Source organism: Henckelia pumila, unplaced genomic scaffold (genome assembly GCF_033568475.1).
Source record: "Henckelia pumila isolate YLH828 unplaced genomic scaffold, ASM3356847v2 CTG_391:::fragment_3, whole genome shotgun sequence".
Lineage (NCBI taxonomy): Eukaryota > Viridiplantae > Streptophyta > Magnoliopsida > Lamiales > Gesneriaceae > Henckelia > Henckelia pumila.
The window spans coordinates 181,823-253,911 of NW_027331820.1; the positions used below are offsets into that span (position 1 = coordinate 181,823).

Here is a 72,089-nt window from a genome sequence, read left to right on the forward strand (position 1 = left end):
CTACTCCTAATCAAGGAAGATTGTGTGCATAATTATAATTATTTAGTCAATGTATATCCCAGATTGTGTGGGATTTAGATTAGAGTAAATATTCTCTAGGATTTAATATTCATAATTTAGATCTTAACTATTGTGTATATAAATCATTGTAATCATCATTATTTAGATATAAGAGTTATATTTTTCTCTTTAATTCTTCTTACAATCTAAATCATGTTCATCTTCTTCCATTTACTCGTCACAATCCAAAGCTCAAATATAATTAATAAATTCATAGGTTTCTGTTTGCTGACTTCTTTGGTTTGTAGATTTACTTAGTAAATTAATATCAATTAAAATCAATTTGTATCAATCTATTTGATTTGATAGGAGGATTTAATTGATTGATAGGATATTTTAGTTGTGTATATTTGGTAGGATAATATTTTGTTCTTCTTTAACTTTAGGGTTTGATAGTCTCGTTGTATCTATAAAAGTGTATTCTCCTCATTAGTGAAATATACAAGAATTATCTTCTTCAATTTTCTACATGGTATCAAAGCAGGTTGATTTCTTCAATTTCTTCAGCCGACTTTATCTCCCTAACGTCTAGGGTTTGCATCGTGTCGTCGTCCTCTTCATCGGAGCGACAAATTTCTTGGGTTTTTTCCTTACCCATCCCACCTTTCTTATTTACCTTTCTAGTCGTCTCTTTGAAGCCCAACAAAAAGCCCAATTCCAATGTCGACATATTCCAACAGCAACTCTGTAGCAAAAAAATCATTGGCCGCAGTCTCTTCTCTCTCAGGCAATGATATTTCTTCTTTACAGATTACGACTCACAAGCTAAACGGCCGTAATTATCTACAGTGGGCTAAATCTGTAAAAATTGTGATCAGCGGCCGCGGCAAACTGGGCTACCTCACTGGTGATCCTCCTGCACCAAGCCAAAAAGATGCATCGTACAAAGTTTGGGTGGCTGAAAACTCAATAGTTCTTGCGTGGCTCATAAACTCCATGGAGCCCAATATCAGCAGGCGATATCTCTGGTTCCAAACAGCCAAAGAAGTGTGGGATGCCGCTTATCGGATGTGCTCAGATATTGGAAATGCCTCTCAAATCTTCGAACTCCGCTCCAAACTGAAGGATATAAAACAGGGAACCAATTCGGTTACTCAATACTTCTCGGAACTTCAGGATATTTGGCAAGAATTGGATCTGTTCCTCGAAAATTCTTCGGTGTGTGCTGAATGCAGTATAAAAAAAAAGACAAATCTTGACAAAGAAAGAGTCTTCGATTTCCTGGCAGGCCTCAATCTCAATCTTGATGATGTTCGTGGCCGAGTGGTTGCTCGTGACCCATTTCCTTCTACCGAAGATGCCTTTGCTGAAGTAAGACGTGAAGAAATGCGCAGAAAAGTCATGCTCTCTGATGATTCACCATCCCAACAATCTGCCGGTGATGTTTCTGGTTTGGTCATCAACAGGATGCTATCTCAAGTTCCACGCACTAGCAAAAGGCATTGATGTGAACATTGTAAGCGTCCAGGTCATACCAAAGAAAAATGTTGGGAAATCCATGGCAAACCAGCAAATTGGCAGCCCCGGAAGAAGACAGAAGCACATGGTTATCAGGTCACCACCACCCACGAACAGCCTGAAAATTCTGGCATTTCAGTTCCATTCACAAAGGAACAAATTGAGCAGATTGAACAATATTGTCGTCTCCTTCGGCAGACAGCTCTCAACCCCTCCACCATTTCTACTGTCGGGTTATGCTCCATGACTCAATCTGGTACATTCTATTCAGCCCTTAGCTCAACTTTTATAGGCTCTTGGATCATTGATTCCGGAGCCTCCGACTATATGACAGGGGATTCTAGTTTATTTTCTTCATATGCTTCCTGCCCTAGTCCCACATTTGTGAAAATTTCTAATGGGTCGATGAGTCCAGTTGTCGGTATTGGTAACATTCGTCTGTCTAAGGATATTATACTCAAATCTGTCTTTCATGTTCCTTCCCTTACATGCAACCTCATCTCTGTTAGCAAATTCACTCGTGACAATAATTGTGTTGCTAACTTTGTTCCTTTATCGTGTCAATTTCAGGACCTACTATCGGGGAAGATGATTGGCAGTGCTAGAATCACAATGGATTATATCATCTTGAGGTTGCCACGTCTGAAGGTCTTCCAACTCGAGTGTCTAATGTTGCTTCTATTTTTGTTTCAAGTACTAGGGAAATAATGTTGTGGCATCATAGGTTAGGTCATCCTAGTTTTTCATATTTGAAAAGATTGTTTCCTTCTCTATTTCGTAATAAAAATCTTGGTGTTATTGATTGTGATATGTGTCACTTGGCTAAGCAACCTCGTACTGTTTTCTCTCCAAAACCGTATACCCCCTCCACACCATTTTTGTAGTAGCCCGTGCCCTAATTGAGTAATTAAAGGATTAATGCTAATTAATTGAATTGGGTATTGGACGGATCGGAAGCTCCGAGGGCACGATCGGAAGCTCCGAACAGGATCGGAAGCTCCGATGAGCGATCGGAGGCACCGATGTTATTACGTCAGGCATGACGTGTGGTTGGATCGGAAGCTCCGATCAGGACCGGAGGCTCCGATCACCCCTATCCGGAGTCATCAAGTGATATTTTGACACGTGGCAGATTAGGATCTTCGGAAGCTCCGATGACAGGATCGGACGTTCCGATCGAGGTTCGGACGTTCCGATCAAGGATCGGAAGTTCCGATCGTTGTCTATAAATAGAAGGCCGAGACTTCACTTTCATTTGCCAATTCCGAGTTCTCCTTTCCTTTCTAGTCCTTTTGGAGCTGTTCTAGTCTTCTTAGGCTTGGTCCGGAGGTCGGAGAGGCGTTCGGTAGTCGTAGCGGAGTCGTGCCCAAGTTCTGGAGGCATCGACATCAAAGGGCTAACGACGGACGAAGTTATAGCTTTTGCTCCCTATAAATATTAGGAGTATGCAATAGCTTAGTTAAGGCTTTTAAAGCACTTTAATGATAGTAGTATCATTTGGCAGTGTAGAGCAGACTATAGGCGTGGACCTAGAGTTGGTAGAGCTTTCACTGTTTTGAGGTACGGAAGTACTGTTCGAGATATCCTGACTGAGTATGCATGTATTATGTGACTGCATGATTTATATGACATGATATTATGCTGCATTCATTTGCATCTTGCTGTATCTCTTTCGAGATGTCTGTTAGTAGGGTTGTACCCTATCCTGTTAGTGGATGGACTTCCATCGATTTGGGTCCGGCGTATCCACGGTTATCTCGGTATGGGAGCCACCTCCTGAAGCGACGGCACAGCGTGCTACATACCAGGGCCCGGTCTGTCTCTGTTATCTGATCCTTGACCTCGAGTCTATAGGGAGTTCACTTTGCATGCATGTATACTCATACTCTCGCACTGAGCGTTTTATGCTCACGTCTCGTACTCTGTATTTTCTGGACACCCTATTCCATGGGGCAGGTTTGCGATTGGACGAGGAGGGTGGATCCAGGAGGGGCTAGTCAGTGGCTGGCCAGCTGGAGCTTCGTCTAGGTTTTATTACTGTTGTTTGGGTTTATACAGCTATTCGATTTGGTTGTATATTATTGGATAATTTCAGATTCCTTTACTTGGGATTGTATAATGTTATTGGATTCCGCAGTTTTATTCTGATATCTGTTTAATTAAGTTAATTGCATGCATAAGTTCTGTTTAGTAGGTGATCCGGGTAAGGGTAACTACATTTATGGTATCAGAGCATGCAAAAGAATTCTTGGGATTTAGTCTCATCTTGAGGTATTTTTGTAGATGTCAAATCGTGACGACCAGAGTTCTCATGGCAGTGTTGGTGGGCATTGGGGTGATGCCGACCGAGAGCCTCGTCGAGAACGGCGTCATCGTCATCATGACGACGAGCGTTTCACTGTGCGTCGATTCTTAGCTATGGGTCCTAAGCCCTTAGTTGGAGGTGAGTCTTCGGAGGATGCGGAGAACTGGTTAGACCGCATGGAGAAGACTTTTCAGACTTTCCAATGCACCGATGAGCAGAAGGTGGAGACCCTTGGCTATCTTCTGGATGGGCGTGCGCGCAGGTGGTGGAGGTTTACTTCTGCACCTTTTGTTGCGGCGAGAGGAGTGGCCACCTGGGCCGAGTTTCGCACAGCTTTCCAAAAGCGGTATTTTCCTCCTGCACTCCGACAGTCGAAGGCAGGCGAGCTACTGAGTCTGCGACAGGGAACCATGTCTATCGATGAGTATCAGCAGAGGTTCTTTGATCTGCTATCCTATTGCCCCAAGATTGCTGATAGCTCAGAGATGAAGTATAATCTGTTCCTTCAGGGCCTTAACCCTGAGATCCATGACCGTGTGGCGGTTGGCGACGACATGTCCTACGAGGGTTTGGTGAGCCGTTGTCATCAGGCAGAGGACAGCATTCGGCGGAACAGGTCTTTCCCTCAGTCGAGGCCTGCTAGTTCTTTGGATCCCCGTGCCCAAACTTTCAAGAAGTCTGGATCTTCTTCTTCCTCTAGTTCTGGAGGTATTGTCCGTTATGGTAAGAAGGACAAGTGTGATCACTGTGGGAAGAACCATCCATCCGAAAAGTGCCGTAGAGCTTCTAGAGCTTGTTTCCGTTGTGGAGAGACTGGTCATATCCGGAGAGATTGTCCAATGTCTGGGGGAGGTGGTTCTGGTTCTGGTTCAGGATCGGGTTCTCAGGCCACCGTACAGCAGAGGTCACAAGGACAGTCTGCTGGGAGTTCTCATTTGAGGCCACGAGCTTCTGGCCAGGTGTTTGCCCTGAGACATGATCAGGCTGTGGAGGAGAATGAGAAAGTCATCGCAGGTACATTTATGCTTTATGGTATACCTGCTCTTGTACTTATTGACACTGGTGCATCTCATTCCTTCATTTCTGCATGTTTTGTTAAGAGGCATAAGTTACCATGCATTGCACTAGACGTAGTGATGTCTGTTTCTACTCCGACGGGCCAATCTGCTTTGGCTAAGCGTCTAGTGATGGGTTGCCCTTTAGAGTTCGAAGGGAACGTTCTGTTAGCGAATCTCATGGTCCTGGCGATGGACGACTTTGATTGCATTCTGGGAATAGATATGTTGACTACCTATCGAGCTTCAGTGGACTGCTATCAGAGATTAGTACGCTTTCATCCGGAAGGGAGTGAGAGTTGGTTTTTCTATGGTGAGGGAGCGCGACCCCCGATGCCTTTGGTATCATCTTTGAGAGCCTGTCGAGCTCTGGAGTCTGGCAGGAAAGGCTACCTTATCTATGCAGTTGATTTGTCCGCTGAGAGTATTGGGATAGAGAGAATTCCTGTTGTGGATGAATTTCCAGATGTGTTTCCTGATGAGATTCCGGGTTTTCCTCCTGCTAGGGAAGTCGAGTTTGGCATAGAGTTGATGCCGGGTACTTCGCCTATTTCTAGAGCATCGTATCGTCTGGCTTCGTCAGAGATGCGTGAGTTAAAGAATCAGCTACAGGATCTTTTGGACAAGGGGTACATTCGTCCTAGTGTATCTCCTTGGGGAGCTCCTGTTCTCTTCGTGAAGAAGAAGGATGGGTCGATGCGGCTGTGCATTGACTATCGGCAGCTGAATCGAGTGACTGTGAAGAACAAGTATCCGTTGCCTCGTGTTGATGACTTGTTTGACCAGCTGCAGGGCACGTCAGTTTACTCCAAGATTGACTTGAGATCTGGGTATCATCAGTTGAGAGTCCGTGATCAGGACGTAGTCAAGACTGCATTCCGTACTCGCTATGGGCATTACGAGTTCCTAGTGATGCCATTTGGTTTGACTAATACGCCGGCTATATTCATGGATCTGATGAACCGTGTCTTCAGGGAGTATTTGGACAAGTTTGTCGTGGTCTTCATTGACGACATCTTGGTGTATTCGCGTAACATGGAAGAGCATGTTTCTCACTTGCGGTTGGTACTGCAGACTCTTCGAGATGAGAAATTGTACGCCAAGCTGAGCAAGTGTGAGTTCTGGATGGATAGAGTGGTCTTTCTTGGCCATATCATATCCAGAGAGGGGATTTCTGTTGATCCAAGCAAGATTGAAGCGGTACTTAATTGGTCGCGTCCGACGACAGTTGCTGAGATCCATAGTTTCCTGGGTCTAGCAGGGTATTATCGTCGCTTCATTCTGAACTTCTCTCAGTTAGCTCGACCATTGACACAGCTTACCCGCAAGGGTGTGGATTTTGAGTGGTCCTCCGAGTGTGAGGAGAATTTTCGTGAGCTTCGACGGCGGTTGACTTCTGCGCCGGTGTTAGCATTACCGTCAGGATCTGGCGAGTATGTAGTTTACACGGATGCTTCTCTTCAGGGGTTAGGTTGTGTCCTGACTCAGAATGGGCATGTGATCGCATACGCTTCTAGACAGCTGAAGCTTCACGAGGATAACTACCCAGTCCATGATTTGGAATTGGCAGCCATTGTGTTCGCTTTGAAGATCTGGCGTCATTATCTTTATGGCGAGAAATTTGAGATCTTCACTGACCATAAGAGTCTCAAGTATTTGTTCACTCAGGCAGAATTGAACATGAGACAGAGACGTTGGATGGACTTGCTTAAGGACTATGATTGCGAGATTAAGTACCATCCGGGAGCTGCTAATCTCACCGCTGATGCTTTGAGTCGCAAGGTGCGACTATCCGCACTTCAGACTTGTTCGATGTCTAGTGCGATCAGTGACTGTTGTACTTCAGGTTTTACCTTCAAGCATAAGAAAGGTATGCAGAGTATCCAGATGTTTGCGATATTATCTGAGCCAGCCTTGTATTCGCGGATCCGAGATGCTCAGATGTCTGATTCAAAGACCCAGCGTTTAGCTCGTCTAGCTAACGAGGGTAGCTCGTCTGGATTTCATTATCAGTCAGATGGCTTTCTGTGTTTGTCTGGTAGGCTTGTGATTCCACAGGATGAAGAGTTGCGAGAGGAGATTTTATCTCAGGCACATCGCACTAAGTTGAGTATTCATCCTGGGAGCAACAAGATGTACAAGGATCTACGTACTCGTTTCTGGTGGAAGGGAATGAAACGCAGTGTTTATCAGTTTGTTTCGAGATGTTTGGTGTGTCAACAGGTCAAGGCAGAGCACCGAAGACCTGGAGGATTGCTTCACAGTCTGCCTATTCCTGAATGGAAGTGGGAGTTTATCACAATGGACTTTGTGACCCATTTGCCGGTATCCCCGAGGAACTGTGATGCTATCTGGGTTGTGGTGGACCGACTCACCAAGTCAGCGCATTTCATTGCCTATAGCCGAGAGTACTCTGTGGATCGCATGGCACGGATGTACATTCAGGAGATCGTCCGACTTCATGGAGTGCCTGTGAGCATTGTCAGTGATCGGGACCCCAGGTTTACTTCTAGATTCTGGGGGAGTGTTCAGCGTGCGATGGGTACTACTCTCAGTTTGAGTACAGCCTATCATCCGGAGACTGATGGTCAGTCAGAGCGCACTATCCGTACGTTAGAGGATATGCTTAGAGCGTGCGTCTTGGATTTTGGTTCAGCCTGGCAGGATCATTTGCCGTTGATCGAGTTCGCTTACAACAACAGCTATCACACTAGTATTGGGATGGCACCTTTTGAGGCGTTGTATGGGCGACGTTGTCGTACTCCACTCTTTTGGGAAGAAGTAGGGGAGAGACAGGCTGAGGGACCGGAGTTTATCCAGCAGGCGATAGACATTGTTGATCAGATCAAGAAACGGATTATGACTGCACAGGATCGTCAGACCAGCTATGCTAATATCAAGCGTAGGCCCTTGCAGTTCGAGGTCGGGGAGAAAGTGTTTCTGAGAGTGTCACCTTTCCGCAAGATTCTCAGATTTGGCCTTAAGGGCAAGTTGTCTCCCAGATTTATCGGTCCGTTTGAGATCTTGGAGAGTATTGGCGATTTGGCTTATCGACTAGCATTGCCACCGCATCTATCCAGCATTCACGACGTGTTTCACGTATCTCTGTTGCGATGGTATGTGGCGGATGAATCTCATATTCTGCAGCGATCTGAGGTTCAGGTAGACAAGGATTTGACTTATGTTGAGAAACCTATTCGTATACTGGATTATAAGGATAAGGTTTTACGGAACAAAGTCATTCCTTTGGTTTTAGTTCAGTGGCAGCGCCGAGGCACTGAGGAAGCTACTTGGGAGCTTGAGGACAGGATGCGTAAAGACCATCCTGAGTTGTTTTGATTTCATTCTTTAAGTTGTATTCAGTTTCAAACTCTGTAAACGTTTGATTTGAATAAAGAATGTTTCTGATTTCTGTATTTGCATTCGGTACTTAAGATCTGATTTTGGGGACGAAATATCTTAAGTGGGGGAGAATGTAGTAGCCCGTGCCCTAATTGAGTAATTAAAGGATTAATGCTAATTAATTGAATTGGGTATTGGACGGATCGGAAGCTCCAAGGGCACGATCGGAAGCTCCGAACAGGATCGGAAGCTCCGATGAGCGATCGGAGGCACCGATGTTATTACGTCAGGCATGACGTGTGGTTGGATCGGAAGCTCCGATCAGGACCGGAGGCTCCGATCACCCCTATCCGGAGTCATCAAGTGATATTTTGACACGTGGCAGATCAGGATCTTCGGAAGCTCCGATGACAGGATCGGACGTTCCGATCGAGGTTCGGACGTTCCGATCAAGGATCGGAAGTTCCGATCGTTGTCTATAAATAGAAGGCCGAGACTTCACTTTCATTTGCCAATTCCGAGTTCTCCTTTCCTTTCTAGTCCTTTTGGAGCTGTTCTAGTCTTCTTAGGCTTGGTCCGGAGGTCGGAGAGGCGTTCGGTAGTCGTAGCGGAGTCGTGCCCAAGTTCTGGAGGCATCGACATCAAAGGGCTAACGACGGACGAAGGTATAGCTTTTGCTCCCTATAAATATTAGGAGTATGCAATAGCTTAGTTAAGGCTTTTAGAGCACTTTAATGATAGTAGTATCATTTGGCAGTGTAGAGCAGACTATAGGCGTGGACCTAGAGTTGGTAGAGCTTTCACTGTTTTGAGGTACGGAAGTACTGTTCGAGATATCCTGACTGAGTATGCATGTATTATGTGACTGCATGATTTATATGACATGATATTATGCTGCATTCATTTGCATCTTGCTGTATCTCTTTCGAGATGTCTGTTAGTAGGGTTGTACCCTATCCTGTTAGTGGATGGACTTCCATCGATTTGGGTCCGGCGTATCCACGGTTATCTCGGTATGGGAGCCACCTCCTGAAGCGACGGCACAGCGTGCTACATACCAGGGCCCGGTCTGTCTCTGTTATCTGATCCTTGACCTCGAGTCTATAGGGAGTTCACTTTGCATGCATGTATACTCATACTCTCGCACTGAGCGTTTTATGCTCACGTCTCGTACTCTGTATTTTCTGGACACCCTATTCCATGGGGCAGGTTTGCGATTGGACGAGGAGGGTGGATCCAGGAGGGGCTAGTCAGTGGCTGGCCAGCTGGAGCTTCGTCTAGGTTTTATTACTGTTGTTTGGGTTTATACAGCTATTCAATTTGGTTGTATATTATTGGATAATTTCAGATTCCTTTACTTGGGATTGTATAATGTTATTGGATTCCGTAGTTTTATTCTGATATCTGTTTAATTAAGTTAATTGCATGCATAAGTTCTGTTTAGTAGGTGATCCGGGTAAGGGTCACTACAATTTTCACTAATCCATAGTGACATTTGGGGCCCCTCACCAATTGCCACATCCCAAGGGAAAAAATGGTTTCTAACCTTTATTGACGATCATACTCGGGTCACATGGGTCTATCTCATTCACAACAAATCTGACACAAGTCAAATATTCAAAAACTTCCACCAGATGATTCAAACCCAATTTCACACCAAAATTCAAACTCTTCGCACTGAAAATGGTAAAGAATACTTCAATACCATCTTAGGTGACTATCTTTCAGAAAATGGGATTCTCCACCAAAGCACTTGTGTCGATACCCCACAACAAAATGAGGTGTCAGAAAGGAAAAATCGTCATCTGTTGGAAGTAGCCCGTGCTCTAATGTTCACCATGAATGTTCCAAAATACCTATGGGGTGGATGCCATTCTCACCACTGCGTACTTAATCAATCGCCTACCAAGTCGCACTCTCAATTTTAAAACTCCTCTGTCAGTCCTCATTAAAAAATACCCTCATGTGCTCACATCCAATAACCTTCCTTTGAAAACCTTTGGTTGTACAACTTTTGTTTGCGTACATGACCACAACCAAAGTAAACTTGATCCAAAATCTATCAAGGTAGTCTTTATTGGGTATTCACCAACACAAAAAGGTTATCGTTGCTATTGTCCTCAAACCCGGAAAACATATACTTCTCGTGATGTGCAATTCCTAGAAAGTACACCTTACTTCTCCTCAACTCCGCTTCAGGGGGAGAATCGAGATGAAGCTGCTTGTCAAGATAATCCATTTCCAACACCCATACCCGATACAATCCAAGCTAGCAATCATACTCCAAATCATCCAAAACAAGTCCCAGCACTGGAAACAGGGGGAGAAGTGATACCGGAACGAGAGTTACTGGTTTACTCAAGACGAAAACCTCAGGCTACTAAAGACATTGTGAATTCTAAACACAGTCAAGTAAATGAACCGATCGAGGATCCTCAATCAGGTACTGTCTCCAATATCAATATTCCTATAACTATTAGGAAAGGTGTGAGGTCTTGCACTCAACATCCCATTTCAAAATGTGTTTCATATTCAAATTTATCTTCATCTTTTCGTACCTTTACCGTGAGTTTGTCTAGTATAAAAATTCCCAGGTCTGTTCAAGAGGCTCTGATTGTTCCAGAATGGAGAAAGGATATTCTTGAGGAAATGCATGCCTTAAAGCAAAATAACACTTGGAGTGTGGTCGAATTACCACAAGGAAAAAATACAGTTGGTTGCAAATGGATATTCACAGTGAAATACAAGTCAGATGGTTCAATTGACAGATACAAAGCTCGCCTCGTAGCCAAGGGATTCACTCAAACCTATGGCATTGACTACACTGAGACATTTGCTCCTGTTGCCAAACTTAACACTGTTCGGATCCTTCTATCATTGGCAGCCAATCTTGATTGGCCATTACATCAACTTGACATAAAAAATGCATTCTTGAATGGTGAACTTGAAGAGGAAGTCTATATGAGCCAGCCCCCAGGATTTGAAGAAAAACTGGGAAATCAAACTGTTTGCAAACTCAATAAGTCTATCTATGGTTTGAAACAGTCCCCACGTGCCTCGTTTGACAGATTCTCTAAAGTTATCAAGAAACTTGGATATATGCAGGGACAAGCTGATCATACGCTCTTTGTTAAACATTCTGATGAAGGCAAAATAACTGTCCTCATAGTGTATGTTGATGATATCATAGTCACTGGAAACGACAACAAGGAAATGAAGAATATTAAGTTCATGATGGCAAAGGAATTGAAGTTAAAGATCTCGGAGAGCTGAAATATTTTTTGGGAATGGAAATTGCTAGGAGCAAGAAAGGTATATCTGTTTCTCAAAGAAAGTACACTTTGGATCTGTTGGAAGAAACTGGGATGCTGGGGTGCAAGCCAAGCAATACACCTCTTGAGCAAGGAAATAAAGAAAAAATGTTTGAGGGTGATTTAGTGGATAAAGAAAGGTATCAACGCCTTGTTGGGAAACTCATTTATCTCTCACACACTCGCCCTGATATTGTTTTTTCAGTGAGTCTAGTAATTCAATATATGCATTCACCATTTCAAGGTCATCTCAATGCAGTCTATAGAATTATGAGATATTTGAAACAAACTCCTGGGAAAGGGTTATTTTTTGCAAAGACCGATGATCGAAGAGTGAATGCTTACACTGATGCCGATTGGGCCGGATCAATCAAAGATCAAAAGTCTACCTCCGGCTATTGTACATTAGTTTGGGGGAATTTAGTAACATGGCGGAGCAAAAAACAGTCAGTTGTGGCACGAAGCAGTGAAGAAGCCAAATATCGAGCTATGGCTCATGGAGTGTGTGAACTAATTTGGATTAACAGAGTTATGAAAGAGCTGAAAATAAATCTTGAAGGCCCTATGACGCTGTTTTGTGACAATAAATCAACCATCAGCATAACTCATAATCCTGTTCATCATGATAGAACCAAGCATGTTGAAGTTGATAGACATTTCATCAAGGAAAAATTGGAAGAAGGCAGTCTCAATGTTGAATATGTCCCTACTTCTCATCAGCTGGCTGACATTCTCACCAAAGGACTATCGGAACAAACTCATGAATTTCTTATTAGCAAGCTTGGCCTTATCAACATTTACAGTCAAGCTTGAGGGGGAGTGTAGATTTACTTAGTAAATTAATATCAATTAAAATCAATTTGTATCAATCTATTTGATTTGATAGGATTTAATTGATTGATAGGATATTTTAGTTGTGTATATTTGGTAGGATAATATTTTGTTCTTCTTTAACTTTAGGGTTTGATAGTCTCGTTGTATCTATAGAAGTGTATTCTCCTCATTAGTGAAATATACAAGAAGTATCTTCTTCAATTTTCTACAGGTTTCTTAGTCGATCTTGAGTCTACACTCTTTTTTGGGCTGTTAGGGTTTGATTTGGGTCTTTTCTTTTAAGGAAATTAAGTTATTAAACAAAAAAAAGAGAAGTAGGACCGCAAGGGTTTGGTTTGGGCTTTTTCTTTTAAGGAAATTAAGTTATTTTAAAGAAAGAGAAATTGGACTGCTATAATTGTTATCTAAAAAAAATTAGGGCTCGCCTTATTGAATTGTTGCGCCTGGTATGAACCCAGGCGCAGGGACCTCGCCTGGTGGCGCCTCTCGTGCTCGCCTTTGATAACTATGGCCGAAACATCTCTAAAAATCGCACAAAAAAAATAAATAAAAGCTCGCGTCGCAATACCCCATCCAAACAAAAAAATCCCATGCAAGATAAAGTGCCCGTTTGGATACAGAAGCATTTTATTTTAAAAAATGTTTTTTCAGGTTGGTACATTTTTTTAGTAAAAGTTGAAATAATTTTGTTTTTGGAAAAATAGATTGAAAAACTATTTTTAAGTTAGGTCATAAAAAAAACGTTTTTCAAGCTATAAAAATGAGCTTTTAAAAAACACTTATTTTGGCTCAATTAAGTGCTTTTAAAAGCAATGCAAATCTATGCAAACACATTTGCCACAATAAAAGAATTTTTTTTCTTTTGACTTCCTAATCCAAGTCACTTTTGATGATAGTGGGGAAAAGGAAGGTTGACATGTCATGCATTCTGATTTCTGAGATTGCATGACGACCGCTTTTCTGTATTATAGTCAGATTTCAGGCAGCAATTGGAGTATGTCAATCAAGATTCAACGCCAAAAAATGAACCACTAATTTCTCAAATCATATGGATTCCAAACCAAAGCCCAAGCATACGAACCCACACACATTTCTCGGTATCTATCACAAAAGTAGGCTCATTTTATCTTATCATACATATTTATCTGCCCAAAATATTAAAAATGAGGGGTTTCGAAATGTATACTTGACTGACGTTGAGGAGTCCGCAGAATTGGAGGACGGGTTTCGACTTCAGTAGAGGATCCGAAGCCCTGTAGTTGGGATTGTGGGTTATTGGGTCAATCACCGGTGTCATTCGATCGGTTCCGAAGGTGTGGCGGTATGTATTTACCCAAATAAGAGTGAGGCTTCGGAGAGTTCATAGTCTGATTCTATAAAAATCCAGGAGAGAAGAATAAGGAGTAGAATGGTAATGGTACTAACCTGTGAAACTGGTTTGCCGATATCTACTTGATAGCGATTGCTGTCAGCAGCGCCGCTGCCACTGGCGTCCATGATCGGGGAGAGAAGTCGGTGAGGAAATTGGGCTGATGGTCAGCCCCAGATTTATACACTTGGGCTCTCACCTGAATATGTTTCGTTTAGTACTACTAATAATAATAATAATTATATTTTATTTACCCTAAAAAAATTACATTTATTTGTAAGATAAGAAATATTACCACAAATTATTTGTGCAAAAAATAAATAAATAAATATACCATAAATTAGGATTCCGACGATGTGAATGAAAGATGACAGCAATTGAATTAGAAAAACGTAAGTCTCTTGTGATACGGTGAGATAAGTCGATCCAATCCAATGATGTACCCAATATTTTCCAACCAGGGGAGCGAATTCAACCGATTTTAAAAATCAATTAGGCACAAAATGTATAATAAAATTTATATATTAACTTCATATGTTTTTACAATAATATTTTCTGAAATTTCATACTTTGAAAATGTTGCATAACAACTTTATTATTATCAATTGTATTAAACATATTTTCGCTCCATATATGATATTAAACTGTCATTTAACATATATTTTCTTAATCGGTTTCTAAATTATTATTTTAATGATTTTTTTTCATTTTTGCAAACACTCTCCGTACAATTGCAGTTGCAAATAGGGTTTGGTGCCCACACTCATTTGTTTCCTCCAATTACAATCTTTGCGCACACACACACATATATAGATTTTTGATATGATGTTCACCAACCGTGCCCATCATTGAGGTAACACTTTTGACATGAAATGGATATATCCATATATTTCGGACTCATATTTATGAGATGCTAAAATATGGCAAAAGCTATACCGAGAATTGGTTCACGTAAGAGTGCACGTAGAATACCAAAGGGAGTTATTCATGTTCAAGCAAGTTTCAATAATACCATTGTCACGGTTACAGATGTACGGGGTCGAGTAGTTTCCTGGTCCTCCGCCGGTACTTGTGGATTCAAGGGTACGAGAAGAGGGACACCTTTTGCCGCTCAAACTGCAGCAGCAAATGTTATTCGTACAGTAGTCTATCGGATGTACAAGCACACCACTGGACGACCTCTTCTTCTTTTTAAAATTTTTTTTTTTTGAAAATCATTGCTTACAAGAGTAGAAATACTTTCATTGTCTCCAATCTCCGTTCTTATATTATTGTCTTCTATTACATATAAGCCAATATCGTTAACGACCAATGATGTTATTGGGTGTTTTTTTTCTTTTAAATTTAATGTTAAGTTGTTCGAAATTTACTATTGGAATGATTTCTTGCTAAAATTTTTGCTTGAATTTTGAATGCTTTCAATTACAAATGTTAACATTCCGTCTTGTCCATTTTGAGAAAAAAAAATTGTATTCTTCTTTATTTGGTGTCTTTAGATGTTTGTAATATATTGAAGTGTTGTCGTCCGGGATAACACCTATTTTGGTTCTTATTATTTTTTGTTTTTCCCAAAATAGTCCCTTTTACTTTTGGGCTGCCAAATTGGTCCCTAATGTTTTGTAATGTTTCCAAAATTCGTGCCTCCCGTCATCTCAACGTTAAAAACTAACGGATAAAAATCACATCTTCAAGTAAATACCCATTTTTTCCCTCCTATTTCCGTTTTTTCCCCAAAATAGTCCCTCTTCTTTTTGAGCTGTAAAACATGATCCCTAATGTTTCTTAATTATTCCAATTTCGATCTCTACCGTATATTGACATGTTTACCCAACCATCAAGTGAAACTATTTAATATTATAAGGTGTGTGACTAAATAAACTAGTTAATAAATACACATCAATATCAAAAATTATTTTACAAAATCACATCGATTGATTCTCACTAAAATTTGAGGATCCTTATCGAGATCCGAATCCAACCTGAGCCCAAAACTTCAATTCCGGAGTGAACCTGAAACCAAGCAAGGAGTGTTAGAAGGGGTCGGGAGGATGTCCCGGTATAGCCTCCGACGCTCAAGTAAAGAGGTGAGTTAGGCACCCCTCAAAATGAAAGTAATAGGATTCAAATGAAATGAACAAACACATTATTTATAGAGGGAGATGTAGGGGGCCAACCAACCTCTCTCCGTCCACCACATACTCTCATTGGCTGATTTTACCACTTAGAGTTGGATCTGAGCCTTGATTCTTGGCCATGGACTCGAACTGGGCCTAAGCATGTGATTAGATCACTCGTGGGGTATCGCCAACAGTGATAAAACGTTAATCAAATGCAAACAATAATTTCATCTTCTTATTCGCTAATATATATGTTATATACAAACAAATTTGTTATGTATTTTCATTGTTAAAATCACAAGTTTTAATATTTCTTTTCGAAAACTTATTTACTATAACACAATATATATTAATTTTTGAATTAAATAACTCTTGAGTTTAAGAAATAACTAACTTGCATGCAAAGGAGTTCAAAAATATTATCCGGAGAGAAATATTGCATAATTTAACATTAACACACAAATAGAAGAATTGGTTTACTATGCTACATGGTGGTGTATTGTTTCGATTATAAAAAAAACAAATTAATGTCAATAACATTGACTTACCTTAGATGAATTGTGTTTTCAATTAGTGTCTTTTGACTTTTTTATTCTCGCGATTTGGTGCAACCGTTCGAAGGATCTCAATTTGGAAAAATCGTTTTCAATTATTGTTTTAGAAGATTTAAATGGAGATGGGTTGAATCTCCATTAGATTTTAATGTGTAGATTACGAGAGAGACCGGATTGGGATAATTATGAAATATTGGGGATCATTTTGGCGGCCTGAAAAGGTGATCGAGGGACTATTTTAGGAATAATGACAAACAAGAGGGGCCAAAATGTGTATTAACCCATTTCGAAAACTTCAAGGGAGAGACGGGTCGTATCTCCGTTATCTTTTTAACGGAATGATGATGGCATTGAGAATAATTACGAAACATTAGGGATCATTTTGGCGGCCCGAAAAGAAGAGGGATTATTTGGAAAAAAAGGGCAACCAAGAGGGACCAAAATAGTTATCAACCCGTTGTCATCCTATAGATAAAATAGATTTTTATTAATAACTGATAATAATATATAATCTTTAAAAAAACTATTTACATGTAGTGATGAAATCAAAATAATTTTCAACGTTGAAATTAAAAAAACATTTGCAAAATTTTTGAATAATTAATGTAACCTTTGCATTTTCAATGTTCATCATTTATGGTCATCATTATTCTATATATATATATTAATATTAACAATTTAAATAAGACATTATAAATATAATGTTTAATGTAGTTTTACCTTGACACAATATTGATATTGAAGCTATGAAATTATTACAGCTCGTGTTTTCCATCGTTTTGTTTTTTTTATTAATCTTGAGCAATTATGGCATGAATCGTACCATGAATTTGTCTTATTTTATATCTCATTATTAATGCATTGAAGCAATATAATTTGTTATGTATTTGTTAATAAGTGAGATGTGTTAATCAAATCAAATTAAATATTGTTTTTGTAATTTCTATCTTATGTATTGATTAATTATTTTATGAGTATTGATTTTTGAATATATATATATATATATATATATATATATATATATATATATATATATATATATAGTCAATGCATTCTAAACATTAATTTAAATTATTAATAAATGTTTTTCCCTTATATTTGAAATTTAATCTCTTTCACGATTTTTTTTTCATTTACTATCTGTTTTTTATTCTATATGAAAGAATTAATACTATCACATTCTTTAATAGTAATTCTTGTTGTACTATCTCCATCAATAATTTGCATTTTTCTATCTTTATTATTTAATTCTTTTGTTAGACGACCTCTTTTTATGATAAAAAATATTTTGCAATAATATAAATAATTTAATCATTCTCAATCTACATTTTGGTATGTTATTGTCTTTTATTATTTGTGTGTCAATGTCGCTAACGATCGATATCTTTGTTGGTCATCCTTTTTTCTTTTTTATTTCTCGTTGTTAGAAATCTACTCATCTTTTTTTTTTTTTGCAATGCTTTCGTTGTTGAAATTTTTTATTGTATTTTGAATGTGTTTAATTACAAATGATAACATTCCATATTTTATTTCAATAGTCTTGTCTATTTTGAGAATAATGCATGTTCTTTTTTAATTGGTGTATCTAAATATTTGTGACATATTGAAGTGTTGTCGTCCTATATATAAAGAATATTTTTTTTAATAATTGCTAATAATTATATAATATTTGTAAGAGAAAAACTTATTTATATACAACAGTGATGGAACGAATTGATATAATATTCTTCAACACTACAACCAATAAAAAAACATTTGCAATATTTTTTAATAATGTAACTCTTGCAGTTTCAATGTATGGTCGTCGTTTTTCTATATCTACATTAACAGTTTAAGATAAGACATTTCAATATCTCATGTAAAGTTATAAATATAATGTTTAAATGTAGTTCTACATTGACACAATATTGATATCGAAGCCTATCCAGTTATTATAGCTCGAATTTTCAATTGTTTTGTTGATTGATCTTGAGAAATTACTACATGCTTTTGTTATGGATTCATATATTTTTATCCCATGTATGTATGTATTGAAGCAATATAATTTTTTTTCTATATTTGTTAATAAGTAATATATGTTAAATTCAATTAAATCCTGATTTTGTAATTTTCTATATCATGTTTTATAAATTTCATTTATAAAATATTTGCTCCAATGATAAAATATTCAAAATTTTCCTCATGAAATGATACAAAAATTGAATAATAAACAATATTTTACCTTTTGTAGATTATTCATCGGATTGAGAATTTTCATCGGTAATGTTTTTCAGGATATTTAATTTGATGTGTCATCCATAATTCTTCTAAACTTTTTCTTCAAAGTTATTACCTAGCGTGTGGTAGATAGGTTATTAATATAGATATATTTACAAACTTGAATTTAAAAGAAATAATATCAATATTATATATATAGTTTTGTTAAAAACAGTTGAAGATGTTCATACCATATATTTATCGTTTTTTTTTATGTAAGACGGGTTTGCGAACATCGTTGTTGTTTTGAGCCGAACATTTCCTACTATTAATAGTCATAAGGAGAAGTATGGAGCAATTTTAATGAATAATTTTTGTAAAGATTGATTTACAAAAATTTACCTTCAAAACAATATTTTTAAGTTACATAAAGTTATAACCGGTTTTTCCATCTCCAGCTCTTGTAAAATATTCATTTATTAATTGCAATATCATCCCATAAAATAGTTATTATAGTTTTTAGCCTTTATGAGGAGGAAAAAATAGTTAAATCTTTAAATTTCAATGTTTACATATATGGTATGTGTGTGTTGGTTGTGTTTTTTATTTATTATTTTGGATTAAAACTATAATTAATCAATTTGAATTGGTTTATTTCGACACCTTCATATATATATATATATATATATATATATATATATATATATTTTAATAACGTTTACAAATTTGATATTTTTCTAATACATATTTATGAACTCATGATTAATTATTTAGCTCATCCTTACACAAATTTTCCAAACGTCTTTGTTTTGAGTTAAACCTTTCATACTATTAGTCAAGGAGGAGTAGTGATTAATGCCAATGAATAATTTTCGTAAATATTTATTTGCAAAAATTTAAAAAATTTACCTTCAAAACATGTATTTTAAGTTATAGAAAGCTATAACCGGTTTATCAATCTCCATATTTTGTAAAAATATTCATTCGTTAATTGCAAGATCATGTCATAAAATATTTGTCATAGTTTTTAGCTTTTATGAGGAGGAACAAATAATTAACATTTAAAGTTTACATATATGATATATGTGTGTGATAGGATCGGTTAGAGTGTAAAGGGAGAGGGGGGTTGAATACACTTCAAAATATTTTGATCACGCTAAGTTCGAATTCAATCGGATTAATGATTGAATTCTTATCTTATTTTGGTGTCTATGTAGATTGGCAAACAAAAAGAGATGTGCGGAAATTTGCCAAAGTTCAGATTATGAACAATAAACTGAATATGTATGCAAAACTGATAAAATGAGGTAAAGTGATGAAATGACACGAAGAGATGTTTTTGGATGTTCGGAGATTTCAATGACTCGTACGTCACCCCTTCTTCCACCTCGGAAGGATAGCACTAAAAGACTTTGAATTTTACAATCAATTTGCAAAACCCCACTCCAATACTAGGACTTATACACAATTGTCTATCTTAAAACTCCTAGTTACAACTCAATGACAGTCCTCGACTTATAACAGAAATATGTATTACAACTCGATTTCACTTGCACAATGTGATCCTTTGAATGATCAGAATAATAACTGTAAATGTGTGCTTCGAGTTTCTTGATCAGTTTAGCTTGTGAAGCTTTGGATCTCTGATGATGTTCTTGAATGCAAAGAAGTAAGCGAGCGATAGAGCTTCTCTAACTGATCAATTTGCCTATTTATAGGTTCGAATTCCAACACTAATAATTTTGAATTGCATCAGAAATCATTTGAATTATTCCCGTTGCTTTGTTTGATTTTGCCAACATTCTCTGCAAAAAGTATATTCTGAAATCGCGGCGTTATGTTACAGGTGTGTTAGGGTACGAAAGACTTTATCCACTTAGATGAACGATAGCAGACTGATGCAATATATAGGCTGTGAGACCCTGTTTCTAATCTCCTATTCTCGAATAATTAAACAAAATCAAACACGAAGAGCCGCGTAAAAACGAATCAACTTTTTTTTTTTACAACAGCGCGCCCGCGCCTAAAGCAGCACGCCCACGCCGGAGTCTCGCAAAAGACAGCGCGCCCGTGCCAATAATCAGGGCGCCCGCGCCGTGACCTCGCAAAACAAAGGCGCGCCCGCGCCCGCACCGTCAACTCGGCTGCATAAAATCCAAAACATAAAAATACATCTTTACAAACTCGAATACATAATCCAAGCAACCCAGGTTCAATTCATAGCTCAAACGTGAATCAAGGGGGTTTCAAAACACCAACAAAACACAATTAATAAAACAAGTTCGACATATAGAGTTCCAACGACTCAACAAAACTAATACAGATACAATCGACTCGACCCTACAATGCGGAGTCTCACTTCTATCAATCTCACCCCAAGCTAACCAAGACAACTCGGTCCAGCTCCTAATCCTCCTGTTGCCAAGTACGCATACAAACAAAGACAACAACCGGATAAACCGGTTAGAAATATAATTTCTAAGTAAAAGAGACAGGCATGCAATATAAAATAAACACCTCAGATTGAAATGTAATAATCAATAACAAATCAAAATGGGAATGAATGAATGCATGACTTCAAAACTCAGGACTATCAAATCAGATAATCGAAATATCAATCGGTATTCGGTTGGGATCCCGGGGCCAAGTCTTCACAACAACTCACCGACACACCCATTCGGGGTGGATGTCGTTCAACTCAACCCCTAGACTTTAGAGCAACTATAAGAAGTATTCTGGCACTTGAAAAAACTCAAAATCCAAAGCCACTTCAATATAGCTCCCTAAAACGTCTATCTTCAAAACGAATCGAATAATCGGCTCAATATGAATGCAAGTGTAAACAATTAGTCAACCAAGTTCACACAAGCAATTAACATGAAGTATGTGATTTTCGGGGCTCGAGAATCAATCGAACACGAGTATTCAACCCCATTCAAGTCAATGTCGTCTTTTAACTTTACTCCAGGCTTCAATCAATCCTGTCAATCAAAAGAAGAATTCGATTCAATAGCTATTCAGATTCGAAACTCAAAGTCGATAAACAAATACTATACCGTCTTCAACTTCAATCGGTTTAAAAGCCTCAAAGTTTGGTTCCAACTCGAATCTCTTCAATCAAACTCTGAAAACATCGAATACGGATTCAATATCAAACTCATAACTGGAACTAATTTGAGAACCAAACCGAAACAACAAAACCTATCATCCAAACTCAATTTCGACGGTATAATGGCTATAAACGGTCCAGCCAAAATATCCAACAATAACAACCAACTCCAATCAACTCATATCAACCTCTCAATCAACAAGACAAACAAAAATCCAACAAAATCTCAAACCCCATTTTCGAAATAATGCCTCAAAAATCATATAAAATCCAAACTTCGCTCTTTTTCCAAACCGACTTCGAATACACGATCTATGCTAGCTCAAGAACAACATACTCCAAGATTATCAATTTCTGACAACCCAACAAAAATCAAAGTTCAAGGATCGTAGCAAAACTTACGTCCAAATGAAGCCCTCGTTGCGGTGATCGTGAATCTCAACTCGAAAATGAAATCTAACGGTCGGATCGAGCGAATCAGACGGAAAGGAAGTTTGGAGAATCGTCTCCAATGGCTTCCAGATTCAGTACGTACAAAATGGAGAAGGGAGGAGGAAGGAGTGAAGGTGATGTGATGGTCAAGTTGCAAGATAATATATATAAAATCCCATTTTTGCATTTCGGTCCCTCAATTCTTCAAAGTTTGCAAAATGACCCCCTGCGAATTATCAAACGGCCCTCAAATACTGAAAATCCTGATTATCTCAATTAAACTCAATTATAATAAAATCGGGGCATTATAATTCTCCCCCTCTAAGATTTGATTTCGTCCTCGAAATCTGGCAGATCACAGACTGAACAAGAAAGAATCATACTGATGATGAACTCACCTCAATCGAACAACTCTGGAAATCGCTGCCTTATATCGGATTCGGTCTCCCAAGTCGCTTCTTCAACCCCGTGACGACTCCACTGTATCTTCACCAATGGAATCGACTTGTTTCTGAGCTGTTTCTCTTTTCTGTCAAGAATCTGAATTGGTCGCTCGAAGTAACTCAGAGTCTCATCAAGTTCTGCCTCGTCTGGACGAAGAACATGGGACGGATCCGGATGATATTTTTGCAACATCGAAACGTGAAACACATCATGGATACCTGAAAGAGACGGAGGAAGAGCAATCCTATAGGTAAGATCGCCTATCTTCTCCAGAATTTCATACGGTCCAATGAACCTCGGAGACAACGTCCCTCTCTTTCCAAATCTAACAGTACCTCGGAACGGATAAATCTTCAGAAACACACGGTCTCCCTGATCAAAAGGCAGTGGTCTACGTCTGACATTCGCATACTTGGCCTGTCGATCTTGGGCTGTCTTCATTCTGATTCGAATCAACTTCACTTGCTCTGCCATATCGCGAATCATATCTGGACCCAACTCAGGTGATTCCGAAATCTCGTCCCAAAACAACGGAGATCTGCACTTCTTCCCGTACAAAGCTTCGAAAGGTGACATGACAATACTCGCTTGGAAGATGTTATTGTAAGAAAACTCCACTAGAGATAAAGACTCCTGCCAACCTGAGCCGAAATCAAGCACTACTGCGCGAAACATATCCTCTAAAGTCTGGATCGTACGCTCGGACTGACCGTCGGTCTGAGGGTGATACGCTGTGCTCAAGTGCAAACGAGTACCCAATGCCCCCTGTAGACTGTGTCAAAAGTGAGAAGTAAACCTCGGATCTCTGTCTGATACTATCGACTTCGGCACGCCGTGCAATCTCACAACCTCTCTGACATACAATTCGGCCATCTGATTGTGACGGTATGTCATACGGTACGGAATGAAACAAGCAGATTTCGTCAACCGGTCAATCACTACCCAAATCGCATCACAACCTCTGACTGAACGCGGTAGCTTCATGACAAAATCCATAGAGATATGATCCCACTTCCATTCCGGGATATGTAAACTGTGCAATAATCCACCTGGTTTCTTCCTCTCGGCTTTCACTTGTTGACAATTCAGACAACGGGACACAAATCTCGTGACATCTCCTTTCAACTGCTTCCACCAAAACTGAGTCTTCAAGTCGTTATACATCTTTCGGCCTCCTGGATGAACACTGAACCGACTGCAATGCGCCTCTCGAAGAATACGCTGTCTCAACTCAGAAACATTGGGCACAACAATACGGTTATTCACGAATAACATATCATCCCTGACCTGAAATTCTGACTGATGACCTGATCGAACCTTCTTTATCGAACTCTGACTGCTCGAATCGGATCTTTGTGCCTCTCTGATCAACTGAAACAACTCTGTCTCGGCCCGAATCACAAAAACTCTGATGGATCTCCTATCGGTCTCAAACTCCAAACCAGAAGTACAACAGTCTTCAATCAATTGAGAGACACCCCTCGTAGAAAGATATAAGGAACAAAGCTTTCGACTAAGAGCATCTGCAGCTGCATTCGACTTTCCAGGATAATACTTGATCTCACAGTCGAAGTCCCTAAGCAAATCCATCCATCTCCTCTGTCTCATGTTAAGCTCGGACTGGGAAAACAAGTATTTCAGGCTCTTATGGTCCGAAAATATCTCAAACGACTCGCCATAAAGATAATGGCGCCAGGTCTTCAGAGCAAACACAATCGCCGCAAGCTCAAGGTCATGGATCGGATAACGAGTCTCGTGCGGCTTCAGTTGCCTCGAAGCATAAGCTATGACATGCTTCCTCTGCATAAGAATGCATCCAAGACCACGGTGAGAAGCATCACAGTAAACGGAATAACCTCCCGTACCTGATGGAATAGACAAGATCGGAGCGCTGGTCAATCTCTTCTTCAACTCAACAAAACTGACCTCACACTCCTCGGACCAAACAAACGGTGCATTCTTCTGGGTCAACTGGGTAATCGGTTTTGCAATTAAAGAGAAACCCTCGATAAATCGGCGATAATACCCCATCAAACCCATGAAGCTACGGATTTCTGGCACTGATGTCGGTCTCGGTCAATTCATAACTGCCTCGATCTTACTGGGGTCAACAGAAATTCCATCTCCTGATACAATGTGGCCTAGAAACACAACTCGGTCCAACCAGAACTCGCACTTTGATAGCTTAGCATAAAACTGTTCGGCTCGCAAATTCTGCAATACAATCCTCAGATGCTCTGCATGATCTTAACGGTTGTTCGAATAGATCAGAATGTCGTCAATAAAGATAATGACGAACTCATTCAAATACCGCTGAAAGATATGATTCATCAGATCCATAAAACTGCTGGAGCATTTGTCAAACCAAATGGCATGACTATGAACTCGAAATGCCCATATCTGGTTCTGAAAGCTGTCTTAGGCACATCCTCGTCATGAACTCTCAGCTGATGATACCCTGATCTCAGATCTATCTTCGAATACACTGAAGAACCCTGTAGTTGTTCGAAAAGATCGTCGATCCTAGGTAGAGGATACATGTTCTTGATCGTCGCTTGATTCAACTGGCGGTAGTCGATGCAGAGTCGCATAGAACCATCTTTCTTCCTCACAAAGAGCACTGGAGCACCCCAAGGCGATACGCTAGGTCGGATGTATCCCTTGGCAATCAAATCTTCTAACTGCTCCTTTAACTCCTTCAATTCTAACGGAGCCATCCGATAAGGTGCTTTCGAAATGGGCTGAGTACCTGGTGCAAGTTCGATGTTGAATTCGATCTTTCGAATCGGCGGCAAACCAGGAATCTCATCTGGAAACACATCCGGAAACTCGCTAACCACCGGTATCTCAGTCAACTCAGGACTAGACCTCTGCACATCTACTACATAAATCAGGAATCCTTATGCTCCTCTCTGAAGCAAACGAGACATGGATAACATAGAAATCAACGGAATCCTGGATCGAGAACCCTTACCGAAAAACTTCCAATCATCTGCCATCTCAGGTCTGAAACGAACCACTTTCTGAAAGCAATCTACTGTCGCCCTATACTTGGTCAGAGCATCAATCCCGAAAATACAATCAAAGTCAGATAATCCAAGTACAATGCAGTCAATCTCAATCAAATTCCCCTCGGATTCTAACACACAGTTGCGGACCATTCTCACCGAAATAATACCTCCACCCAAAGGTAAAGTAATCGAAACAACATCAGATAATGGCTCAGCAAATAAATCATGCATCACGACAAATCTTTCAGAAATAAAACAGTGAGAAGCACCCGTATCAATCAAAACAAACGCAAGATAACCAAAGATCGAACAGTTACCTGCTATCACATCATTCGGAGCTGCATTGGCCTGATCCTCTGTCAAGGAAAATACCCTTGCCTGCTGTCGAGGAGGTTGGTTTTGATTCTGATTACCCTCTTGACGAGATTGCTGCTGGGGCTGAAAACAATGAACTGCAGAAGATTACCTCTCGGGTTGAGTTGGCGGTCGAGAAGAGCTGCCGCTCTGAGCTCTATCGGATCCTCGCTGACCAAGGTAAAGATCTCAGGATTCAAGCCATTGATAAAGTGGTTGGCCTTGTCTTCCTCATGATCTGCGATGTGAGGTGCAAACCTCAAGAGACTGTCAAACTTACTCACGTACTCCTCGATACTCAGATTCCCTTGCTTCAGATTCGCAAAGTCGGCACCCTTTTCCTTTCGATACGAGACCGGAAAGAACCTCTTGTAGAACTCAGCCTTGAACAAACTCCAAGTGATAACGGTGCCTCGATTCTCATTGGCCCTCTTGGTCATGGTCCACCAATTCTTGGCAACACCCTGAAGCTGGTGAATGACTAATCTGATCATGCGGTCATCGGTATAGTCGAGAGAATCAAAGAGCTGATCAATATCCTCTAGCCAACTCTCACAGTCAACGGAGTTCTCGGTGCCAGTCAAGGTAGGCGGTCGGAAAGATCAAAATCTCTTCAATAGAGTCTCCATCGGGGTCGCAGTTGCATCAAACTGATCCACTCCAGTACTATCCTGATCATTCGGAGGAGTTATAACTGGCGGCGGATTCTCAGTAGAAGGAGGAGTCAAAGGTGGTGGATTCCTTCTCAAAGATCGTCGAGGTGCCATCTGATAACAAGGGTTAGGTCACAATATTTCAAACTCAAACTCAACCTCAACCTCAAAACCTCGGTGTCCAAAACTCTGCTCTGAGAACCCATGAATCTCAATGATATCCAATTTCAGATAATAGCACATAATTCATGCTTTATAAATTAAATCACAACTCATGTAATTCAATTAATTCAAGAATCGATAAAGCATGCTCGCACGTATTTAAAGTAATCATTTAAACAAATCAATCACATGCGAGAATTCAATTCATGCGGACTCGATCTACCCCGCTCACTCTAGTTCAAATCCAAGAATCTTATCGCTCTGATACCACTTAATGTGAGACCCCGTTTTTAATCTCCTATTCTCGAATAATTAAACAAAATCAAACACGAAGAGCCGCGTAAAAACGAATCAATTTTTTTTTTTTTTTTTACAACAGCGCGCCCACGCCGGAGTCTCGCAAAAGACAGCGCGCCCGCGCCAATAAACAGGGCGCCCGCACCGCGACCTCGAAAGAAACAGCGCGCCCGCGCCGTGACCTCGCAAAACAAAGGCGCGCCTGTAGTGACCCTTACCCGGATCACCTACTAAACAGAACTTATGCATGCAATTAACTTAATTAAACAGATATCAGAATAAAACTGCGGAAAACCAAAAACATTATACAATCCCAAGTAAAGGAATCTGTAATTTATCCAATAATATACAACCAAATCGAATAGCTGTATAAACCCAAAACAACAGTAATAAGACCTAAGCGAAGCTCCAGCTGGCCAACCACTGACTAGCCCCTCCTGGATCCACCCTCCTCGTCCAATCGCAAACCTGCCCCATGGAATAGGGTGTCCAGAAAATACAGAGTACGAGACGTGAGCATAAAACGCTCAGTGCGAGAGTATGAGTATACATGCATGCAAAGTGAACTCCCTATAGACTCGAGGTCAAGGATCAGATAACAGAGACAGACCGGGCCCTGGTATGTAGCACGCTGTGCCGTCGCTTCAGGAGGTGGCTCCCATACCGAGATAACCGTGGATACGCCGGACCCAAATCGATGGAAGTCCATTCACTAACAGGATAGGGTACAACCCTACTAACAGACATCTCGAAAGAGATACAGCAAGATGCAAATGAATGCAGCATAATATCATGGCATATAAAATCATGCAGTCACATAATACATGCATACTCAGTCAGGATATCTCGAACAGTACTTCCGTACCTCAAAACAGTGCAAGCTCTACCAACTCTAGGTCCACGCCTATAGCCTGCTCTACACTGCCAAATGATACTACTATCATTAAAGTGCTCTAAAAGCCTTAACTAAGCTATTGCATACTCCTAAATATTTATAGGAAGCAAAAGCTATACCTTCGTCCGTCGTTAGCCCTTTGATGTCGATGCCTCCAGAACTTGGGCACAACTCCGCTACGACTACCGAACGCCTCGCCGACCTCCGGACCAAGCCTAAGAAGACTAAAACAGCTCCAAAAGGACTAGAAAGGAAAGGAGAACTCGGAATTGGCAAATGAAAGTGAAGCCTCGGCCTTCTATTTATAGACAACGATCGGAACTTCCGATCCTTGATCGGAACGTCCGAACCTCGATCGGAACGTCCGATCCTGCCATCGGAGCTTCCGAACATCCTGATCTGCCACGTGTCAAAATATCACTTGTTGACTCCGGATAGGGGTGATCGGAACTTCCGGTCCTGATCGGAGCTTCCGATCTAGCCAATCGTCATGGATGACGTAATATGATCGGAGCTTCCGATCCTGCATCGGAGCTTCCGATCCTGATCGGAGCTTCCGAACTCACCTTCGGAGCTTCCGAACTCTACCCAAGTAATTATGATTAATCCCTTAATTACTGATTTTGGTTACGGGTTACTACATTCTCCCCCACTTAAGATATTTCGTCCTCGAAATCAGATCTTAAGTACCGAATGCAAAATACATAAATCAGAAACATTCTTTATTCAAATCAAACGTTTATAGAGTTTGCAACTGAATACAACTCAAAGAATGAAATCAAAATAACTCAGGATGGTCTTTACGCATCCTGTCCTCAAGCTCCCAAGTAGCTTCCTCAGTGCCTCGGCGCTTCCACTGAACTAAAACCAAAGGAATGACTTTGTTTCGTAAAACTTTATCCTTATAATCCAGGATACGAAGAGGTTTCTCAACATAAGTCAAATCCTTGTCTACCTGAACCTCAGACCGCTGCAGAATATGAGATTTATCCGCCACATACCGTCGCAACAGAGATACGTGGAAAACGTCGTGAATACTGGATAGATGCGGTGGCAAAGCTATTCGATAAGCCAAATCGCCAATGCTCTCCAAGATCTCAAACGGACCGATAAATCTGGGAGACAACTTGCCCTTAAGGCCAAATCTGAGAATCTTGCGGAAAGGTGACACTCTCAGAAACACTTTCTCCCCGACCTCGAACTGCAAAGGCCTACGCTTGATATTAGCATAGCTGGCCTGACGATCCTGTGCAGTCTTAATCCGTTTCTTGATTTGATCAACAATGTCTATCGCCTGCTGGATAAACTCCGGTCCTTCAGCCTGTCTCTCCCCCACTTCTTCCCAGAAGAGTGGAGTACGACAACGTCGCCCATACAACGCCTCAAAAGGTGCCATCCCAATACTAGTGTGATAGTTGTTGTTGTAAGCGAACTCGATCAACGGCAAATGATCCTGCCAGGCTGAACCAAAATCCATGACGCATGCTCTAAGAATTTCCTCTAACGTACGGATAGTGCGCTCTGACTGACCATCAGTCTCTGGATGATAGGCTGTACTCAAACTGAGAGTAGTACCCATCGCACGCTGAACACTCCCCCAGAATCTAGAAGTAAACCTGGGGTCCCGATCGCTGACAATGCTCACAGGCACTCCATGAAGTCGAACGATCTCCTGAATGTACATCTGTGCCATGCGATCCACAGAGTACTCTCGGCTATAGGCAATGAAATGCGCTGACTTGGTGAGTCGGTCCACCACAACCCAGATAGCATCACAGTTCTTCGGGGATACCGGCAAATGGGTCACAAAGTCCATTGTGATAAACTCCCATTTCCATTCAGGAATAGGCAGACTATGAAGCAATCCTCCAGGTCGTCGGTGCTCTGCCTTGACCTGTTGACACACCAAACATCTCGAAACAAACTGATAAACACTGCTTTTCATTCCCTTCCACCAGAAACGAGTACGTAGATCCTTGTACATCTTGTTGCTCCCAGGGTGAATACTCAACTTAGTGCGATGCGCCTGAGACAAAATCTCCTCTCGCAATTCTTCATCCTGCGGAATCACAAGCCTACCAGACAAACACAGAAAGCCATCTGACTGATAATGAAATCCAGACGAGCTACTCTCGTTAGCTAGACGAGCTAAACGTTGGGTCTTCGAATCAGACATCTGAGCATCTCGAATCCGCGAATACAAGGCTGGCTCAGATAATATCGCAAACATCTGGATACTTTGCATAGCTTTCTTATGCTTGAAGGTATAACCTGAAGTACAACAGTCACTGATCGCACTAGACATCGAACAAATCTGAAGTGCGGATAGTCGCACCTTGCGACTCAAAGCATCAGCGGTGAGATTAGCAGCTCTCGGATGGTACTTAATCTCGCAATCATAGTCCTTAAGCAAGTCCATCCAACGTCTCTGCCTCATGTTCAACTCTGCCTGAGTGAACAAATACTTGAGACTCTTATGGTCGGTGAAGATCTCAAATTTCTCTCCATACAGATAATGACGCCAGATCTTCAAAGCAAACACAATGGCTGCCAATTCCAAATCATGGACTGGGTAGTTGTCCTTGTGAAGCTTCAGCTGTCTAGAAGCGTATGCGATCACATGCCCATTCTGAGTCAGGACACAACCCAACCCCTGAAGAGAAGCATCCGTGTAAACTACATACCCTCCAGATCCTGACGGTAATGCCAACACCGGCGCAGAAGTCAACCGCCGTCGAAGCTCACGGAAATTCTCCTCACACTCGGAGGACCACTCAAAATCCACACCCTTGCGGGTAAGCTGCGTCAACGGTCGAGCTAACTGAGAGAAGTTCAGAATGAAGCGACGATAATACCCTACTAGACCCAGAAAACTACGGATCTCAGCAACTGTCATCGGACGCGACCAATTAAGTACCGCTTCAATCTTGCTTGGATCAACAGAAATCCCTTCCCTGGATATGATATGGCCAAGAAAGACCACTCTATCCATCCAGAACTCACACTTGCTCAGCTTGGCGTACAACTGCTCATCTCGAAGAGTCTGCAGTACCAACCGCAAGTGAGAAACATGCTCTTCCGTATTACGCGAATACACCAAGATGTCGTCAATAAAGACCACGACAAACTTATCCAAATACTCCCTGAAGACACGGTTCATCAGATCCATGAATATAGCCGGCGCATTAGTCAAACCAAATGGCATCACTAGGAACTCGTAATGCCCATAGCGAGTACGGAATGCAGTCTTGGCTACGTCCTGATCACGGACTCTCAACTGATGATACCCAGATCTCAAGTAAATCTTGGAGTAAACTGACGTGCCCTGCAGCTGATCGAATAAGTCATCAATACGAGGAAACGGATACTTGTTCTTCACAGTGACTCGATTCAGCTGCCGATAGTCAATGCACAGCCGCATCGACCCATCCTTCTTCTTCACGAAGAGAACAGGAGCTCCCCAAGGAGATACACTAGGATGAATGTACCCCTTGTCGAAAAGATCCTGTAACTGATTCTTCAATTCACGCATCTCTGACGGAGCCAGACGATATGGTGCTCTAGAAATAGGCGAAGTACCCGGCATCAACTCTATGCCAAACTCGACTTCCCTAGCAGGAGGAAAACCCGGAATCTCATCAGGAAATACATCTGGAAATTCATCTACAACAGGAATGCTCTCTATCCCAATACTCTCAGCGGACAAATCAACTGCATAGATAAGGTAGCCTTCCTCGCCAGACTCTAGAGCTCGACAGGCTCTCAAAGCTGATACCAAAGGCATTGGGGGTCGCGCTCCCTCACCATAGAAAAACCAGCTCTCGCTCCCCTCCGGATGAAAGCGTACTAATCTCTGATAGCAGTCCACTAAAGCTCGGTAGGTAGTCAACATATCTATTCCCAGAATGCAATCAAAGTCGTCCATCGCCAGGACCATGAGATTCGCTAACAGAATGTTCCCTTCGAACTCTAAAGGGCAACCCATCACTAGACGCTTAGCCAAAGCAGATTGGCCCGTCGGAGTAGAAATAGACATCACTATGTCTAGTGCAATGCATGGTAACTTATGCCTCTTAACAAAACGTGCAGAAATGAAGGAATGAGATGCACCAGTGTCAATAAGTACAAGAGCAGGTATACCATAAAGCAGAAATGTACCTGCGATGACTTTCTCATTCTCCTCCACAGCCTGATCATGTCTCAGGGCAAACACCTGGCCAGAAGCTCGTGGCCTCAAATGAGAACTCCCAGCATACTGTCCCTGCGACCTCTGCTGTACGGTGGCCTGAGAACCCGATCCTGAACCAGATCCAGAACCACCTCCCCCAGACAGTGGAAAATCCCTCCGGATATGACCAGTCTCTCCACAACGGAAACAAGCTCCAGAAGCTCTACGGCACTTGTCGGATGGATGGTTCTTCTCACAGTGATCACACTTGTCCTTCTTACCGTAATGGACAACACCTCCAGAACCAGAGGAAGAAGAAGATCCAGACTTCTTGAAAGTTTGGGCACGGGGATCCAAAGAACTAGCAGGTCTCGACTGAGAGAAAGACTTGTTCCGCCGAATGCTGTCCTCTGCCTGGTGACAACGGCTCACCAAACCCTCGTAGGACATGTCGTCGCCAACCGCCACACGGTCGTGGATCTCAGGGTTAAGGCCCTGAAGGAACAGATTATACTTCATCTCTGAGCTATCAGCAATCTCGGGGCAATAGGATAGCAGATCAAAGAACCTCTGCTGATACTCATCGATAGACATGGCTCCCTGTCGCAGACTCAGTAGCTCGCCTGCCTTCGACTGACGGAGTGCCGGAGGAAAATACCGCTTTTGGAAAGCTGTGCGGAACTCGGCCCAGATGGCCACTCCTCTCGCCGCAACAAAAGGTGCAGAAGTAAACCTCCACCACCTGCGCGCACGCCCATCCAGAAGATAGCCAAGGGTCTCCACCTTCTGCTCCTCGGTGCATTGGAAAGTCTGAAAAGTCGTCTCCATGCGGTCTAACCAGTTCTCCGCATCCTCCGGAGACTCACCTCCAACTAAGGGCTTAGGACCCATAGCTAAGAATCGACGCACAGTGAAACGCTCGTCGTCATGGTGACGATGATGCCGTTCTCGACGAGGCTCCCGGTCGGCATCACCCCAACGCCCACCAACACTGCCATGAGAACTCCGGTCGTCACGATTTGACATCTACAAAAATACCTCAAGATGAGACTAAATCCCAAGAATTCTTTTGCATGCTCTGATACCATAAATGTAGTGACCCTTACCCGGATCACCTACTAAACAGAACTTATGCATGCAATTAACTTAATTAAACAGATATCAGAATAAAACTGCGGAAAACCAAAAACATTATACAATCCCAAGTAAAGGAATCTGTAATTTATCCAATAATATACAACCAAATCGAATAGCTGTATAAACCCAAAACAACAGTAATAAGACCTAAGCGAAGCTCCAGCTGGCCAACCACTGACTAGCCCCTCCTGGATCCACCCTCCTCGTCCAATCGCAAACCTGCCCCATGGAATAGGGTGTCCAGAAAATACAGAGTACGAGACGTGAGCATAAAACGCTCAGTGCGAGAGTATGAGTATACATGCATGCAAAGTGAACTCCCTATAGACTCGAGGTCAAGGATCAGATAACAGAGACAGACCGGGCCCTGGTATGTAGCACGCTGTGCCGTCGCTTCAGGAGGTGGCTCCCATACCGAGATAACCGTGGATACGCCGGACCCAAATCGATGGAAGTCCATCCACTAACAGGATAGGGTACAACCCTACTAACAGACATCTCGAAAGAGATACAGCAAGATGCAAATGAATGCAGCATAATATCATGGCATATAAATCATGCAGTCACATAATACATGCATACTCAGTCAGGATATCTCGAACAGTACTTTCGTACCTCAATACAGTGCAAGCTCTACCAACTCTAGGTCCACGCCTATAGCCTGCTCTACACTGCCAAATGATACTACTATCATTAAAGTGCTTTAAAAGGCTTAACTAAGCTATTGCATACTCCTAAATATTTATAGGAAGCAAAAGCTATACCTTCGTCCGTCGTTAGCCCTTTGATGTCGATGCCTCCAGAACTTGGGCACAACTCCGCTACGACTACCGAACGCCTCGCCGACCTCCGGACCAAGCCTAAGAAGACTAAAACAGCTCCAAAAGGACTAGAAAGGAAAGGAGAACTCGGAATTTGCAAATGAAAGTGAAGCCTCGGCCTTCTATTTATAGACAACGATCGGAACTTCCGATCCTTGATCGGAACGTCCGATCCTGCCATCGGAGCTTCCGAAGATCCTGATCTGCCACGTGTCAAAATATCACTTGTTGACTTCAGATAGGGGTGATCGGAACTTCCGGTCCTGATCGGAGTTTCCGATCTAGCCAATCGTCATGGATGACGTAATATAATCGGAGCTTCCGATCCTGCATCGGAGCTTCCGATCCTGATCGGAGCTTCCGATCCTGATCGGAGCTTTCGAACTCACCTTCAGAGCTTCCGAACTCTACCCAAGTAATTATAATTAATCCCTTAATTACTGATTTTGGTTACGGGTTACTACACGCCTGTGCCCACCCAGCGCGCCCGCGCCATCAACTCAGCTGCATAAAATCTAAGGCATAAAAATACATCTTTACAAACTCGAATCCATAATCCAAGCAACCCAGGTTCAATTCATAGCTCAAACGTGAATCAAGGGGGTTTCGAAACACCAACAAAATACAATTAATAAAACGAGTTCGACAAATAGAGTTCCAACGACTCAACAAAACTAATACAGATACAATCGACTCGACCCTACAACGCGGAGTCTCATTTCTATCAATCTCACCCCAAGCTAACCAAGATGACTCGGTCCAGCTCCTAATCCTCCTGTTGCCAAGTACGCATACAAACAAAGACAACAGCCGGATAAACCGGTTATAAATATAATTTCTAAGTAAAAGAGACAGGCATACAATATCAAATAAACACCTCAGATTGAAATGTAATAATCAATAACAAATCAAAATGAGAATGAATGAATGCATGACTTCAAAACTCAGGACTATCAAATCAGATAATCAAAATATCAATCGGTATTCGGTTGGGATCCCGGGGCCAAGTCTTCACAACAACTCACCGATACACCCATTCGGGATGGATGTCGTTCAACTCAACCCCTAGACTTTAGAGCAACTATAAGAAGTATTCTGGCACTTGAAAAAACTCGAAATCCAAAGCCACTTCAATATAGCTCCCTAAAACGTCTATCTTCAAAACGAATCGAATAATCGGCTCAATATGAATGCAAGTGTAAACAATTATTCAACCAAGTTCACACAAGCAATTAACATGCAGTATGTGATTTTTGGGGCTCGAGAATCAATCGAACTCGAGTATTCAACCCCAATCAAGTCAATGTCGTCTTTTACCTTTACTCGAGGCTTCAATCAATCCTGTCAATCAAAAGAAGAATTCGATTCAATAGCTATTCGGATTCGAAACTCAAAGTCGATAAACAAATACTATACCGTCTTCAACTTCAATCGGTTTAAAAGCCTCAAAGTTTGGTTCCAACTCGAATCTCTTCAATCAAACTCTGAAAACATCGAATACGGATTCAATATCAAACTCATAACTCGAACTAATTCGAGAACCAAACCGAAACAACAAAACCGATAATCCAAACTCAATTTCGACGGTATAACGGCTATAAACGGTCCAGCCAAAATATCCAACAATAACAACCAACTCCAATCAACTCATATCAACCTCTCAATCAACAAGACAAACAAAAATCCAACAAAATCTCAAACCCCATTTTCGAAATAATGCCTCAAAAATCATATAAAATCCAAACTTCGCTCTTTTTCCAAATCAACTTCGAATACACGATTTATGCTAGCTCAAGAACAACATACTCCAAGATTATCAATTTCTGACAACCCAACAAAAATCAAAGTTCGAGGATCGTAGCAAAACTTACGTCCAAATGAAGCCCTCGTTGCGGTGATCGTGAATCTCAACTCGGAAATGAAATCTAACGGTCAGATCGAGCGAATCAGATGTAAAGGAAGCTTGGAGAATCGTCTCCCATGGCTTCCAGATTCAGTACGTACGAAATGGAGAAGGGAGGAGGAAGGAGTGAAGGTGATGTGATGGTCAAGTTGCAAGATAATATATATATAATCCCATTTTTGCATTTCGGTCCCTCAATTCTTCAAAGTTTGCAAAATGACCCCCTGCGAATTATCAAACGGCCCTCAAATACTGAAAATCCTGATTATCTCAATTAAACTCAATTATAATAAAATCGGGGCATTACATAGACTGTTTGGGCAATCAGTTTACTTCCCAAACAATTGATCAGTACAACTGTTGTAATGATTAAACTGATATTTCGATTAGTTTAGCCATTCTTTTTTATCAGTTTAGCGCTTCTCTTTATGCTATTAGTTTAGCGCACATCGTTTTGAGCAGTTTAGTGCACAACGCTTCTCTTTATGCTATCAATTTTGCGCTGTGATTTGAGCTATGAATATATCCGCTTACTATTAGTTTGCAAACACCAGAATTTTGAAGTTTCCAATAGTGTGTCAGTGTGTTCTTTATTTATTAGTTTTATTAAAATTTACTCTATTTGAATTGATTATTTCAACACAAGTGTTTAATTTAATTCATATATATATATATATATATATATATATATAATAATGTTTACAAATATGATATTTTCAAATATATATTTATGAACTTATGATTTAATTATTTAGCTCAATAGATCTTTACACAAATTAAAATATATACATATGATTTTGTGGAAAAAATCTGTTCATTCCATCTACAAACAAATAAAAACCAAAGTATCTTGATGTTTCAATCCTTCAGGAAACTGGACGAGTATTTAATTAAAATTTTTGTGGAAAAAATATTTAAAATTTATGTGAAAAAAATATGTTCAGTTTATCTACAAGCAAATAAAAAGAAAAATATTTTAGTATTTCAATCTTTCAGGAAACTGGATCATTATCTAATATGCACATTGTTCACCAATTTTGAACTTATCATAATACTTGATTTTACAAAAACATGTTCACAGAATTTATCAAGTGTATACAAACCACGATGAAAAACTTTGACCTTGGTTCAAGGTTTTTTTTATATATGTGTGTGTGTGTGTGTGTTTTTTTTTTTTTTTTTTTAAGTAAAACATGAAGTGAGTAGGAGAGTTTTAGTGGAATAATTGATAAAAAGGGGTAATTATGGAATAAATATTTTGGTCTTAAAAAATAATTATTATAACAGACTGATCTATTATATAATAGAATATATATATATATATAATAGGGAAAATTGCTTTTTTGATCCTATATGTTTGTCACTTTGTGATTTTGGTCCTCTATATTTTTATATTTCAGTTTTAGTTCGCTATCTTTATTTTTTTGGCAATTTTAGTCCTTTATCTGATGTGACGCTGATGTGGCACAAATGCAATGTTGATGTGGAGCTGACGTGTATAGTATTACGTAAGCATTTTCAAAGAAAAAAAGACTAAAATTGTCAAAAATCGGAAAAATCGAAAAAAACTTGAACTTATTTAAGTGCTTTTTTAAGCCAATAACTTTTGTTTCTAAACGGGCTCAATGTCTCTGTTGTTGTCGCGACTGAGATTGAACGTGTTTGTTTGCCTGTTTTGGGCTAGCCTGGCAGTCTATCTTAAATCAGATTTTTTTTTTCTAATTTTTTTTTAAATATTATTAGATCATTTAACCTAGGTCGCTCACGTCTTTCTGGAGTTGACACATGTGTTGACGATCGAAACATCTTTCGGTGCAGCGGAGAATACCAATTTAGGACTCTTTTGGATCTTTTTCCATTATTGGCGTAGGGGTATTTGATATTTGAAAGCAAAAAACAAAATTGGATTCACAGGGATCTGTTACAGAAAAAAGGTCAGATTTTTCGTTCTATTTTGGATAGGTATAACAGCCTTGCAGAGGGCGTGAGTACATCCTGAAAACCCCTCCTTTTTGGCAAAGATGGGCATACATCAATCTTCTGGTTTTTTGTCAACAAGCATGATTGAATACGTTTTGGATTGAAAGAGAGAAACTTTTATTGGGTTTGAATAAAGTAACTGGCTTTTTTTTTTTTTTTTGGCTTCGAGGCTGCGACTCATTCATGTCCCAACTTTCTGGTTTTGTAAGAGATCTACGTTTCTAGATCTGAGCAAAATGCCCAATTTATCAAGGTAAACAATTGGTTCTTTTCTCTATCCTTCTTATCCCGTTCTTTAATTCTTTTTTTCTAAAACAACCTTCCTCGATATCATCGACATCGATCCCCTACGTGAAAGTATTACTGATTGAATTGGTTGTAACTGACCACTACTGCATGCCAGGATAGGGAATAATGGGCTCAATTCTTGATAGTTTCCGTGTTTGAAAATATTTATGGGATAGGAATGAATTTGCCGGGTCTAAAATAGAGTCGAAGAGCCTGATTTGATTTCGACTGAAACTCAAATGGACTCATCCCATCGCAAACACTTGAGATTGTCTGGACTGCATTTGAATTCGCTGGCCTGCAAATGTGTGTTCTTGGTTGTCATTGCTTTGGTTTTCAGAGCAGTTTTTCTTCATACATTCTCAGGCTTTGGCAGCATTGAAAAGGGCAGTTTCTTTGCTGTCAAAAGTCGGCCACTGACCTTGAATTCAGATTTTCTATGGGGAAAATCCAAGTTTTTAGAGGTTCCTCAAATCATATGGGGCTTGAATAACCAAAAAATTGCATTAGCAAGGGCTTGTTTAACCGCAAGAATGCTGAATCGAACACTTCTAATGCCTAGCTTGAGTGCCTCACTTTTTTATAAAGAGGTGGATCTTCTGGAGCCTGTTTCATTCGATAAGATCTTCGAGTTTGAGAAGTTCAATTCTCTCTGCAAGGGGTTTGTTCAATTGAGTCGGTACTCAGAAGTTATTAACAGAACCAACCTTCTTGAGCTTCGGAAGGGAAGTGGAAGGAGATGGACAATTGACAGCGATCTACATCAGTTAAGACGTTTCAGTCAGCATCCATTTGATGAATACGAAATAATTCGAATAGTAGGTAAGAACCCTTTTCTGTGGCATGATCATTGGCCAGTCAAGGACTATGCAAAGGTATTTGAGTGCTTAGTTCTGGGGGAAGATATATCAAGAGAAGCTGATATGGTTGTTTCCAAGATCAGGGAGATCGGATTAAAAGTAAGCAGAGAAGTTGGGTCCATCAGTTCAATGTCACAGCCAATTCCATACGCAGCAGTTCACATGAGAATTGAAAAGGACTGGATGATCCATTGTAAAAAACTGGAGCAGAGATTGAATATCAGTGAAATTTGTAGCAGTAAGGATCAGATTATCCAAAGAGTGGGAAACATAGAGGGTCTGAAAACTCCAATAATTATTTACCTTGCAGTTGCAGATGATCTTCTTGAAGATGACTCGATAATGGCAGGTTGGAAGGAAGGATTACTTCCCTTGGAGAAGAAAAAGTTGGGTGTTCTCCATTTATACAAGAAGCACCCATATCTGATTCAGTCAGCAATTGACTATGAAGTATGCTTGAGATCTGATGTGTTCGTTGGAAACAGCTTTTCAACTTTCTCTAGCCTTGTAGTTCTTGACAGAACTCAAAAAATGATCAATATGGGTGTAAAACGACCATGTGGAATGATTGTCAGATGGCCATCTTATGCCTACAATTTAGAAGGTGAATCAAAAAGACCTCGTCTATGGGCAACGAATATGTCCGAGTCAAGCCTTCAAGCAATTAGTTATGGTTCTAATCATATTTCTTGCTCGTGATTTTTGAATATGGTCATACTCTCGAGGATTTCATACAGTTGACTGCAGCTACCGCTTTCGGAGGAAGCATTGGCATGGCTTCACATTCTTTTTTATAAAACCTCAGGTATACATAATGAAACAACATGCAAAGTATACTTTTCTTTGAAAATCTTGGACTTGGGAGTTGAGAGTGAACAACACTTCCCATGATACAAATATTTTCTTCTGCACTCTTTTGTGGTTTGATCCGCAAGTATTCGGATCTTGTTTATATGTTATGTGATAACAAATCGATCCTCTCGGTGGGCAGTAGTGCTTAAAATTGCTCAATCTTGAGAATTTCTGTCCGAGTTGCTGGATGCATATATTTTTGGTCAGGTTCAAAATCTTCTACTTTATAAGCTCATGTGTATAAGATGTATGGTCTTATTTTTAAAACACAACTCCTGTGAGACGGTGTCATGGTAAACGATCTTCTATTTGACACCCATGAAAAATATTACTTGTATATCAGAAATATTATTTTTATTGTAAATATGAACATGATTGACCTGTTTAACGGATAAAAATTCGTGAGATCATTTCACAAGAGACCTACTCTTTTAAAAGTAAACTGTTAATCCCGTCAAAAAAAAAAGTAAACCGTTAAAATGTTTGGATAAACTTATTTCGAATAACTTAAATATGTTGATATATTTGATATTATAAGATCTTTTTACCGTTATAATTACCGATGTAACTAATATAATGAAATTAATTTTAAGAACTTCACTATACATTTTAAAATTAGTTGATTAAAAATATCAATTTTAATTTTGTAGATTAGAAAGTTTGATTTTTTTTGGTTTATAAAAAAATACATAATATCATAATATGTTAAAGTAAAAATTAATTACAGTAAATAATTCGAAGATCAAAATGCACACATGTAACCTACATTTAAAAAATAATAAACATAAACAATCGTATGAACAAAAGCAATTATTTTTTTTTAAAAAAAAATTCATACAATACAATCGACGAAGTCACGAAGACATAATAGGTGGTGTGTGGTGGGGGAGGAAGAAGCAAAGGCTGTGCAGGACCAGAAGAAGGTGGATCTTACATTTTTAAAAAATTGCTTATAAACCTTCAAACAGTTTGCTTTGACAATTTATAAATTGTTTTAAAATTTTTTATCAAACAAAATTTTAGAAATTATAAGATCTAAAACAACTTATAAGCTGACAATTTTTAGAGTCTATAAGCTCTGTCAAACACCCTCTTTAGTCCTGGATCATGAAGTAAAGATGCAAATAATATATAATAGAAATTTTCAGCTGCCCAACAAATGATGCCCACTTCATGTCCGACCATTAAAACCCGGTGCCGTGTTTTAGTGGTGCGAAAAATCAAAAACAAAAATAACTAAAACCCGGCTCGGGAACGAAGTGGGCAGAAATTTGTTGGGCAGCTTAAAACTTCTCTAATATATAATATACTATATTGCTTGGAGTTTGAAATTAACGATTCACCTATTCATATTCAAATTCAAATTTTAGAGAAAAATAAGTAGTCGAAATTAAATTAACAGACATTTTTTAAATAAATTAGTGATCGCGATATAAAACAATAGTTCAAAATGATAAAATAAAATAAAGATGAATAGAGATAATTTATAAAATTCAATGTTTTGTGCGGTTTTTATTGAATTCAATCACTCCATTTATAAAGAAAATAAGATCATACAAATTTTTACATATATATAATATATTATCTTTTTATATTTATATTGATCACAAATCTAACCAAATAATCATAATCATCTATAGTAAAAAAAAAAATAATAATAAAAAAGTTCTCTATAACACTGCCTTTTTAGATGATTATTTGAAAAATCGATTTGTTAAAATCTTGTTGAAGTGCAATAATTGTCTCTGCTGGTAGAGCGATCGAACCATGACGCTTGGGCTGCTGTGCGATTTAAAAGATTTGAGTTGCACTATTATCAGCAGCTATAGCTTTTGGTAAAGCGGCAAGTGCTCGATCCTACAATTGGTATCAGAGTCAAGGGCATGGGTTCGATTCTCATTGATTGCAAGGAGTGCAATTATTGGGAGGGAGATTGTTGAGGTGCAATAATTATCTCTGCTGGTAGAGCGATCGAACCATGACGCTTGGGTTGTTGTGCAGTTTAAAAGATTTTAGTTGCATCATTACTACAAGCTATAGCTTTTGGTAAAATAACAAGCGTTTGATCCTACAAATCTCAATTTGGCAAGATAGATGCTTGGGAAATTTATCGGAAGTCAAGTGCCTCATTAAAACATTGACAGTAACATACTATCGGATTTGAGTGAAAGAAAAATATTGCAAAAATAAGTACTTTTTGGATGTCCTTCCAACCATGGATGTATTTCATTAAAACCTTAATATGAAAAAAAAAAAAAATCAATGGTATAAAAAATTTGTGGAAAAAAAAAGATTAAGACATCTCTCACTACTTGTTAAAAATCTTGTTATGAAAAATCGCGTGGGAAAAATCATATGCAAGGAAAAAGGGTACAACTTTAAATTCCGCTTATTGAAAACATCACTTGAAATTATCAAGTACTCTTCATAGCTTGTACACTGATTTGTCAAAAATTGATGTAGGTAATGACTTTGTCCTTAGATATGGTACTGCAAGACCAAATTTATTTGCTTCATCTTCAAGTTGATGAAAACGATATTTTGAACATTAAATCCTTCAATTATTTTTCTATATATCACTATCAAAAAACACATCTATGATAAGTGCAAATAATCATAATCAATTTCGAATATTTTGAAGCTTAATTTGCTAAAATTAGCTCATATGACAGATGTCATTTGTTAATCATTCGTTATCGACCATTTCTATAAATTTTAGTTATAGATACTCATTATGTTGCATAAGAGCAAAAACACATTGAGATAAAAATAATTATCGATAAGTGTATCGTTTCAATCTCGAAATTTATGAGATAAAAAATAATTGTTGAAACTCATCTTTTAAAATGCTTCTTATTCTTCAGGAAAAACATCACACAAATTGAATTATTTGAATTAATTAAAAGGGTTGACCCCGAAGAAGACCCCATCTCACATGAGTCAGAGACACATTGGCTCATGCGGGGGTTAAATCGAGGGATGTGCATGAGCGGCAGAGACCTGAGGGAGGGAGCAACATGGTCACTCCCCAAAGCATACCCCCATAATATTTCAGCAGAGAATATGCTTCACACGAGAATCAAACCCACAACGATGGGGAATTTCTTTCTACACCACCTCAGGCCTTACCAATGCGCTTATGCCCCTGTGGGCAATTATTTGAATTAATTGGTCGATATGATTCTAGCGCATTTTACATTTACTTGCAAATAAATAAGATATGATATTGTAGGACGACGTCGATTTTTTTAAAAACGACTAGCCTCCATTATTTTTAAATTTTATATTCTCTCATTATCTTTGAATTATTGATATGCATATCCTCTCTTTTAATCAATCTTTTCTTGATTATATATTCTAAAAATTGTTTATCAATTAGTCTTTTCGCAAACATCAAGTTGTGATCTATGTACCCGCTTTTATAATTACTTATTCATTTCAGATAATATGGAGACTCTCTGTAAAATTTGAGCTACTGAAAATAGTATCAAATTTAACATAAAAACTCTTTTGAGATCGAGACAGTCACGGGTCAATTTTGTGAGACTGTTCTCCGAGCGGTGGACCCGACTCGTGAAATAGTATTACTTTTTATGTCAAAATTATTACTTTTCACTATATATGGATTGGTTAGACATATCTTACAAAAATAGATCCATTAGACCATCTCTTAAGAGACCTAATCCAAATTTAATAAGCCAGAAAATAAAAATTTGCAAAATCTTAAAATCTTCTGGATCTTTGATTTTAAAAGTATTCATATTTATCGTTCCAGGATTTTTTAACTCCTTCATTAACATTTTTCTACACTATCAATAGTTTGTTAACTATTTGCATAATTTGGATACTCAAGGCAATCGATATGACAAACAATGTGTATCAATGATCCATAAATGCTATATATAGTAATGTACCAATTTTCGGTTCAGATTTTGAAATTTGATTGGATGTTATGGAGTATCAAATCACGAGTTAAGCTTGAAGGTTGAGATTCTGGTTATGTTGCTGTAGAACATAGATAATTCTCTTTTATACAATGACACTAGATTAATGACAAGGATAAAAAACCATGTTTTGGAAGGAAAAATTATGACGGGAAGTAATGCTGGTGATAAAGTGCTTATTCGAAGAATGTCATTGACCCCTTCTGATCTAATACTCCCTTTTCAATTCCAACGAAGAGAGTATCCTATTTTCCCACAGTTGAAGCAACTTCTTGGTTCTTCGACTGCATCTTTCTTTTGGATATTTCTTCTGTAGGATCCTTCTTGGTTTCTTCTGATGAATTTGCCGAACTTATTTACAAACAAGGACATGGCATCACTGCTCAGTTGTTCTGCTGATTTTTCTGATTTAGCTGGTAACTCTATTTTTATTGCAGTCAAGGCCTTGGTCAGCTGTGAGGTAGACTGATCTTCTTCTCGAGTTTGCAACTCGAATTCATAGGCCTTTAAATCTGCAAACAGATCATGCAGCTCTAGTTTGTTCAAGTCCTTTGATTCTCTCATGGCCGTTGTCTTCATATCCCATTCTTTGGGAATGCCTCGAATTACTTTGAGAATAACTTCCCTGTTGGGATATGTTTTTCCCAATCCATTAAGCTCAATAACAATGTTGCTTACTCTCTCATCAAATTTTGTCATTGATTCACCCGGTTTCATCCTGATGTTGTCAAATTTTTGAGTGGCAACAGACAGTTTGTTTTCCTTCGTCTGTTCATTTCCTTCACAGAGTTGAATCAATTTCTCCCATATTTCTTTCCCGGTTTTGCATGTCTTGATTTTGCTAAAGGTGTTCTTGTCAAGAGTTTTATACAGGATGTCTTTAGCCACATTGTCAAGATTTGCCTTCCTTTTGTCTTCAGCAGTCCATTCGATTCTTGGTTTCTCAATGTACTGTGGACCACCTCCAGAAAGAGTTATAGCAGTATTGATCTTGGTGATTGCAAGGGGTCCATCAGTGATGACAAACCACATGTCATCGTCTAGTGCTGATAGATGTGCTTGCATACGAATCTTCCAGTCATCAAAGTTTTCTTTTGAGAACATAGGAATTTTACTAAACGAAGTCATTTCGGTACAGTGTTTAAGAGTAAGATAATAACCTCCCTGATACCACTTGTTAGGATCGGTTGAAAGTCTAGAGGGGGTGGGGGGGTGAATATACTTTCAAACAGTTTAGTAGGAAATATTGAACTCGATCGGTTTAATGAATGATTTTGAGGATTATCTTAGTGTCAGATGCAGTTTGGCAAACAAAATATGTGCGAAAATATGTCAAGCTGCAGATTTAAAACACTGAGTGAATATCAGTTTAAGGTGTGTGGTAATGGTGAGTAAACTAAAATGACACAAGTAGTTATTTATGGATGTTCGAAGATTTGAAACACTCCTACATCACCCTTTCTTCCACCTCGGAAGGATATCACTAGAAGACTTTGATTTATACTAGGGGTGGCAAATTTTACACAAATCCCGACCCGTCCCGATTCCCAACTCGTTCCCGTCCCGAATTTTTTCCGTCCCGAACTTTTCCCGACCCGAATGGTCGGGATTTTTCCCGACCCGATCAATGTCGGGATCGGGATCGGGATAGGCAACCCTTCCCGACGGGATTCCCGACCCGACCCGAATATAAAAATAATATTTTTTAATAATATTTTTTAATTAAAAAAATAATTTTTTTTAAAATTTTATGTTTTAATATTAATGTTTTATAATTATATACCATATAATTTTTTTTTATATTTATCTTTTTTAATATTAACATTGAGTTATAAATTTTTATTCTATTTTTTTTATTATTATGAATAATTATATGTTTTTTTATTAATAAAGTAGTTGTTTTAGTTTATTTGTAATGTACTAAAAAAATGTTTTAGTTTTTTAATGGTTATATATAAAGAAATTTTAATTTATTTGTAATGTATTAAGATATTTTTTGATTTTTTTCATAAATTTTTTTCAAAAAAAATATTTTCATAGAATTTTTTTTTAAAAAAAAATATTATTCGGGATTACCCTCTCCCGACCCGACGGGATCCCGAATGTTCGGGATCCCGAACATTCGGGTCCCGATACTTCTCGGGTGCGGGATCGGGAGAAAAAAAATATCTCAATTCCTATCGGGACGGGAATCGGGTAAGGGGGTTACGGGACGGGTCCCGACCCGATTCCACCCCTAATTTATACAAGTAATTTGCATAAACCCGATTCAGTTTAGGACATAGACACTGCCTAAACAAGAACTCCTAGTACAATACTTTCAGTTTTAGTCCTAGACTGATAAGTGAATAGAATGAATACAACTCAAAATTCTTAGCACAAAAGATGATCCTACAATGATCAGAATAACACTTCAGAGTTTGTGCTTCGAGTTCCTTGATCAAATCTTGAGTGTAAAAAGCTTTTAGTATTCTTGCAAGAATGGCAGAGTTTTCAGAACGTCAGTCGCTCTTGATATTGATCAAGATCTCTATTTATACCCTTTGGATTGCCAACGGTCATAAATTCAAATTGTCCTTCAGATAGGATTTAAATTATTTCCGTTGGATTTGTCACTATCATCAACGATTTCTGGAGCCGACATTCCCTTAGTATCGTGGCACTACCTTTTGCAGAGATGTCAGAGTACAGATGATCTTATCCAGAAATGGCACGGTAGAAAATTGTTGTGAATAAACTGATGCAGTTAGTTTGGCAAGGGTAAACTGATGGATTCAGTTTAGCAAGGTAAACTGATTTGCATCCCTTAGCTAGTTGAGCGCGGTCGTTGATAGTGAAGTTATCAGTTTAGCGATTCATTTTATCAATTTAGTTTATCGAAGTAAACTGCATCCCTTAGCCATGTGGTCGTTGATAGTGACGTCATCATTTTCGAATATCAGTTTAGCTCTTTTTGGTTGCTCAATTAGTTTGGCTTTCTTTTGTAAATACCAAAACTAAATTTCCCAACACTAATCTTTATTCTCAATATTATGCGTTATATATAATAATTTTCTAATATATATTGCAAAGGAAGAGTTTAATTGTGTATTTTTATATTGTCATTGAGTTTAATTTATTGCCTTAAATTAGTCTTCTAATATATTTTAAAATGAGAGAGTTTAATTGTGTATTGTTACTATTGTCTATATTCTCCTTGGGTTTATTTTATTGTTTTAAATTAGTCTTCGATTTGCATTTGATTTATTGTTTTTGTTAAATTTTTATTTAAGTGTTTAATTTGTATTTTCCAAATGGCAAAAATGGACGACATCAACATATTTCGAGGTTCAAGAATGAAGAATTTTTTGGACAATAAAATATCGACGTATTTGTTATAAATGATCTTTTATTCTCAATAAACGTGTTATATTTAATAATTTTCTAATATATATCTAAAAAATGTAGAGTTTAATTGTGTATTATCGATATTGTCCTTGGGTTTAATTTATGGGTGATGCTACGTGTACACGGAGGGTTACACATTGCACTTAAAATTACATAAATATCTTTAATGCATTGTGAAAAGATTTTTTTTAAATCAAGTGGAGGGATAATTTTGTAATTTCATGTGTAGCAACCTAATGTGAAAATCAATATGTACATGTAGCATTTTCCTTAATTTATTTCCTTAAATTAGTCTTCAATTTGCATTTGATTTATTGTACATGTGTGTTAAATTTGTATTTAAGTGTTTAATTTGTTTTCTTCAAATGGCGAAAATGGATTACATCAACATATTTCGAGGTTCAAGAATGGAGATTTTGTTGGACAGCGAAACGTCGACGTATTTGTTATTACTAATATCTATTCTCAATATTATGTGTTATATATAATAATTTTAGAATATATGTTAAAAAGAAAAAGTTTAATTGTGTATTGCTTATATTATCATTGAGTTTAATTTATTTCTTTAAATTAGTTTTCGTTTTGCATTTGATTTATTGTGTATGTTAAATTTTTGTTTAAGTACTGTTTAATTTATTTCAATATTTCACACATGGTGTTTGGTGCAAATAACTCATTAAAGATATATAGGACAAATTAAAGTTGAGAGGATTGGAACAATTACAACCATCGGCCTTCTCGATTACTCGATCCTTGGCTATATATATATATATATATATATAGTTGGCCTCATCAGATTCTTTTCCTTGTGATCAACAATATATAGGCCGATTTAAAGAAAAACCAATCGGACTGTAAATTTCAGTTTACACGGTTCAATTCTAATGGTTTGGTATTTGATTACACAGCTCTTATATATGATGGATAGAAGTACTAATTTTTTTAGATGATTAAATGAACAAGAAGTTCCATTGAAGTAATATTTTAAAAATAAATTAAAAACATGTTTAAATATTTTTATTGTATGGTACACGTGCATATTATATTATATATTGATAAAGTACAAGTAACTGATACGGAATAGTTATTCATATATATTAATACAAGATATATAATATAAACAGTTGACAAACAAAATTAAAACAAGTCATTGAACAAGCAAGCAGAAAACCGTACGTACGTATTACAACAATATTATTTCAAATTGCCCAATATTCCAAATATTTAAACAATATTGAATGATTCCTACGTTGGGCAAATCGACAAATCACAATCAAAATATAGAAGAAACGAAATGCAGCTTATACATATATATATGCATGCATGCATTATTATTATTATTATTATTTTTTTAAAAAAAATAATAATAATAATTTCGATCGATCAGGCCCATTTAGCCATGAGGGACATCCCTCCGGCACCCAACAAGACGGCGGCGTAAGATTTGATCTGTAATTTGATGCTGCCTTGCAGCTTGGCGCCCATAAAATCAGCTGCCAACAGATCAACGAGAGCCATGTAAATCAAGAGGCCAGAAGACGAAGCATTGAGCAGACCCACAGTTATCAAGGAACGAGGGCTGTTTTCTTTGTAAGTGCTGGACAATGCCATCCCCAGCGCAATCCCGAATGGAGTGGTCACCGCGAAGAAGAAGGCCATCGCAGCCTTCTTTAACAAGCCGTATTCCGCCTGGAGAATGCAACCGCCCAGACCCATTCCTTCGAACATTTGATGGAAGCAGAGTGCGGCAACCAGCCCTTTGATTGTGCAAGTGTTGTTGGAGGCGCCAAGAGACAGTCCTATCACTATGGAATGAACGATGATTCCCAGCTCTAGAACCTGCAGTACGTGCATGCCAATATTCAATATAATATATATTCATTAATGAACTTATAATAAATTTTTTTTTGATATATACTTAAATATATAACTTGAGTAGCTACTAACCATTGCAATTACTCTATACCGTAGAAGTTGTGAGCCGGCCGCCTCGACATGATTAATCAATTTTCCAGCTCCATGGCCGTGATGGCCATGAAAATGCGATTCATGATCATGATCTGCCGCTGCAGCCATCTCCTGGTCTCTTGACTCGGCCGTGGGCAGCACCACTACTCCTGATTTATTATTCTGACTATATAGACTGGTGGCCATGGAGTCGATCATAAGCGTGACGATTGCGGAAAGCATGGCCACAAATCCAGTGAAAGGGAACTTATGCCATGGATTATCCTTCAAACAGGGGGATGACAACATGTCGAATGAATCAGGAAGAACGTGCATGAAGCCAGTGGCCAGAATTATTCCAGCTGCAAAAGCCTTGACGATCACGAAGAGGCTGCGTTCGGGGCTTAGTGCGGGGATGGAGCGCGTGACAAGTGGCAAGCATACGCCGATCATGCTTGTTACGAGAATGGATGCAATGGCGATGATTTTGAGAGGCAGTGCTTTCTTCTTGTCCACGCAGCCAACATCATCTTCTGCTCCGCATTCCTGCACAACCGATACAACCTGCACCGAAAAGTTGGAAACCAAAAGGAACAACACCAAAACAATAGCAGCAGTAGTAGTACTCATGATCATATATATATTGTTTTACTTAATTAATTATTTGTGTATCGATATATATTAATATACGAGCTGTTGTTGATTGTTTGAGTAGTACTTGAATTAGCTAGAATATACATATATATATATATATATATATAGTAGCTAGCTAGGACGATATATTACCGGAATATATATATATATAATATCAATTAATAAATATTTTTTTTGATAGAGATCGAGCTATATGTAAATGGCATGAATTATGGCACTGGAAGAGTACTGACCAAGTCCAGTACGATCATCCGCCAAACGCCCACTGTATGCAGACGTGTGGATATCTGTGTGGTTTCGTGTGTTCCTTGCAGTTGCATGTACGGATGGAGCGTGTACTGTTAAAATAATCAAACGTGGCAACAATTAATTACTTCCGAAATTCATTCTCTATCTTAAGCAAAATGAATCGAAAAATATATATATAATAAAGATCAGGCCAGGATTTGATATACATATTTCAATTTTTTATTTTTTTAAAGTCCGGAAGATAACTGATGATGGATTTTTGTGGGAATTTGAAAGCAACTAATGTCAAATCTTTCGGTCCACACACAACTTTTTAGGTTACTTTTAGATTGATGATCAGATTGATTTGGAACGAAGATAAATTAATTCCATGATGGATTTCAAACAACACTCATTTTGAATATATTTCGAGTCCACCACAATTATTTTTAAATTTTTTTAGCTTGATTCATAATAGACTTGAAATTCATTTAAATTTTGTTTATACAAATAAATGAAACAATTTGAAATGATTGATTTCAAATCCATCAATACGAACAAAACATTAGATAATTATACCAAAACTGACCGTTAGGAAAGATTTTTCACCTAAGTAGAGTTACGTTTATATATACTAATGTATCATCGCACTTGTTGCATGCTTATAATATAATATGTTAGGGGAGATTTTTCTGCTCTCACGCACCCAAATAGAGTTTATATATATCAAGCGTTGCGTGCTTGTATAATATTTTTAAAAAATTAATTTGATTTATATTCAAATAAAAGTATTATCGTGGTTGTAAAAATTACCGAGAGACTAACTGCAATTTAAAATGTCGAAATAAAAAAAACAAAAATAAAAAACATATAAAATCCAAGTCAGATTGAATACCCATATACATAATGATTAATGTATATATATATATATATATATGAGTTTCTTTCAAGTGCCCACCTATCATGCCCACTACCATGCCCACCAATGATGTGGCACTATTCTATTGGACCTACAATTTATCACATCTTTATCACATCCAATAGAATAGTGTCACATCATTGGTGGGCATGGTAGTGGGCATGAAAGGTGTGCACTTGAAAGAAACTCATATATATATATATATATATATATAGAGTTCTTTTATGGTGCCCAACACTATATGCCCATTTCATGCCCACTATGTACAATAGATGAGTTGACTTGTACATGGTGGGCATTAAGTGAGCATATAGTGTTGGACACCATAAATATATATATATATATATATATATATATATATATATATATATATATATATATAGTTTCTTTCAAGTGCCCACCTACCATGCCCATATAGAGTTTCTTTCAAATGCCCACCTACCATGCCCAACAATGATGTGACACTATTCTATTGGATGTCCAATAGAATAGTGTCACATCATTGTTGGACATGATAGGTGGGCATTTGAAAGAAACTATATATATATATATATATATATATATATATATATATATATATATATATATATATATATATATGTCCAAGTTTGTTAGTGCTGTTCATAATTGACTCTAACAATGATTGGCGTGGAGATTTAAAGAAAGCCATTATTCGTGCCTTTGGTACTATCAAGTACTCACAGTACGTAGAATCTATGATATGAGGACGGTGAAGTGTCCCCCCAATCGTTATCACTTCTCTACAGTTGACTTTTGAGCTTTGAATGCTAATTTGATTGAGACATCGTATCCTTCCCAAATATTAATTATATTTTATTTATTATTTTTCAAAAAGGAAACGGGGATAAATACATAGCATCTGCTACCTTTCCTCAAGTCAAAATAATTAAGAAGTTGACGTAATTTCACAATTAATTGGGTTTGCAAGTTACAATATAATTATTCTCAAAAAAAAAAAAAACAAAGGTTGCAATGTAATTGCCCATCACAAATCTAGCACGCAATAGTGCCGGTGAGGTCAACCAACCTTGTCCAAAAATTCTCTTTCAATCCTCATATTTTTTTTTCTACTTAGTGAGATTAGTTATATATAGATAAATAATAATGGATAAAAAATAATCACATGTTTAATTTGATGATCAATTTTGTGATTGATGTTATGATTAAGTGACAAGTTACAATTTTGCTCTTTGCTTATAATATATAATATTATTTTTAGCTTTTATTTGTAAAATTGAGATTGTGATTTTAATTGAAGAATGTAAATTATTATTAATCCACATATAAATTATTTTAATTGACCAAAATTATTGAGTATAAATTAATATTATTTATTTTTTAAAACAAAAATTAATAAATTGAGTTAAAAAAAATTACATCAATAAGATAAAATCCAATGAAATGTATTAATCATATCTTAAATTATTAAAATTTTTATTCATGTTTTATAATTTTTGAATGGATCTTTTATATATTAAAATCAAATGAAATGTATTAATATATCTTAAAGTATTTGAAATTTATATTCATGTTACATAATTTTTTTAAATGGGGCTTTAATATATTTTTTTTTTTTGAGAAGTAAATGATATTAGTGTAATTTTTTTTCAACAGGAAACATAATTAGTTAAAAATGATTATTTATCACACCATTTATTTGTAATAAATCATCAAGGATTAACGTTTAAATTAGGTAAATATGGATGAACTTCCATCTAAAAGCAAGTAAACATAAGATTGATAAGATTATTAATATATTTTATACTTGTCATAACAAGTAAACGCAGCATAATAATATGAAATTGGATCTGACATGGTTGCATGTATATTTCGTGGTGAATAAAGTTTTTCACGAGTCTTGAAGTCTTGAATCTTGATCAAAGTTTTAGTTGCAGAAGGGCCGGGCCACATACATGAATTAATTAAAAAAAATGGCCAAAAGAAAGAAGAGAGCCTGCAGCCAGTTTGATTTTTTTGAAAACTTATCGATCTTGTATTTTCAAAGTGTTCAATATATAATATAATATACACAATCACATCGATCCCACTAGCTATATCACAGCAGCTGCACGTAAAAAGAATTATGATAATAAGATTTTAATTCCGGCAAAACACTATTATGAAATCAAGGAAAAGGAGTTAGATTGTGATGTCCCTAAAAATTATACTGATCTAACCCGACCCGACCCAATCCAATAATCCATATTTTTGGAAATATATTTTGAGGCACATCTAATCTTATTTTATAAGAAGCCCAATCTGGGATGGCCCTGTTAGGGAATGGGGTCATGATTATAAATTTATGGGCTGGATCCCTAACTGGCATGATAGGAGCCCGACCCGGGCCCAGTGTCTAGAACCTTCCATTATCCTTGGATATACGAAGATCTGTAAAAGATAAAGACAATATTCAACAAATCCAAGATTTGACATGATTCATAGGTCGATGATAGAGTTCTACTTGGTCAAGGCTCCTACCTGAGTAGATTCCTGCTCTAACACATGTTCTACCTCATCAAGGTAACTTACCCCTCCATCCCCTATAAATACAGGTATGGTTCATGGCTTATTCATTGATCTCTTTTATTCACTTCTTGTTCACATACTCACGCACGCATATTCTCTTGTTCTTACTTTTAGTCAAGCTCTTTACTTTTGAGCACTGAGTTAGGCATCGGAGAGGTCACGCCGAAAACATCTTCGGCGTCCCCTAACTTAGTTTCTGTCTGTGCAGAACACCGTCGTGCCCGACCTGACTCGAGCCGACTTATTGAAGATTTGGAGATCCACTCTACCAAACCGAACCCGGAGGAAAATTTCGACATCATCAGATTGTATAGAAAACAAGCTTTTATTCATTGCTGCTTTCTTTTCCTCGTTTCTGGTTTGCTCAAATGCATAGAAACATAAATATCTCCTCCGGACTTCACTCCAAATACCATTTCCCCTGCATTATTTTTATTTGTAGGAGGGATGAACTGGTGTTCTATACGAGGAGCCACCTCAAAACCACCTTCGATGCACAACTTCTCCTGCCTCATTTTCGTGCTTAGACCGTACTTCTCTTTAAATTTATCTCGTCGTACTGATCCATTCGAGCCGCGAAGATACTCCAAATCCAGAATAAGCATGCCTCTGCTCTTGCAGTGCAGCTAAAGAACCAGAAAGGGGGAGATAAATTTTTTTAATCCCGAGGATGCTAATGAATCACAAAATTTGATCCCTTGCACAAATATAATCAGTAGTTCAAAATACAAACCTTGGAAGTCCTTCTGGGGTCCTGATAAGATCAAGTTCAAGGAGATCAAGAAGACGTCCTAAATCAACTCCGCTGGTTCAATTCTCTGGCGGTTTCCCTACTTCCAATTTTAATCGACGTCTATTAGCTGTCCCACCCCAAATAATTCCAACAGGCCACAGTTATCGCCATTTTGAATTATTAGCAGGATGAGGCTTCCGCTGTCACCTTTGAGATCAAAGGTCTGCTGATTCTCCTCAACAACAAGAAAATCAGTGAAAAAACAAATCCCCTTTTCATCATTGTACTCAAGAGCTATGCCATAATTGTCCCAGTTGTCAAGCCAGAGCTCCTTCCTACTTTAATCACTTGCCTACCGATGAGACTACCAATAGGAGCTTGCAAGTCTATCACATGGACATAAGCAATTTCACCTGCACCTTTCACTACTGTTGTCACATTTGCCATGTTAAAATCATGGGCAAAAGGGATAAAGGCGCCATCTGCTCGAACACAAGTCTCTGCATTGAGAAATCTACCAGCTAAATTATTATGCCAGACAAGACCATCCAAAGATAAAAAGGTCTCCTAAAAGAATCAGGAATTGTTTCCATGAATTGGCAATGATATTTTACAATATGGGCCTGGATTACTATTAGTATATACCTGGGTTGGTTCCAGCAAAAGTTCCGTACCAGATATCATCAGTAATGAATGATGTCCCACTCTCCACAGCACCCAAGTACACCCCTGGTCCTAGACTTGGAGGCAACGGATGAAACATTTTCTGGCTTGGATAATCCAGATCAATAGCCACATGCCGATTAGTGAGGAAACCAACCTGCCTATTCCCTGTCCGGTTTTTGACAATAGCACCCAAGGTTCCATAAGTTCCTTGGCTTGCAACCTGAAAATGCATCATGGGATTTATATTAATCAACAATAGAAGGGTGGATGATGACAACCAAAAAATGCTACGGACAAAGGAAATATCAGTTTCTTCTAGATGACCTCGGAGAAATTTAGAGAATAAACTTGTATTTGACTAGTATACAAGTCTATGACCTATTCCATATTCAGTTGTCCTATACTTGAGATCATGTGTTTATATGACCTCCGAAGTTTTAAATGACACGGATTATGTGTTTATCTAAATTCAATAGAGAAGACTGAATCAAAAAATTGGAGGAGGTCATCCAACTAACTGAATCGACCTGGTCGTGGATTTAGAATATAATCAGTAGTTTTCTTATTAGCTTCGGTCACAAAAATCCATACAACTCAGAAGCATATGATAGAATACGAGCATTAATATTAGAAATAATCTACGACTGAATTGATCACCTGGGAACCAGATCCAATGCATGGATCAGTTCCACCAAAGCCATCTACAAGATCAGTATAAAGTTGTTCCTTTAGGGTTGCCACAAGTGCTCCATAGTAAGAAAATTCAAAGACATCAACATCACACCAAACAACCCCAGGTCCCTGCAATATCAACACATCTGGTTGAAAATAGCAATCAAACAAGAACCGAAAGATATTGAAATCACAGCCTTGGTCATGTGGAGCATCTGGCGGAATAGGAATTATGTCGTTTGGAATGGGAAATGTTCTCCTGCCATTAAGATATATCTATCATCTTTGGAACTCCATTCTCAATGGTATGCTACTCATCACTACTCTACTAATCTCCAACACACAGCTTATGCGTTGAATACTATCACCAGTTGGACTAAACCTCCCAAGAACCATGCTCAAATGCAATGTTGATGCAACTATTCTTCCAAATCCTCCTCATGTTGGATATGGTTGCATTATCAGAGACCACAATGGGGTTATTCTTGCAGCTTCCCAAGGCAGAATTAATGTAAATCAGGATCCCACAACAGCAGAAGTTCTCTCCATTAGAGAAGCTCTCATTTGGTTGAAGAAATTTCACTTCTCATCTATCATTGTGAAATCTGATTCTCTTGTCACAATTGAAGCACTCAACAATGCTACAGTAGACCGATCACCTTTTGGTTTTTTAGTTGAAGATTGTAAACTCCTAGCTCAAGGAGTCTCATCTTGTTCGTTTGTGTTAACTCATAGATCAGCGAATCAAGCTGCTTATGTTGTATCTAGGGTGACTGCTTCTATGCCTGATCTTGTAGGAAGGGTTTGTACTCATTCTACTGTCATTTCGCATGTAATTATACCGGATTTATCTTCTTAATAATATTATCTCTTTTGTTTTCAAAAAAAAAAAGTCAGCACAAATATTTGTTGTTTGAATGAATATTATACCTCAAGAGCAACAGGAAGACACTGGGCAGCATTGAGCCACTGCCGATGAACTTTTCTGGCAACAAAGACAAGAATAGCTGGTACATCAGTCAAAGAACCCTTCTTGATCCAAAAACCAATTGATATGCCAAGACTGAAGTGCCATATAAGTTTACTATGAAATGCCCTGATAGTCATCAGTTCAAGCAAGGTACTGTCCTGCAACCCTGTTGGCAGTTGGCCATGATTTTCAGGCAAAATTTCTTCCTGAAGATTCCCAAAAAAAGCAATCTAACTTCAGCAACATCTGTTAACATCGTGGAAGTACGCCATGAAAAGTAAGCAACATTGTTCTCAGAGAGCTGACAACCTGATGCAAAGGCTTGTAATGGGGGTGGATTTAGTTCAGGCATATTCATATTTGATACCCCGGGAATATCCCAAGTTATCATCGAACTCGGGTCGAGGTAAGAAACCCGAATAGGGAAGAAGGAGAGCTTGAGTCGAGGTAAGAGGCCCGGACAGGGAGGAGGGAAAACACGGGTCGAGATGAGAAACCCGGGTAGAAAGAATGGAGAACCTAGGCCACCAAGCAGCCCGTGTAGGGGTGACAAGGTTTAGAAGATGGACACCTGGTCTGAGGGATTCACGAGCAAGGAAGGGGTGATCAGACAGCCCATGGCGATCCTAAGACTAAGTCAAGATATTGTGAACCAGTATCACCGATAATTCAGGAGGATGTTCTCCCCACGCCGCCACGCTCCCGAGTACTTCCGTAGTACAAGCCACAATTCATAATCGTGACCACTATATGGGAAATTCGGAGGAATCCCTCCATTCCAGGATCCTATTAATAAATACCGCACAACCAGGTATAACAGGGGGTATGTTCACAAAAAAATCCGAATTACATATTCTCTACATTTTCTCTTGATTTTCCAGCATACACGCTTTCTTTTTGCTGACTTAGGCATCCCAGTGGCCACGCCGAAAAATCTTTCGGCGCCCCACTAACTTGCTTTTGTTTAAGTGTGTGCAGAGCTCATATCAAAAAAAGAGCCATCACCCGATCGTCTGTTTATCATTTGCCGGAGCAATCGCCCACCCCGACTACCCGATTGTTCCCGGGCATCATCAATATTATTGCAAAACTTCGTTTCAAGATCAAAGGCCGATTCCTCTGACCGTGCTGAACCAGAGTTACGGGCCTTCAAAAGAATTCATGCCCTATCCAAGAGTCAGCTTTCCTAAATGCAGAATACAGATGTCATCTGGTTTTCACATCAACAATACCCGATCACATTTTCTTGGCAAAAGCTGCAAGTTAGATAGGGTGACGAAAACTTTTAATTCTTCAAAGAAAATTATACCATCCATGATCCAACCATAAATGAGGGAGGGATAAACAACAAATGATGAGTGTAAAAACAGACAGCAGGTAGCTAAAACACGATTTAATCAATTTTATGTTGACGCTAATGTAATTCACACACCTAACAGAGCCTCCCACTAGCCCCACCTGAAACTGTTGGTATCAAGCTATCGAATAGGAGCTCCTGAATGATAACCAAACAGGGGCAACAATCAGACAAGGGATTGAGTGGACACAGTAAAAAAAAAAAAAAAGCGCCTTTCCAATGATGGTAACTGTTGACAATGAAAAGCGGATACCGAGAGTAATATAGCAGGCAAATACGAAGTAAAACGAAGACCAGATATATATTATGAAATACACAAAGATCAAAGTTTTCTCACAACTGGAGAGAGGAGTAAAGAGCCCAAAATTTTTTTTTAAGTGAAAGCTAACCTTTTCAGCAACCCTAACACGGGAAAGCATCAACCAGATCAATCAGTCAACTGGGCCAGTAAATAATTGGAGGAAGGTGAGTGGATGTATGTTATATGAATGTATGGGTGAACGTGAAAGTTGTATAACAAAAATATTGTACAAATCCAGCGTAGCAAAAGAACACATTGGCGATTCTAAAAAAAAACACACACACACATTGGCCAGATATCAAAAGCCAGACCAAAAAAATACTTTTTATTTTATAAAAAAGTGTTTTTTTAGGTTATAAAGTGTTTGAATGATCATTTAACTGTTTTAAAAAACACTTTTTAAGTTAAAATTAGAGTTTTTTCAAAAACCCAAAATTAGCTTAAAAAGAATTTTTTTTTAAAAAAAATTCTATGAAATCCAAACGAGCTCATTGTTTATTTGTGGTCCATCACTACTACTTCACTTCTCTTCTCTTCTCCACAAATTAATTAACATTATGTATCTATACTATTATATAAAAGTTGAGCCTATTATAGTAATTAACTTTGAAGACACCAAAATTTTTTATTCCATAATTACCCCTTCTTATCTATTATCTCAATAAACCTCCATCTCAATCTATTTTTTGATTTAAAAAAAAATTACATAAAAAATCATTTATTTTACGCATGCAAAGTATATGCATGTTGCAATAATATGGGGATAATAATGAATTATGTCCCTAAAGTTTCCTTAGTTTCCCAAAAATATACTAACACTTTATTTGTTCCCAATTATGTCCCCTTTTTTCAAAAAAATGTTCCCTGATTTGCCCTCCAGACTAAAAATTTTCTATAATACCCTTAGATTAAAATGTCATTTTAATTCTTCCCTTAGGCTCAAAAATATGGTATCAGAGCCTAGGTAATTTTATTCAGACTTTATATTATTTATTAAATCATACTTTTCTTTGTTGAGGTAGAGATTTTCAACAAACCATGGATTCAAACGAGAGTTTGAACCAGAAGGATTTCATTTACATGAAATCCCATAAACAAGTGAATCTATTTAAAATAGATTATTTACAACAGAAGTTAAAAAGACTTGAGTCTTTTATAAGTTCTAAAGAGATATGATTTCTAATTCTCAATTTTTAGAAATTACACCAGATTCCTCTAAACTCTCCGGAGATCTTAGAGAAATTCAAAAGACGGTACAATATTACAACAATCAGCTGTATGAAATACCTCGGCATATTGAAGAAATCCTTAAGAAACAAGAAGAAATTCTTGGAACTCTAAAGGATCTTCAAACGAAAATCATAAATATAGAACACACCTCTGGTTCTAGAAAAGGAAATACAGGAGGAAGGTTACCACTCTCGTTTGGTACCAAACCTTTGTTACATCAGAAAGGTAAAACCAAAATGGTACAAAAACCTTTAACTGATGAAGAAATGATGATTAATATTATAAAAGTAGTATCAGAGAAAAACACTATCTGATGACTACTTTAGAAAGATTAAATCTCGAGGATCTACAAGATCTTGCAGATTCATTTGCGAATCTTAAAGTAGTAGATCTAAAAATGAATTCCCCTGAGAGTGAACAACCCATAAGGAATCCTCCAAGATATGTGGTTAAAACAGAAGAACCACAAAGTGAGTTCCATGTTGGGAAAAATTCACATCGAGCAGGAACCAGATTAAGAAAGAGTAAGATACCACTACATCAAACTCCTTACGGAAAAACTGTTTTAGATCCGATACATCCTTACGGGGTTATGTTAAACCTTGATGTTCTGGACTTCAAAAATAGAGAAGATCTCATAGATGATTGGACATCAGCTATGAGAATAGCAGCAAGAACTTTAGATCTCAATAAAGAAGGATTTATCAAACTTCTGGAAATGAGTCTAATGGGATCTGTTAGGATAGATTGGGAAATGACCATGCCAGAAACTAAAGAATCAGTCTTAGCAGGAGAATCGCTAAGCGAAATTGGAGGAAGAATGGTCACCCTATTCAAGGCACAATTTATAGGAGTGGATTATTTTAATAATCAAGATACAGAGAAGAAAAGAAGATATACTCAAGCTCTGTATAGTATCGAATTGAACGATATCTGTTTAGTTGATGAATACATTATGTTATTCACTAAATACAGATAGAATTCGGGAGTCGAGGAAAATATAGCTATTCAGCTATTTTTTGCAAAGATGCCAAGTCCCTGGAGAGAAATGCTGATAAAAGAATACGTTCCAGATAATCCAGATACGTTGGCAAGACGAGCCTCTTTTCTTAAAAGAAAATTGGCAGAATGGTGTCATATGGCAGCATTACAAAAGAACTACAAAAAGATAAGGGGTATTAATAAGCATACTTGTAAGGCCCTGAAAAGATTAAGTTATTAATTATGGAATTTGAGATTTAAATTCTATTATTTGGGAAAATAATGATGAACTTGAGCAAATTTGATTGTTATTCTTTGATGTAGGTTGTTCAGATTTGAAGCAACTACGACTCAACGAAACGAAAGGTATAAGATGACATCGAGAGTTGATAAGTGCAATTTATGCACTTAATTTATATATCATTTGAATTGAATTTTGTGATGTATCGAGTGGATTTTATGCGTATTGGTTGTTGTTTTTGTGAGTTGCAAGGATCGGTGCAAAAGTAGCAAGAAGAAGCGGAAGGAATCATTATAGAGTATCAAATTCATAAAATTACTGGGAATTATTTATGCATTAAAATCCAATCTCCACCGTCCAGAATATAGCTTAGGATGTTTTGAAGCTACTGTCATAATTTCAGCTCAATCCGATGGTTAGATTGTGAGATACAAGTTTTTGAATATTGTCGCGCGATGTAGATTTTCTAACCCGAGAGCTATGCGCGGGCGCGCGTCAGGACAAATTTAGAGCATCCGGAGACAGAGAGCTATGCGCGGGCGCCCCTCTCTTCAGGCGCGGGCGCGCCATCGCGAAAGTTGATTTTTTTAGTTTTTCGGGAAGGAAACCTTTGGACTTTCGTGGGCTTTTATTTATTGGATTTGAAACATATATAAAAGGGATTCTTTTGCACACAATTGAGGGAGAAGCCGCCGCACATCAGAGGAGAATCAAGGATCGATCGAGAGAAGATTTTGGAGACTTTGGAAGAGAAAATTCTGCACAAGTTGGAAGAACATCAAAGAACAAAGACGAAGATAGATCGTCCGGACATGGAAGATCGAATATTTGGATTTGTTTTCTTTCTCTTGAATTTATATTATTGATTTGATGTCTAGTTTCATGAATATGAATTGGTTTCAACTATTTTTGATTATGAACTAAACTTTTTATATCTAGAGGTTGATGTAGCTTGGTCAAGACATGTTTATGAATTTTTGATTTTATTGAATTGAGTTCTTCTAAATTAATTATGATTCTAGTTTTGAAAGTCTTTTCAATTTACTGGCCATAAATTAATTTGTCATATTTATTTAGAATCCGGCACTCGAGAGAGGGGATTTAGAATAGGATCGATAGAGTTCACACTATTAATTGTTTATATGACTCGGGAGAGCTTATAACTTTAATAGAGCCTAGAAAGAACATTGTTTTATACATATCGCTACAAGTAGATTCTCAATAGGGATATTAGAATTGATCTGTGATTGATACACTCTGTTTGACACTCGGGAGAGGGAAATAGAATTATCTATGTGTTCTTGGTTATTAATTGAAATGAACTCATGAAAATAGGTTAATTAGGAATGAATATTGTCGAGACCAGGTGAAATCAAAACCTCTAGACTATTTCTCTTTGATTGATAATCTCTTAAGCATTGTGTGAGCGCACGCTTTACAAACTTCTTTATTTATTTAATTTGTCAGAAAATCTCTAAATTTTAATTTTCTAGATAAAGTTTGAACTATTTTAATTACAAGCACTGAATATTTTCATTTTACTTCCTGTGGGATCGATATCTGATTTAATCACTATATTAAAACTTGACACTCGTACGCTTGCGAGGAATTTTCACAACAAGAGTCAGGGATTCGAATACTCGAGAATGATGCTTCTTGAGTTATCCCAAACAAATCACATACTTGTTTATGTACTTGTTCTTGAGGTAGAACTTATGTTATTGTCGATCCATCACAGGTAGTGGATATTTATTGCTTATGATATGATATGATATGATATTGAATTGATTCTAATGCCAAGGTCAGATGGACCTTATTTTCGAGTCTGATGAGAAAACGATAGATGGATATCCATGTCAAGATCGGATACGAATCTTGATGGCAATGATTTGAGATGAATCAATTCTTGTTAGCGCGCTATATAAATCTTATGATTTGAAGTCTTTCTTGATATGTTTTGAATTGATTAAGATATGCGTTATATTACTCTATCCTTGATTTGAAATGGTTAGAGTTGACATGTTTATATTTTAACGCATATATATGTCTTTTATACTGGGAATTATATTCTCACCGGAGTTTATCCGGCTGTTGTCTTGTTTTGTATGTGTGCATGATGACAGGTGGGGCAGGAGCTAGTCTGAAATGACAAGAGTAGCTCGGGAGAGAGATTTAGCATGTGTGAACTCGGGTTTTAGGTGTTGAATTGCTGTCACAGATTGAGTTGTAATCAAGTATAGCATGTTTATATACTTGTAGAACTTATTGTATAGTTAGTTCTTTTGATAGCCTTTGCATTACTTGTTAATTTATAAATGCATGACATGGTTATTAGACTTGATTTACATATGTATACATGTTTTAGAATTGATATAACATGTTTTGGATTGATGAGTTATAGTTAAGAATACTTGGAATCACATTTTGACAGCAACAGAACAAGAGCATTCTGCTGATTTTCTGAACAGAGCATGCCTGCTCGATCGGTAAGATTTGACCGATCGAGCGAGGCCCTTTTTGGCTAAAACCCGAGACTTGCAATTTTGTGCTCGCTCGATCGGTTGAGTTTGACCGATCGAGCGAGGTGCAGGTTTTTAAAAAAAAATTTGTTAAGCTCTCGGTTAAGCATTCTTTAATTGTTTGATTAATGTTTATTGATCCTTTATTAATTAATCATGTTTAGTGATTAATTGCCCCAAGATTTGATTAGCAACCCGAGGTCCCCACAACAGGTGGTATCAGAGCGAGAAAATTCTGGACTAAGATAGAAGATTAGTGAGTGGGGTAGACTGAGTTTTCTTCCTTGATTATTTGTATACTAGCATGAGATAATTGAATTACATGTTGAAGTACATGTTTTAATTGCTAGTATGATACATGATTTCATATTGTGGACTTATCACATGATACTGTGTTTTACTTGAAAAGTATGTTTTATATTGAACTATCACATGCTACCTAAATAGCTGAAATGATTGGAAGCAGGTGTACTTGAATTCCTTGATCTTACATGCTTACCTGAATCTCTGAATCGAGTGGAAGCATGTGTATTTGTCTTTAGACATCAGAACTGAGTACTGATCAGAGGTAAGATGATGAAGAGAGGACTATGAAGTTGATCACAATATAGTGTTGATAAATTTGATAAATTTGCTATATGACCATAAAGCAAGTGTGATTTTAGTCTACGATTACGGAGATCACTACATTGATTAATCAGCATAGAAGTTAGTGAAATTGAGAAATGGAACTTAACTCCTATTGATTTGCTCTGTTAGCAACACTTTTGAGAACAGATATGCGACGATGTCAGGCAATACAATGAATGATTATGAATTTTAGAACCTGATTAGATTATGTCTACTTTGATTATGGCATACATATTGTGGATATTGTCTGAGATTGACTGCAGGTTCAGCTCATTAAAATGATGATGCATCGTTATAAATGTGAAGTATAAGCGGAAGAGCCTTTTGGCTATTGATGTCATGAGATTGAGATGACAAAGAGACCATCCTATATCGAAAGAGTTACTCTATCAGCTTTGAGAATTTATTATGCGGGGATTCAGGTAAGAATTAGTATTTTGCTGAATTGCAATACTTGACTTGATTTTATCCGAAAACCTCGAATCTATAGCATCATGATAACTCTTCGATATGGAGAATGTCAGAAATGTACAGCACTTCACGATGTGGTACGACTCCGCCATCTTGGAATGGAATTTTTATTCTTCTGAATTGATTCATTCAGGTATAAGTTGTAGGCTTTGGAATGATGTGTAAACCCCTCGGAGACCAAAGCTAGCAACTCGCAACATTTTATCCTGAATAAGTGAATCGATTTATATCTCTTGCTCCATATTGCGATACCCAGGTAAGGCATTGAATTTGTACTATCCTTGGGATTGCACTAGATGCTTGTAGCAATATGATGATGAAGATACGAATATTGTTTAGTTACGTAGCTCTGAGATGAGTTGATTATGCTAAGTTTATTGCATCTTGAGAAGTGAAGTTAATATGTAATCCAAGTGAAAGCTAGTTGAAATCTATACTAAAATGTACTGAATGATGTGATATTGCTTTTACATGACGGATGCTACGATTGAGTTTTACATGGAAATGTATGAATTGAAATGACTCGAAAAGATAGTGACTGAATTGGGAGAATGAATCTAATATGTTTCTCCTCTACTTCTCAAGAAGAAGAAAATGAATTTTTATGTTCCTTGTTTATGTGGTAATAATTGAGGTGAAGAACAATAGCGAATGCAGTTACAGTTGAGCCTTTCCTTTTAACGATACTTAATGCATGAACTTCTTGATTCGCATGCTATTGGTCATTGATGAATTGCATGATCTTGATTTTTGAAGTTTCTCGCTATTCAGTATCGATTACTAAATCCAAATTCTGGACATTGAAATGAAATGAGGTGAAATTTGACTATTGAATCCTTCACTTTGAATTCTTTCTAGTGATATAGAGTTCCTGTTGTACTATCTGAATATGCCTTAGGACGGTTTCCAAATTGATTAGTTTGTGTAGATATCTCATCGTAAAGCCACGCTGTCAACCTTGATTTGGGGTATATGGGAATAGTACTGATATGGACTTGGATCACTGATGTGATTATTTTCCTTTGGTTCGTATTCCTTGATTTATCAAACCTGGATTTGATTTTTCACCTCGAGTTTTGAAATGCAAGTGAGTTGTTTTCACTTAGCAACGATTGTTGTCCAGAATTTATTTGAGTTGACGATTTGAATTTGATCAATGTCCTTTGATGCTATCTGATTCTTGATTTTGAATCGATTATCATTGGCCATTGTTATGCTATCTTTCATCGAATTGGATATATTGATTCCATATATCGTGATATTATTGGCTCGTAACTGACAAAGACTGATAGTATTACTCGATTTGAAGGTTTGAGAAATATCAACTTGAAGCTTGAACAACATTGATATAAGATCCAACTATTAGAATTTGATTGAGAATGCTAAATTACGATGTGAGATAAGACAATGAATCAGAATGAATGGAATTGAATTGAATAATCCGTTGATTGTGCTCGATATTCTTGTTATGGAATATCAAATTCTGCAAAAGCACAGTACCACGGATTGAATATCCATTCAAGTGTCTCCAATGTGTATGAATGATTGAGAAATCAGTACTGATAAATGAAATTGAAAGCAGATATGGTAAAATTGACTTTTCAATACTTAAATTTTCAATACATGAGGTAGAGCAGCAAAGATCAGATGATCTATGAAACAGATTAGCAATTGTCAAGTCGAAATATGAGCAATTATACGAAAGATTTTTTGTTCCCAATTACTCGAATCCTCATGAGTTTGAGATTTGAAGTCAAGTATATTTCGACAAATGCAAGAATGTGCTGTATTAGATATGATACAGATATGAATAGTTAGCTGTGAAGAAGATATTGATGTTATGAGATTTCAGGAATTAATTGCAATCTATGGTGAAGATTGAGATTACAGGTTTATTTGATAGATTTTGGCATTGATGTTTCTGAATTCTGAGTATTTGGTTGAATGTGATTGCATTGTACTATCCTTGACCGATGGATTGTCTGAGATGACTATCCAGAGTTTCGATGAAATGCTCAGAAATTATAGTATCTGATTCGATACTATTCGATTGATTTTGCCACTTGATGATGATAATTCCTGTAATAGCTATTTGAGATGAGAAGAAAATCGAAAATTCTTTGTGTTGAGATATAATTTTTGAAGTATCAACTATCAGACCCGATATGGTTTGAGAAAAATACAGAATGTGAAGGTTGAATTGTAGAGACTATGAACAGAACAGATTAGATAAAGTTGATAAATGAATGATTTGAAAGCTGAAACAGAATGATCAGCGAGAAATGTTTGTTCTGAAGCATTGTTTTCTTTTGAAAGAGATTCCAAAACTGATCTAATAATGGATTCTCGTGAGTATTGACACGAAAATGATAATTTCACTCAGTGTTGTATACTCTATCGAATATGAATTATTTGATACATGAGACATGATCCTTGATCTTAGTATGTCAGCTGAAGAACATCAGCTGCATTTGTATCTGTGAACTGTATTCAGATGAGGTCGATCAGCTTTTGAGCTAGCATGAATAATTGATACTTTTTGTGATTCAGAAAAGGAACAGTTCAAATGTGAAATCATTTAGGAATTACTGAAGAATGACATATCTATGATTACAGAAATAATCAGGAAAATGAAGAAGAAAAGATATCAGAAAAGATATTGATCACTCACAGCATTGAAATGAACGAATGGATACTGATCTTGAAGTTGTGAGTGGAATAACAATATGATATATGTTCTTTGCAGATAGCAGGAGATATATGTCATCATTGAAAATGAATTACACTGTCTACGATGTTATATAGAGTTGGAGATTCCATTAACAGAATTGATTGTACTTCAGCTCAAGATGATCAGATTTGTTATTTGTGTCTAATTGAAGGATGCATTCGTGATGTTCTTTCTATGTATTTTAATCAGTCAAGCCAGAGTCTTATATGATTCTGAATTAAATCGAGTATGTGATGAATTTTTGACTGAGTAAAAGTACAAAAGAAAATAGACACAAAATGAAGAGATAAGCTGGAAAGCAATTATGAAATGATAGAAGAAGTCTGAGATGGATAATTGAAGTGAGAATTACTTCAAATAATCATTCAATTTATCAGATTTGATATTCCGAGTGAATGTGATTTCGAGGACGAAATCATTCCTTAGAGGGGAGGAATTGTAAGGCCCTGAAAAGATTAAGTTATTAATTATGAAATTTGAGATTTAAATTCTATAATTTGGGAAAATATCAATTGGATAATTGATGAAAATTAGAGATTTAATTTTCGAGTTGGAAATGTTTAATTTGAAAATTTACGGATTTTGAGATTTAAATTCCGGGATTCTTAAATTAAAATATGAAAATAGGTGAATTAAATATTTATGGAATTTAAGAATTAAATTCCGAGTTCCGAGAATGAAATAGAATGAAATGAGATGGTGAAATCCAAGAAAGGACCAATTTGCAAATATTGAGAAGTTCAAGGACTAAAATGCGATAAGTCCGAAATTATTTAATTTTGATCCGAGATTATTTAATTTGAGAATATTTAGAGTTTTGAATTAAATTCTTATATTCTTAAATTATTTAGAATTAAAATTAAATTAAATCGCTTGTCCGGGGACTAGTTTACAAATAGTGGAAACTTGAGGGGCCAAAGTGCAATTTCCCTTGCAAGTGGGAAATCACACGTGTGTGCTATACATTTATAGGTGTAATTGATGTCTGAATCATCACATTTCAGCAGCCAAAGTCGAGAGGCTCTCCACATTTCAGATTCTAAGTTCATTCTTGAGCTTCCAACTTCGATAAACTTCTACTCCGGTTAGCCGATTTCAATTCTGAAAATAGCGTTGCGATCCTTTCAAGAAGAACTACGATTTGATGTAAGATTAAGTTGGATAAATCAGATTTGATTATGAGTATGTGTGCTTGAGTTTCTATATAGTGTTATATCAAAAACGGTTCGATGAACGGAAGCCGTATGCAATTGATATGAATTTCCAGCATGTATTTTGAAACATATGCCTATTGATATAGCTGGTTTTTGATATTGTGTTGCTGGTATGAATTGTATTTGAAGTGGATGTGATTGTTAGAGTTGAAAGAGTTGAGTTTTGGGTTACCGATTTTATACCGTTATGCCGTCGGTTCAAGAATTTGATCAAGTTTGAGTTTATAGTGTTTGAACTGAGATAGTTAGGAGTTAATTGCTGATATATGCAGCATATTTACACTTCATATCAGATTGAATATGAATGTTTCGAGTTCGGAAAGCTATAATTCGAATCGGCCAAGAACTGAGCAAAGTTTGTAACTTGTTTTGCCTTGAAGTTTGAGATGTGATTGAGCAGATTTTTATGTGAGTTTGTAGCTGATATAAATAGCTTGATATGCTATATTTCAGATTTGTAAAAAAGAGATTTGAACTCGAGACTTTATCGTTTGAGAAACGAGGTCGAATAGCTCAAGGTTGAAGTTATGCTACCTTGAAAATGAGATGATGAACTTGAGCAAGTTTGATTGCTATTCTTTGATGTAGGTTGTTCATATTTGAAGCAACTACGACTCAAAGAAACGAAAGGTATAAGATTACATCGAGAGTCAGAGATTTGAATACTCGAGAATGATGCTTCTTGAGTTATCCCGAACAAATCACATACTTGTTTATGTACTTGTTCTTGAGGTAGAACTTATGTTATTGTCGATCCATCACAGGTAGTGGATCTTTATTTCTTATGATATGATATGATATTGAATTGATTCTAATGCCAAGGTCAGATGGACCTTATTTTCGAGTCTGATGAGACGACGATAGATGTATATCCATGTCAAGATCGGATACGAATCTTGATGGCAATGATTTAAGATGAATCAATTCTTGTTAGCGCGCTATATAAATCTTTTGATTTGAAGTATGATTTGAAGTCTTTCTTGATATGTTTTGAATTGATTAAGATATGCGTTATATTACTCTATCCTTGATTTGAAATGGTTAAAGTTGACATGTTTATATTTTAACGCATATATATGTCTTTTATACTGGGAATTATATTCTCACCGGAGTTTATCCGGCTGTTGTCTTGTTTTGTATGTGTGCATGACGACATGTGGGGCAGGAGCTAGTCTGAAATGACAAGAGTAGCTCGGGAGAGAGATTTAGCATGTGTGGACTCGAGTTTTAGGTGTTGAATTGCTGTCACAGATTGAGTTGTAATCAAGTATAGCATGTTTATATACTTGTAGAACTTATTGTATAGCTAGTTCTTTTGATAGCCTTTGCATTACTTGTTAATGTATAAATGCATGACATGGTTATTAGACTTGATTTATGTAAGGCCCTGAAAATATGAATATTAATTATGAAATTATAGATTTAAATTTCTTATTTGGAAAATATTCAATTTGGAATTTATGGAAATTAGAGATTTAATTTCGAGCCAAAAATATTTAATTTGAGAATTTACGGGTTTTGAAAATTAAAATTTCGGGATTCTTAAATTAAAATAATAAATATTCTAATTAAATATTTATGGGATTTAAGATTCAAATTCCATGTTCCGAGAATTAAAGGATTTAATTGGAAGAAGAAACTCGAGCAGGGACTGAACTGCAAATATCAAAGTTTCAGGGGCTAAACTGCAAAAATGGGATTTGACTTGTCAACAAGAGATTTATATTAAACTTTTCATGTGTATATATTCCATTAAGCAACAGTAATACCGAGAGAGAGATGGATGAAGGTTCCAAGGACCGATTTGCAATTATTAAGAAATTCAAGGACCAAAGGGAAAAATTCCAATTGTTGGCAAGTGGATCACACGTGTAACTACATATGAAATTTCATGTATTCCATCAGAGTTCCAACGAGAGAAGAGGCAGAAAACTTAGAGAATTGATTCCATGGCCGATTCTTGTCTTTCAAAAATTCATAGAAATCGATCCGGCCGGTAGAATTTCAAATTGATCGTATATTTGCAATCACGGCTTCGAGTGCTACACTTTGACGTAAGTTTGGCTAAATTCTACCGTGTTTTAATTTTAATATGTTGTTATAATTAAGATTTGATTGTATAAACGTGTTCTAGTATATACGACGATAGTATATTTAAGTCTAGCAGCAAAAAGATCGTCGTTTGGACATGTTTACAATTTTTGCAAGATTTTAGAGAATTCTGAAATATTAGAGATGGTATTTTCGAAATTGGGCTGATGGATTGAATATATTATGAGTTGTATATGGCAGAAATATTGATGTTAATGCTTTTAGAATTTCCGATTCGATCCGTTACGCCGCCGAATTGAAGATTGTGAATTGATATGAAATTCTGAAAATAAGGGGCTGCCATTTTCGAGATTTAGCTGTTAAGTTGATGATGATATGTGATTTAGAATGTTGTTTGAATGATGTTTAAATTGTTAGTATAGTTGGTTTCGAATTGATATATCGTCGAAGGGATTTTCGATTGTTGGAACAAGATTTGAAGTTGATGAACTTTGATGAGTAGAAAGGAATTTGAGAAATTAATATTGAGCTATGTTCTATGACATTTCAGAATAAGCTTGAAGGACATCGAAGTCGAGTCGACGAGTCCGAATTGATTGAAGTTGATTCAAAGTTGGATCAACTAACACCTTGGACTAGCAATGGTTGAGTGAGCAGATGTTGAAAAGATTGAGCAGAATTCTGGACAGCTTATGTTTGATCAAGTAGTGCGAGAGTTTCAGAGGTTTGAGTTCAGATTAAAGGTATGATTCGACATTAACCTCGACAGGTAGAATAACTCGAGAACGTGGTGGTTTTCGAGTTTATTAAATCACATACATGCATGATTAGGTGTTCTACTTAATCTTATATGATTCTATGAATTACTTGACTTAGTTGATTGAGTTAATTGATATATGAGTTGTTTGCTTTCAACATAATTTCTTGTTGAGATATATGATGGATAATTTATTTGAGATTGTTGGTTTAGATTATTTTGAAGTGTTGAGTTGTGGTAGATTGATTATAGTGTTGAGAGTAAACCCTTGAGCCACAATTCTTTCGAAACCTTGAAAACAGAATCGAAAAGAAAATATTGGACGTGGTGAACTTATATGCGAGAGGCTAGGGATCTGACTTGATTTCTTTTTCCACGGTTCTCAATATAGTGTTCATAGTCCAGGGAATATCAGATTTTACCACCCCGAGCGGGAGCATAGGTGGGAGGCTTGATTTTTTTTATGGCCTGATTATATTCCCGGGATCCCAACGATATGAATTTTTAAATTATCGATTCTGTAAGACTTGAATCCTTTAACATTCAACCGTATTCGAGTCTTTATGATATTGAATGAGTTTATTTGAAAGACATCCAGCAGGTAAGGTATAAGGAAATTGTTGATTGTAATAGTAAATTACTTGATTGAGTTATTTCTATTTGATTTATATAGATGTATTTCATACTGAGATTTATTCTCACCGGAGTTTATCCGGCTGTTGTTTTTCTTGTATGTGTGCATTGCATCAGGTTGAAGAATATTCGAGTCGGACTTGATGTGGAAACGAGATATTAAGAGATTAGGGTGGAGACTCGGGTTAAGAATAGAAGTTGCTGTCAAATTGATGTTTTGAGCTACCTGAAGTTTGTATATATGTTGTCAAACCTTGTATAAGTTGGTTGTTGGAAATTTAGTTTCAATACTTGTATGCAACTTATGAGTTTGATGTATTGCATTGTAGAAACTTGTA

The 72,089-nt window shown here is 37.6% G+C and overlaps 3 protein-coding genes and 1 pseudogene across 4 annotated transcripts; 2 read left to right on the forward strand and 2 right to left on the reverse strand.

Moving 5' to 3' along the window:
- The first annotated feature begins 720 nt into the window (after nucleotides 1-720).
- On the forward strand, nucleotides 721-11,493 carry LOC140871130 (uncharacterized). The gene is made up of 4 exons (XM_073273574.1): nucleotides 721-1,450; nucleotides 1,529-2,022; nucleotides 2,089-2,166; nucleotides 10,420-11,493. The coding sequence occupies exons 1-4, from the start codon at nucleotides 721-723 to the stop codon at nucleotides 11,491-11,493; spliced, it is 2,376 nt and encodes a 791-aa protein (XP_073129675.1).
- A 26,248-nt stretch (nucleotides 11,494-37,741) lies between these two features.
- On the forward strand, nucleotides 37,742-40,317 carry LOC140871120 (O-fucosyltransferase 23). 2 transcript variants are annotated; one of them, XM_073273562.1, is made up of 2 exons: nucleotides 37,742-38,220; nucleotides 38,371-40,317. In XM_073273562.1, the coding sequence occupies exon 2, from the start codon at nucleotides 38,495-38,497 to the stop codon at nucleotides 39,812-39,814; it is 1,320 nt and encodes a 439-aa protein (XP_073129663.1). In that variant the 5' UTR covers nucleotides 37,742-38,220; nucleotides 38,371-38,494; the 3' UTR covers nucleotides 39,815-40,317. The 2 variants fall into 2 exon arrangements, with proteins under 2 accessions (XP_073129663.1, XP_073129664.1); XM_073273563.1 differs by having other exon boundaries at nucleotides 38,376-40,317.
- An 8,112-nt stretch (nucleotides 40,318-48,429) lies between these two features.
- On the reverse strand, nucleotides 48,430-49,937 carry LOC140871125 (probable zinc transporter 10). Its single transcript, XM_073273568.1, has 2 exons — nucleotides 49,246-49,937; nucleotides 48,430-49,137 (listed from the first exon to the last, which is right to left on the reverse strand). The coding sequence occupies exons 1-2, from the start codon at nucleotides 49,879-49,881 to the stop codon at nucleotides 48,682-48,684; spliced, it is 1,092 nt and encodes a 363-aa protein (XP_073129669.1). The 5' UTR covers nucleotides 49,882-49,937; the 3' UTR covers nucleotides 48,430-48,681.
- A 3,985-nt stretch (nucleotides 49,938-53,922) lies between these two features.
- Nucleotides 53,923-57,025, reverse strand: LOC140871132 (protein NARROW LEAF 1-like; annotated as a pseudogene).
- Nucleotides 57,026-72,089: the final 15,064 nt, after the last annotated feature.

What these genes read in the sequence shown, in the direction of transcription:
- LOC140871120 (XM_073273562.1), top strand. Translation starts at nt 38,495, where the DNA reads ATGGACTCATCCCATCGCAAACACTTGAGATTGTCTGGACTGCATTTG.
- LOC140871125 (XM_073273568.1), bottom strand. Translation starts at nt 49,881, where the DNA reads ATGATCATGAGTACTACTACTGCTGCTATTGTTTTGGTGTTGTTCCTT. An exon ending in GGTATAGAGTAATTGCAATG is followed by an intron (nt 49,138 to 49,245) that starts GTTAGTAGCTAC and finishes CACGTACTGCAG; the next exon opens with GTTCTAGAGCTGGGAATCAT.
- LOC140871130 (XM_073273574.1), top strand. Translation starts at nt 721, where the DNA reads ATGTCGACATATTCCAACAGCAACTCTGTAGCAAAAAAATCATTGGCC. An exon ending in ATCTGCCGGTGATGTTTCTG is followed by an intron (nt 1,451 to 1,528) that starts GTTTGGTCATCA and finishes GTAAGCGTCCAG; the next exon opens with GTCATACCAAAGAAAAATGT. An exon ending in TTACATGCAACCTCATCTCT is followed by an intron (nt 2,023 to 2,088) that starts GTTAGCAAATTC and finishes TGTCAATTTCAG; the next exon opens with GACCTACTATCGGGGAAGAT.